Source organism: Coregonus clupeaformis, unplaced genomic scaffold (genome assembly GCF_020615455.1).
Source record: "Coregonus clupeaformis isolate EN_2021a unplaced genomic scaffold, ASM2061545v1 scaf1787, whole genome shotgun sequence".
NCBI lineage: Eukaryota > Metazoa > Chordata > Actinopteri > Salmoniformes > Salmonidae > Coregonus > Coregonus clupeaformis.
Genome location: NW_025535241.1, coordinates 14068 through 86156, shown reverse-complemented (window position 1 = coordinate 86156; position 72089 = coordinate 14068). Strand labels below are relative to the sequence as shown.

General features: G+C 45.3%; 1 protein-coding gene and 3 long non-coding RNA genes across 4 annotated transcripts; 2 read left to right on the top strand and 2 right to left on the bottom strand.

Annotated features, from left to right (window-relative positions):
• The first annotated feature begins 21283 nt into the window (after positions 1-21283).
• Positions 21284-22339, top strand: LOC121559105. The gene is made up of 3 exons (XR_005998674.2): positions 21284-21326; positions 21705-21769; positions 22164-22339. It is a non-coding gene; the product is annotated as an uncharacterized LOC121559105 (long non-coding RNA).
• Positions 22340-30492: 8153 nt separating this feature from the next.
• Positions 30493-31448, bottom strand: LOC121559106. Its single transcript, XR_005998675.1, has 3 exons — positions 31355-31448; positions 30898-30962; positions 30493-30519 (listed from the first exon to the last, which is right to left on the bottom strand). It is a non-coding gene; the product is annotated as an uncharacterized LOC121559106 (long non-coding RNA).
• A 7645-nt stretch (positions 31449-39093) lies between these two features.
• LOC121559098 lies at positions 39094-40180 on the top strand. The gene is made up of 3 exons (XM_045218763.1): positions 39094-39184; positions 39684-39748; positions 40012-40180. The coding sequence occupies exons 1-3, from the start codon at positions 39097-39099 to the stop codon at positions 40168-40170; spliced, it is 312 nt and encodes a 103-aa protein (XP_045074698.1). The 5' UTR covers positions 39094-39096; the 3' UTR covers positions 40171-40180.
• A 6028-nt stretch (positions 40181-46208) lies between these two features.
• Positions 46209-47208, bottom strand: LOC123487548. Its single transcript, XR_006659821.1, has 3 exons — positions 47115-47208; positions 46623-46687; positions 46209-46299 (listed from the first exon to the last, which is right to left on the bottom strand). It is a non-coding gene; the product is annotated as an uncharacterized LOC123487548 (long non-coding RNA).
• Positions 47209-72089: the final 24881 nt, after the last annotated feature.

Sequence of the window (72089 nt, the reverse complement as noted above, 5' to 3'; positions counted from 1 at the left end):
ACTCTCCTGTAGGTTTTCACTCCAACCCCAGTTGTAACTAACCTGATTCAGTTTATCAACCAGCTGATTATTAGAATCAGGTGTGCTAAATTAGAGTTGGATTGAAAACCTACAGAACGGTAGCTTTCCAGGAACAAGGTTAATCCTTAAGCGTTTGAGTAACATAATAAAAAAAATCCGCATCAAAATCCGAGATTTTTTCATATCCTACGTCTCAATATCCTGCCTTCCGCATCCGAGCTACAGCGGTTTTTGTCGGACTGCTCACCAAAACGTCTGTAGCGTCCGAACGGTTTGTCCGATAAACTAATATGACCCCACTGTGGAAAAGGGAGACTCACAAATACGATGATGTTCTCTGTTTTGGTCTACAACCCCCTAAAGTGCCACAGGGCTCGTCTGAAGGTAACCCATACAAACAAATGGAAGTATGGAGGTAGTTTGGTGCCAACAAAAATAAGAGCTTAAATATGTCCCACAAAACTAAAATATTCCCTGAGCTTTCAGACACTTCAAACTTATGATTTATTTTGTGACAGTATTTTTTGCCATTTATGAATTTGTTATTCAATGATTTTCAATGGGCTATAGTAGTCAAGGCCAAATTAAATATTTAACAAAACATGTTTATATATATATATATATTTTTATACCTAAAGGGGTCCTAAAATTCTAAATCAAATAGCTAAATTATCCATGGTATGACCATCTTAAAACAATTCCATATGTTAGCTTAGTAAATAATGAAATACAATCTAATTAAACTGAATCAATATTTATTCAGCTACATTAACACATCAATACACTTAAAAAATGAAATACAATGAACTTTCACAACTACAATTACAAACTGCAACTATATCAAGAGTTAATAAACCATATTCCCTGAGCTTAAAAACATTTTCTAAATCACTATTGTTATTATTATTAAAAGGCTACAGGCAAAAGTTACATGAAAAATATTTTAAAAAGTTAAACAAATATCCCCCCAAATATTAAGTAACTCGTAAAAATATGAAAAACTGTTGTTTTTCCTCCCAGCTGCTGGTATTGATGGATGGTATAGGTCTCACACTCTGCTGGTATTGATGGCTGGTATAGGTCTCACACTCTGCTGGTATTGATGGATGGTATAGGTCTCACACTCTGCTGGTATTGATGGATGGTATAGGTCTCACACTCTGCTGGTATTGATGGCTGGTATAGGTCTCACACTCTGCTGGTATTGATGGCTGGTATAGGTCTCACACTCTGCTGGTATTGATGGCTGGTATAGGTCTCTCACTCTGCTGGTATTGATGGATGGTATAGGTCTCACACTCTGCTGGTATTGATGGCTGGTATAGGTCTCACTCTGCTGGTATTGATGGATGGTATAGGTCTCACACTCTGCTGGTATTGATGGCTGGTATAGGTCTCACTCTGCTGGTATTGATGGCTGGTATAGGTCTCTCACTCTGCTGGTATTGATGGATGGTATAGGTCTCACACTCTGCTGGTATTGATGGCTGGTATAGGTCTCACACTCTGCTGTATTGATGGCTGGTATAGGTCTCACTCTGCTGGTATTGATGGATGGTATAGGTCTCACACTCCCGGTATTGATGGAGGGTATAGGTCTCACACTCTGCTGGTATTGATGGCTGGTAAAGGTCACACTCTGCTGGTATTGATGGCTGGTATATGTCTCACACTCTGCTGGTATTGATGGATGGTATAGGTCTCACACTCTGCTGGTATTGATGGCTGGTATAGGTCTCACTCTGCTGGTATTGATGGATGGTATAGGTCTCACACTCCTGGTATTGATGGAGGGTATAGGTCTCTCACTCTGCTGGTATTGATGGATGGTATAGGTCTCACACTCTGCTGGTATTGATGGAGGGTATAGGTCTCTAACTCTGCTGGTATTGATGGATGGTATAGGTCTCACACTCTGCTGGTATTGATGGCTGGTATAGGTCTCACACTCTGCTGGTATTGATGGCTTGTATAGGTCCCACTCTGCTGGTATTGATGGAGGGTATAGGTCTCTCACTCTGCTGGTATTGATGGATGGTATAGGTCTCACACTCTGCTGGTATTGATGGCTGGTATAGGTCTCACACTCTGCTGGTATTGATGGCTGGTATAGGTCTCACACTCTGCTGGTATTGATGGCTGATATAGGTCTCACACTCTGCTGGTATTGATGGATGGTATAGGTCTCACACTATGCTGGTATTGATGGCTGGTATAGGTCTCACAATCTGCGGTTATTGATGGATGGTATAGGTCTCACACTCTGCTGGTATTGATGGATGGTATAGGTCTCACTCTGCTGGTATTGATGGCTGGTATAGGTCTCACTCTGCTGGTATTGATGGATGGTATAGGTCTCACACTCTGCTGGTATTGATGGATGGTATAGGTCTCACACTATGCTGGTATTGATGGATGGTACAGGTCTCACAATCTGCGGGTATTGATGGTTGGTATAGGTCTCACACTCTGCTGGTATTGATGGCTGGTATAGGTCTCACACTCTGCTGGTATTGATGGATGGTATAGGTCTCACACTCTGCTGGTATTGATGGATGGTATAGGTCTCACACTCTGCTGGTATTGATGGATGGTATAGGTCTCACACTCTGCTGGTATTGATGGATGGTATAGGTCTCACACTCTGCTGGTATTGATGGATGGTACAGGTCTCACACTCTGCTGGTATTGATGGCTGGTATAGGTCTCACACTCTGCTGGTATTGATGGCTGGTATAGGTCTCACACTCTGCTGGTATTGATGGCTGATATAGGTCTCACACTCTGCTGGTATTGATGGCTGGTATAGGTCTCACACTCTGCTGGTATTGATGGCTAGTATAGGTCTCACACTCTGCTGGTATTGATGGCTGATATAGGTCTCACACTCTGCTGGTATTGATGGATGGTATAGGTCTCACACTCTGCTGGTATTGATGGATGGTACAGGTCTCACACTATGCTGGTATTGATGGATGGTATAGGTCTCACACTCTGCTGGTATTGATGGCTAGTATAGGTCTCACACTCTGCTGGTATTGATGGCTGATATAGGTCTCACACTCTGCTGGTATTGATGGATGGTATAGGTCTCACACTCTGCTGGTATTGATGGATGGTACAGGTCTCACACTATGCTGGTATTGATGGATGGTATAGGTCTCACACTCTGCTGGTATTGATGGATGGTACAGGTCTCACAATCTGCTGGTATTGATGGATGTATAGGTACTGAAGTCATAGTGAGCGAGAGAAAGAGAGAAAGAGAGACAAGGAGACAGAGAGAGAGACAAGGAGACAGAGAGAGAGACAAGGAGACAGAGAGAGAGACAAGGAGAGAGAGAGAGTGAGAGATTAAATTAATAATCTGTTAATATTAATTATATATGATCATACATTAGGATTATACATTATGTATTGTTGCTTTTTTCCTTCTGTTTTTAATGATCATATCTGACATTGAAAATAGTATTTGAATAAGGCTGGGTTGTCAAACACATGGACTACAAATCAAGATGACTACCAAAAATAAAACTACAACACCCACCTTGACTGTAGTCTGCACTCTGCTGTCACTTCCCCTGGTCGTAGTCCTGTTCAGAGGAACCTGAGTCTCAGTTGGAGCTGCAGAGGGAGAGTTCTCACCATTAAAACACCACGTTTGAGGTCAAACTAGGACACATCAGTTCAAAGTAAGTAGATGTTTACATATTTTGGTCAAGATGCTTTTCAAACAAAGGTTAAAAACATAGCTAATTATTTGAATAATAAGAAAGGTTGATTAGGAATACCCAGACTTAAAAAATGAATGAGTGACTAAGTGACTCCTGACAGAGAGTGAGTGAGTGTACCTGTTGTTCTGCAGAAGTAGTAGACACAGGAAGAGGAGAGGAGAGCAGACACAGGACACAGACTGAACAGCAACATCCAACACAGAGGAGAGGAGGAGGGGGACTCAGGAGGACTGACATCTGGACAAAACATTAAACACAAACAGAACTACATTCGTAGATTGTCTACTGCTGAATGGATGTTTAAAGATGATCTTGAGGCAATGTTTTAATTATTATTTAATTATATGTATTATTTATTGATCAGCCTCAGATGATTGATTCAAAATAACATACATTTTCTTTGGCATTCCTTACAACTGAACCTCTCTCATTCAAGGAACCCAGACACACCAATAATAATACAATATTAATAATACTAAAGATACAGCCAGAAGATCTATATATAGAATAATAATTGTTCTTACCAAGTGAAATCCTAGTGGTGATGTTTCCATAGTGGTAGACCTCTTTCTGTTTAATACCTCCTTTCCCTTCATCCACCACGTTAGTCTCCATAGTCCCACAGTAGTAGAGTCCCAGGTCAGATCCCGTGGTGTTCTCAATCAGTAGATCCCAGGAGTTGTTAGAGGGGTTCCACACCGCATTGTATCCAGGGAAAGGGTTGTTACCCAAAAACTTAGTTGAAATAACAAGAGGAGGCTGGTACTTGTGAGAACAGTTCCTATACCACATAATGAATACTCCAGTAGTTATGTTGCAGTCACAGTAGAGAGTGATGTTGTCTCCTGGTCTGACTCTCAGCTCCACCTCTGATGCAGAGATCCCATCCTGACTGGAGGAAACAGCACCTACAGGAAGCAGAGGAACAGTGTTAGGATGAACTGACTGGAGGAAACAGCACCTACAGGTAGCAGAGGAACAGTGTTAGGATGAACTGACTGGAGGAAACAGCACCTACAGGTAGCAGAGGAACAGTGTTAGGATGAACTGACTGGAGGAAACAGCACCTACAGGTAGCAGAGGAACAGTGTTAGGATGAACTGACTGGAGGAAACAGCACCTACAGGTAGCAGAGGAACAGTGTTAGGATGAACTGACTGGAGGAAACAGCACCTACAGGTAGCAGAGGAACAGTGTTAGGATGAACTGACTGGAGGAAACAGCACCTACAGGTAGCAGAGGAACAGTGTTAGGATGAACTGACTGGAGGAAACAGCACCTACAGGTAGCAGAGGAACAGTGTTAGGATGAACTGACTGGAGGAAACAGCACCTACAGGTAGCAGAGGAACAGTGTTAGGATGAACTGACTGGAGGAAACAGCACCTACAGGTAGCAGAGGAACAGTGTTAGGATGAACTGACTGGAGGAAACAGCACCTACAGGTAGCAGAGGAACAGTGTTAGGATGAACTGACTGGAGGAAACAGCACCTACAGGTAGCAGAGGAACAGTGTTAGGATGAACTGACTGGAGGAAACAGCACCTACAGGTAGCAGAGGAACAGTGTTAGGATGAACTGACTGGAGGAAACAGCACCTACAGGTAGCAGAGGAACAGTGTTAGGATAAACTGACTGGAGGAAACAGCACCTACAGGTAGCAGAGGAACAGTGTTTGGATGAATCACAAAATGTCACTTTGATATCATAAACTTCTCCACATGTAAAGATGAACCTCATCTCTTTACCACAGTGATCACAATATCACAATCATAAGATAACAGATCTAGTCAACTATAAAACCACATAAGAAATCAGCTATCATCCAGCTATAAGGCCCAGTAAAACAAGTTACTCACATAAGAATGCAATCAGAGCAACACACAGCCTGTCCATCTCGTGGTCTGATGGTCTGATGGTGACTGTCAGAGAGTAGCTGGTTCTTTGAGTAACAAGGTCTTTGCTGCGTATTTCCGTGTTCATGACTAGATGTACTTTACCATGAAAGGACATACGAGCAGCGATTGGTTCGATCGAGTGGAAAGTTTTCAGCTTGTGGTCCTTTTCTCGGAAACCGATGTTGTGTGACATGAAAAGGAGGGTCTACAATCGAGGTAAACAGGTTTCACACATACATGACGTCAATGGAAAATATTCAGCTTTGAGGTGTTCACCTTAGATAGCAACACCTTAACAGACCTATAGACACTCTATGAAGAAATAAAAACACATTTTGATGACTGAGTTGACCTTTAAACCTTGAAGAAAATACATTTATACAGAGGCTTAAAGTAGGTCTATAGGACTTTATACTTGTAGTCAGGTACTAGGACTAATGTTTGACCTCATGTTTGACCTCATGTTTGACTTCATGTTTGACCTCATGTCTGACCTCATGTTTGACCTCATGTCTGACCTCATGTCTGACCTCATGTTTGACCTCATGTTTGACCTCATGTTTGACCTCATGTTTGACCTCATGTTTGACTGATTGAACATGGAACCTTCATTTATAATACAGTTAAAGGTATAAATCAAATCCTGCCCCTGATCTATGAACTAGTTCAGGTAACCTGACAGTCAGAGAGGTCTCTTTAAACACGGACACACAGATGACTAATGAAAGACCCAGCTACTCTGACCCTGTTACTGAAAGACCCAGCTACTCTGACCCTGTTACTGAAAGACCCAGCTACTCTGACCCTGTTGCTGAAAGACCCAGCTACTCTGACCCTGTTACTGAAAGACCCAACTACTCTGACCCTGTTACTGAAAGACCCAGCTACTCTGACCCTGTTACTGACAGACCCAGCTACTCTGACCCTGTTACTGAAAGACCCAGCTACTCTGACCCTGTTACTGACAGACCCAGCTACTCTGACCCTGTTACTGAAAGACCCAGGTACGCTGACCCTGTTACTGAAAGACCCAGCTACTCTGACCCTGTTACTGAAAGACCCAGTTACTCTGACCCTGTTACTGAAATACCCAGCTACTCTGACCCTGTTACTGAAAGACCCAGCTACTCTGACCCTGTTACTGAAAGACCCAGCTACTCTGACCCTGTTACTGAAAGACCCAGTTACTCTGACCCTGTTTCTGAAAGACCCAGCTACTCTGACCCTGTTACTGAAAGACCCAGTTACTCTGACCCTGTTACTGAAACACCCAGCTACTCTGACCCTGTTACTGACAGACCCAGCTACTCTGACCCTGTTACTGACACGCCCAGTTGCTCTGACCCTGTTACTGACAGACCCAGCTACTCTGACCCTGTTACTGAAAGACCCAGTTACTCTGACCCTGTTACTGAAAGACCCAGCTTCTCTGACCCTGTTACTGAAAGACAGCTACTCTGACACTGTTACTGAAAGACCCAGCTACTCTGACCCTGTTACTGAAAGACCCAGCTACTCTGACCCTGTTACTGACAGACCCAGCTACTCTGACCCTGTTACTTACAGACCCAGCTACTCTGACCCTGTTACTGAAATACCCAGCCACTCTGACCCTGTTACTGACAGACCCAGCTACTCTGACCCTGTTACTGAAATACCCAGCTACTCTGACCCTGTTACTGAAATACCCAGCTACTCTGACACTGTTACTGAAATACCCAGCTACTCTGACCCTGTTACTGACAGACCCAGCTACTCTGACCCTGTTACTGACAGACCCAGCTACTCTGACCCTGTTACTGAAAGACCCAGCTACTCTGACCCTGTTACTGAAAGACCCAGCTACTCTGCCCCTGTTACTGAAAGACCCAGCTACTCTGACCCTGTTACTGAAAGACCCAGCTACTCTGACCCTGTTACTGAAAGACCAAGCTACTCTGACCCTGTTACTGACAGACCCAGCTACTCTAACCCTGTGACTGACAGACCAAGTTACTCTGACCCTGTTACTGACAGACCCAGCTACTCTGACCCTGTTACTGAAAGACCCAGCTACTCTGACACTGTTACTGAAATACCCAGCTACTCTGACCCTGTTATTGAAAGACCCAGCTACTCTGATCCTGTTACTGACAGACCCAGCTACTCTGACCCTGTTACTGACAGACCCAGCTACTCTGACCCTGTTACTGAAAGACCCAGCTACTCTGACCCTGTTTCTGACAGACCCAGCTACTCTGACCCTGTTACTGAAATACCCAGCTACTCTGACCCTGTTACTGAAAGACCCAGCTACTCTGACACTGTTACTGAAAGACCCAGCTACTCTGACCCTGTTACTGAAAGACCCAGCTACTCTGAACAACAGGAAGTCAGTGTGGGTTTCCTGTGTACTGTGTGTGTCTTTTCAGCCAATCAGTGACTAACTCTTATATGAGTACTGTAATGCCAACATCATAATATCAGACTTATCAACATTAGTAGTGGTCAATGTATGTATCTGTTTACAAGAGTGCACATATATGTGGATATATTGGAGTTTGTCCATATAATTGTATATCATGTATAGTCCTATGTCTGTGGTTGTGGTTTACTCAGCTAGTGCTGCTGCTCTGTAGAGGAGGGGTTAAGGGGGGGCTGGGTTTCAGGTCTGAGGGGAGGACTGAGGGGTTAAGGGGGGCCTGGGTTTCAGGTCTGAGGGGAGGACTGAGGGGTTAAGGGGGGCATGGGTTTCATGTCTGAGGGGAGGACTGAGGGGTTAAAGGGGGCCTGGGTTTCAGGTCTGAGGGGAGGACTGAGGGGTTAAGGGGGGCATGGGTTTCATGTCTGAGGGGAGGACTGAGGGGTTAAGGGGGGCCTGGGTTTCAGGTCTGAGGGGAAGACTGAGGGGTTAAGGGGGGGCCTGGGTTTCAGGTCTGAGGGGAGGACTGAGGGGTTAAGGGGGCCTGGGTTTCAGGTCTGAGGGGAGGACTGAGGGGTTAAGGGGGGCCTGGGTTTCAGGTCTGAGGGGAGGACTGAGGGGTTAAGGGGGGCCTGGGTTTCAGGTCTGAGGGGAGGACTGAGGGGTTAAGGGGGGCCTGAGTTTCAGGTCTGAGGGGAGGACTGAGGGGTTAAGGGGGGCCTTGGTTTCAGGTCTGAGGGGAGGACTGAGGGGTTAAGGGGGGCCTGGGTTTCAGGTCTGAGGGGAGGACTGAGGGGTTAAGGGGGCCTGGGTTTCATGTCTGAGGGGAGGACTGAGGGGTTAAGGGGGGCCAGGTTTCAGGTCTGAGGGGAGGACTGAGGGGTTAAGGGGGGCCTGTGTTTCAGGTCTGAGGGGAGGACTGAGGGGTTAAGGGGGGCCTGGGTTTCAGGTCTGAGGGGAGGACTGAGGGGGTTAAAGGGGGGCCTGGGTTTCAGGTCTGAGGGGAGGACTGAGGGGTTAAGGGGGCCTGGGTTTCAGGTCTGAGGGGAGGACTGAGGGGTTAAGGGGGGCCTGGGTTTCAGGTCTGAGGGGAGGACTGAGGGGTTAAGGGGGGCCTGGGTTTCAGGTCTGAGGGGAGGACTGAGGGGTTAAGGGGGGCCTGGGTTTCAGGTCTGAGGGGAGGACTGAGGGGTTAAGGGGGGCCTGGGTTTCATGTCTGAGGGGAGGACTGAGGGGTTAAGGGGGCCTGGGTTTCAGGTCTGAGGGGAGGACTGAGGGGTTAAGGGGGGCCTGGGTTTCAGGTCTGAGGGGAGGACTGAGGGGTTAAGGGGGCCTGGGTTTCAGGTCTGAGGGGAGGACTGAGGGGTTAAGGGGGGCCTGGGTTTCAGGTCTGAGGGGAGGACTGAGGGGTTAAGGGGGGCCTGGGTTTCAGGTCTGAGGGGAGGACTGAGGGGTTAAGGGGGGCCTGGGTTTCAGGTCTGAGGGGAGGACTGAGGGGTTAAGGGGGGCCTGGGTTTCATGTCTGAGGGGAGGACTGAGGGGTTAAGGGGGGCCAGGTTTCAGGTCTGAGGGGAGGACTGAGGGGTTAAGGGGGGCCTGTGTTTCAGGTCTGAGGGGAGGACTGAGGGGTTAAGGGGGCCTGGGTTTCAGGTCTGAGGGGAGGACTGAGGGGTTAAAGGGGGGCCTGGGTTTCAGGTCTGAGGGGAGGACTGAGGGGTTAAGGGGGGCCTGGGTTTCAGGTCTGAGGGGAGGACTGAGTGGTTAAGGGGGGCCTGGGTTTCAGGTCTGAGGGGAGGACTGAGGGGTTAAGGGGGGCCTGGGTTTCAGGTCTGAGGGGAGGACTGAGGGGTTAAGGGGGGCCTGGGTTTCAGGTCTGAGGGGAGGACTGAGGGGTTAAGGGGGGCCTGGGTTTCAGGTCTGAGGGGAGGACTGAGGGGTTAAGGGGGGCCTGGGTTTCATGTCTGAGGGGAGGACTGAGGGGTTAAGGGGGCCTGGGTTTCAGGTCTGAGGGGAGGACTGAGGGGTTAAGGGGGGCCTGGGTTTCAGGTCTGAGGGGAGGACTGAGGGGTTAAGGGGGGCCTGGGTTTCAGGTCTGAGGGGAGGACTGAGGGGTTAAGGGGGGCCTGGGTTTCAGGTCTGAGGGGAGGACTGAGGGGTTAAGGGGGGCCTGGGTTTCAGGTCTGAGGGGAGGACTGAGGGGTTAAGGGGGGCCTGGGTTTCAGGTCTGAGGGGAGGACTGAGGGGTTAAGGGGGGCCTGGGTTTCATGTCTGAGGGGAGGACTGAGGGGTTAAGGGGGCCTGGGTTTCAGGTCTGAGGGGGAGGACTGAGGGGTTAAGGGGGCCTGGGTTTCAGGTCTGAGGGGAGGACTGAGGGGTTAAGGGGGGCCTGGGTTTCAGGTCTGAGGGGAGGACTGAGGGGTTAAGGGGGGCCTGGGTTTCAGGTCTGAGGGGAGGACTGAGGGGTTAAGGGGTGCTGGGTTTCAGGTCTGAGGGGAGGACTGAGGGGTTATGTGAGTGTGTGTGCATATGATTGCATATGCATGCCTAGTCCTTTTTGTGTGTTAAGCGGGCCTGAGGTCTGATGGGTTAATGGGGCCTATGCTTCAGGTCTGAGGGGAGGTCTGATGGGTTAATGGGGCCTATGCTTCAGGTCTGTGGGGAGGTCTGATGGGTTAATGGGGCCTATGCTTCAGGTCTGTGGGGTAGTTTTCAGGTCTCTAGAAACCACAATGTTTCCATCTACTTGACACGTGATGTGTCAACTGCTTGGCCAGCCACTCTGTACCTTCTCATAAGTGTGTGTGTGAGCGTGCATGCATGCTTGCGTGTTTGTATGACTCTATTATTATCTAATAATATGTAATATTTCTCCAGGTATGCATGGTATCAAGTGTAGTATTAACAGGCTGTATGAGGGACCAGATACCAGATAGATACTTTATGATGTTACTTTGACTGAAACAACAAAGTCATTCAGCTGTATCAACACCTCTAAGACTCAAGTCATGAGGTGTGACTTCCTCATGTGGTGTGGGTCCATCTCAGTCTGGATGTGTTCCACATCTGGAGTCTAACATTACCCATCAGACCCTGAAATGGACTAGTTAAAGTCAAGAGGTGTGAACTGTTAACATGAGAGTGCAGGGCAGTAGTTGTGCTTGTATCCTTTATGGTTGTGTGTACCTGTCAAACTAACTGATATCTGCTTCAGAGACCCAGCTACTCTGACCCTGTTACTGAAAGACCCAGATACTCTGACCCTGTTACTGACAGACCCAGCTACTCTGACCCTGTTACTGACAGACCCAGCTACTCTGACCCTGTTACTGAAAGACCCAGCTACTCTGACCCTGTTACTGAAAGACCCAGCTACTCTGACCCTGTTACTGAAAGACCCAGCTACTCTGACCCTGTTACTGACAGACCCAGCTACTCTGACCCTGTTACTGACAGACCCAGCTACTCTGACCCTGTTACTGACAGACCCAGCTACTCTGACCATGTTACTAACAGACCCAGCTACTCTGACCCTGTTACTGACAGACCCAGCTACTCTGACCCTGTTACTGAAAGACCCAGCTACTCTGACCCTGTTGCTGAAAGACCCAGCTACTCTGACCCTGTTACTGAAAGACCCAGCTACTCTGACCCTGTTACTGAAAGACCCAGCTACTCTGACCCTGTTACTGAAAGACCCAGCTACTCTGACCCTGTTACTGAAAGACCCAGCTACTCTAACCCTGTTACTGACAGACCCAGCTACTCTGACCCTGTTACTGAAAGACCCAGCTACTCTGACCCTGTTACTGACAGACCCAGCTACTCTGATCCTGTTACTGAAAGACCCAGCTACTCTGACCCTGTTACTGAAAGACCCAGCTACTCTGACCCTGTTACTGAAAGACCCAGCTACTCTGACCCTGTTACTGAAAGACCCAGCTACTCTGACCCTGTTACTGAAAGACCCAGCTACTCTGACCCTGTTACTGAAAGACCCAGCTACTCTGACCCTGTTACTGACAGACCCAGCTACTCTGACCCTGTTACTGACAGACCCAGCTACTCTGACCCTGTTACTGAAAGACCCAGCTACTCTGACCATGTTACTGAAAACCCAGCTACTCTGACCCTGTTACTGAAAGACCCAGCTACTCTGACCCTGTTACTGACAGACCCAGCTCACTGCTCTTTCCTCAGACCTGAAACCCACCCCCCCTTAACCCCTCCCCTACAGAGCAGAAGCACTAGCTGAGTAAACCACAACCACAGACATAGGACTATACATGATACACAATCATATGGACACTCTCCCACATACCCACATATATGTGCACTCATGTAAACAGATACATACATTGACCACTACTAATGTTGGTAAGTCTGATATTATGATGTTGGCATTACAGTACTCATATAAGAGCTAGTCACTGATTGGCTGAGAAGACACACTCAGTACACAGGAAACCCACACTGACATCCTGTTGCAGTTGCCATGGTGATGTCTGTCTCTCTGTTTGTCTGTTTGTCTGTCTACCATTTGGCCTGAGGAAGAGAGTACATCCAAGTTATAAGTAGTTGTTCACCCATGGTGCTGCTATTCTCCTGATGATGTCACACATGTTCTCACTGAGTGCATCATATCTCTGTCTATGTCCTATTTGTTTTCCCACTAATCCTGAAGAAAAAGAGATCATTAGATACAGAACTACATCCACAAAGATAAAGAACTACAAATGGCATAGCTCTTAAACTATAATTGACTTGAATGTACCATCACATCCTCTCCAGAGCATCATGGTTATTGTAGTTTCTGATTGTAATTTCTTGCTTCATTCAATTCAGGGTGTCCAACATTGGTGAGGCCTAGATGTGTGGTGGATAAATAATAATTTTGGGATGCCTCAATTAGCTCATACAGATCATGGTGAGGATTTAAATGTTATGATTACTGGATGTTCATCATTTGATAAATCAAACATTAATACTGGCAGGTTGCAGTTATATAGGCCAATCTTAGGCCTCTGTCTCAGGATAGGTCTCTGTCTCAGGATAGGTCTCTGTCTCAAGATAGGTCTCTGTCTCAGGATAGGTCTCTGTCTCAGGATAGGTCTCTGTCTCAGGATAGGTCTCTGTCTCAGGATAGGTCTCTGTCTCAGGATAGGTCTCTGTCTCAGGATGGGTCTCTATCGCAAGATAGGTCTCTGTCTCAAGATGGGTCTCTGTCTCAAGATAGGTCTCTGTCTCAAGATAGGTCTCTGTATCAGGATAGGTCTCTGTCTCAAGATAGGTCTCTGTCTCAATATAGGTCTCTGTCTCAAGATGGGTCTCTGTCTCAAGATGGGTCTCTGTCTCAAGATAGGTCTCTGTCTCAGGATAGGTCTCTGTCTCAGGATAGGTCTCTGTCTCAAGATAGGTCTCTGTCTCAGGATAGGTCTCTGTCTCAAGATGGGTCTCTGTCTCAAGATGGGTCTTACTGAAAGACCCAGCTACTCTGACCCTGTTACTGAAAGACCCAGCTACTCTGACCCTGTTACTGAAAGACCCAGCTACTCTGACCCTGTTACTGACAGACCCAGCTACTCTGACCCTGTTACTGAAATACCCAGCTACTCTGACCCTGTTACTGAAAGACCCAGCTACTCTGACCCTGTTACTGAAAGACCCAGCTACTCTGACCCTGTTACTGAAAGACCCAGCTACTCTGACCCTGTTACTGAAAGACCCAGCTACTCTGACCCTGTTACTGAAAGACCCAGCTACTCTGACCCTGTTACTGAAAGACCCAGTTACTCTGACCCTGTTACTGACAGACCCAGCTACTCTGACCCCTGTTACTGACAGACCCAGCTACTCTGACCCTGTTACTGAAAGACCCAGCTACTCTGACCCTGTTACTGAAAGACCCAGCTACTCTGACCCTGTTACTGACAGACCCAGCTACTCTGACCCTGTTACTGACAGACCCAGCTACTCTGACCCTGTTACTGAAAGACCCAGCTACTCTGACCCTGTTACTGAAAGACACAGCTACTCTGACCCTGTTACTGACAGACCCAGCTACTCTGACCCTGTTACTGAAAGACCCAGCTACTCTGACCCTGTTACTGACAGACCCAGCTACTCTGACCCTGTTACTGACAGACCCAGCTACTCTGACCCTGTTACTGAAAGACCCAGCTACTCTGACCCTGTTACTGAAAGACCCAGCTACTCTGACCCTGTTACTGAAAGACCCAGCTACTCTGACCCTGTTACTGAAAGAGCCAGCTATTCTGACCCTGTTACTGAAAGACCCAGCTACTCTGACCCTGTTACTGACAGACCCAGCTACTCTGACCCTGTTACTGACAGACCCAGCTACTCTGACCCTGTTACTGAAAGACCCAGCTACTCTGACCCTGTTACTGAAATATCCAGCTACTCTGACCCTGTTACTGACAGACCCAGCTACTCTGACCCTGTTACTGACAGACCCAGCTACTCTGACCCTGTTACTGAAAGACCCAGCTACTCTGACCCTGTTACCTAAAGACCCAGCTACTCTGACCCTGTTACTGAAAGACCCAGCTACTCTGACCCTGTTACTGAAAGACCCAGCTACTCTGACCCTGTTACTGAAAGACCCAGCTACTCTGACCCTGTTACTGAAAGACCCAGCTACTCTGACCCTGTTACTGACAGACCCAGCTACTCTGACCCTGTTACTGAAAGACCCAGCTACTCTGACCCTGTTACTGACAGACCCAGCTACTCTGACCCTGTTACTGAAAGACCCAGCTACTCTGACCCTGTTACTGACAGACCCAGCTACTCTGAACAACAGGAAGTCAGTGTTGGTTTCCTGTGTACCGAGTGTTTCTTTTCAGCCAATCAGTGACTAACTCTTATATGAGTACTGTAATGCCAACATCATAATATCAGACTTACCAACATTAGTAGTGGTCAATGTATGTATATGTTTACATGAGTGCACATATATGTGGATATATTGGAGTTTGTCCATATAATTGTATATCATGTATAGTCCTATGTCTGTGGTTGTGGTTTACTCAGCTAGTGCTGCTGCTCTGTAGGGGAGGGGTTAAGGGGGGCTGGGTTTCAGGTCTGAGGGGAGGACTGAGGGGTTAAGGGGGGCCTGGGTTTCAGGTCTGAGGGGAGGACTGAGGGGTTAAGGGGGGCCTGGGTTTCAGGTCTGAGGGGAGGACTGAGGGGTTAAGGGGGGCTGGGTTTCAGGTCTGAGGGGAGGACTGAGGGGTTAAGGGGGGCCTGGGTTTCAGGTCTGAGGGGAGGACTGAGGGGTTAAGGGGGGCCTGGGTTTCAGGTCTGAGGGGAGGACTGAGGGGTTAAGGGGGGCCTGGGTTTCAGGTCTGAGGGGAGGACTGAGGGGTTAAGGGGGGCCTGGGTTTCAGGTCTGAGGGGAGGACTGAGGGGTTAAGGGGGGCCTGGGTTTCAGGTCTGAGGGGAGGACTGAGGGGTTAAGGGGGGCCTGGGTTTCAGGTCTGAGGGGACGACTGAGGGGTTAAGTGATGCCTGGAATTCAGTTCTCACCCTGTTACTGAAAGACCCAGCTACTCTGACCCTGTTACTGAAAGACCCAGCTACTCTGACCCTGTTACTGAAAGACCCAGCTACTCTGACCCTGTTACTGAAAGACCCAGCTACTCTGACCCTGTTACTGACAGACCCAGCTACTCTGACCCTGTTACTGACAGATCCAGCAACTCTGACCCTGTTACTGACAGACCCAGCTACTCTGACCCTGTTACTGACAGACCCAGCTACTCTGACCCTGTTACTGACAGACCCAGCTACTCTGACCTAGTTACTGACAGACCCAGCTACTCTGACCCTGTTACTGACAGACCCAGCTACTCTGACCCTGTTACTGACAGACCCAGCTCACTGCTCTTTCCTCAGACCTGAAACCCAGCCCCCTTAACCCCTCAGTCCTCCCCTCAGACCTGAAACCCAGGCCCCCCTTAACCCCTCAGTCCTCCCCTCAGACCTGAAACCCAGGCCCCCCTTAACCCCTCCCCTACAGAGCAGCAGCACTAGCTGAGTAAACCACAACCACAGACATAGGACTATACATGATATACAATCATATGGACACTCTCCAATATATCCACATATATGTGCACTCATGTAAACAGATACATACATTGACCACTACTAATGTTGGTAAGTCTGATATTATGATGTTGGCATTACAGTACTCATATAAGAGCTAGTCACTGATTGGCTGAGAAGACACACTCAGTACACAGGAAACCCACACTGACATCCTGTTGCAGTTGCCATGGTGATGTCTGTCTCTCTGTTTGTCTGTGTGTCTGTCTACCATTTGGCCTGAGGAAGAGAGTACATCCAAGTTATAAGTAGTTGTTCACCCATGGTGCTGCTATTCTCCTGATGATGTCACACATGTTCTCACTGAGTGCATCATATCTCTGTCTATGTCCTATTTGTTTTCCCACTAATCCTGAAGAAAAAGAGATCGTTAGATACAGAACTACATCCACAAAGATAAAGAACTACAAATGGCATAGCTCTTAAACTATAATTGACTTGAATGTACCATCACATCCTCTCCAGAGCATCATGGTTATTGTAGTTTCTGATTGTAATTACTTGCTGCATTCAATTCAGGGTGTCCAACATTGGTGAGGCCTAGATGTGTGGTGGATAAATAATAATTTTGGGATGCCTCAATTAGCTCATACAGATCATGGTGAGGATTTAAATGTTATGATTAGTGGATGTTCATCATTTGATAAATCAAACATTAATACTGGCAGGTTGCAGTTATATAGGCCAACCTTAGGCCTCTGTCTCAGGATAGGTCTCTGTCTCAGGATAGGTCTCTGTCTCAGGATAGGTCTCTGTCTCAGGATAGGTCTCTGTCTCAGGATAGGTCTCTGTCTCAAGATAGGTCTCTGTCTCAGGATAGGTCTCTGTCTCAAGATAGGTCTCTGTCTCAAGATAGGCCTCTGTCTCAGGATAGGTCTCTTTCTCAATATAGGTCTCTGTCTCAAGATAGGTCTCTGTCTCAAGATAGGTCTCTGTCTCAAGATAGGTCTCTGTCTCAGGATAGGTGTCTGTCTCAGGATAGGTCTCTGTCTCAAGATAGGTCTGTCTCAGGATAGGTCTCTGTCTCAGGATAGGTCTCTGTCTCAAGATAGGTATCTGTCTCAAGATAGGTCTCTGTCTCAGGATAGGTCTCTGTCTCCGGATAGGTCTCTGTCTCAGGATAGGTCTCTGTCTCAAGATAGGTATCTGTCTCAAGATAGGTCTCTGTCTCAACAGTCTTTTCTTAGGGGGTCAAAATAGACACCAGAATGAGTGTTTGGTTCTTCATGTTGTATTTGATGATGTTGCAGCAGATTGACTTGACCAGGTGCTGCTAGTTAGGTGTTGCTGTCTACAGTGACCACCTCAAAGCTGAATATTTTCCAGTGACGTCACGTTACTTTGAAACCTGTTTACCTCGATGCTAGACCCTCCTCTTCATGTCACAACATGGGTTTCAGAGAAAAGGACCACAAGCTGAAAACTTTCCACTCGATCGAACCAATCGCTGCTCGTATGTCCTTTCATGGTAAAGTACATCTAGTCATGAACACGGAAATACGCAGCAAAGACCTTGTTACTCAAAGACCCAGCTACTCTCTGACAGTCACCATCAGACCATCAGACCACCAGATGGACAGGCTGTGTGTTGCTCTCATCTTATGTGAGTAACTTTGTTTTACTGGTTCTAATAGCTGGATGATAGCTGATTTCTTATTATTGTGATGACTGTGGTGAATAATATCTAGTACATATTTGCCTGTACAGATGTTTATGATATCACAATTGTATTCAGTATTTCTGCTTCCTGTTGCTGTTTCCTCCAGTTAGTTCATCCTAACACTGTTCCTCTGCTACCTGTAGGTGCTGTTTCCTCCAGTCAGTTCATCCTAACACTGTTCCTCTGCTACCTGTAGGTGCTGTTTCCTCCAGTCAGTTCATCCTAACACTGTTCCTCTGCTACCTGTAGGTGCTGTTTCCTCCAGTCAGTTCATCCTAACACTGTTCCTCTGCTACCTGTAGGTGCTGTTTCCTCCAGTCAGTTCATCCTAACACTGTTCCTCTGCTACCTGTAGGTGCTGTTTCCTCCAGTCAGTTCATCCTAACACTGTTCCTCTGCTACCTGTAGGTGCTGTTTCCTCCAGTCAGTTCATCCTAACACTGTTCCTCTGCTACCTGTAGGTGCTGTTTCCTCCAGTCAGTTCATCCTAACACTGTTCCTCTGCTACCTGTAGGTGCTGTTTCCTCCAGTCAGTTCATCCTAACACTGTTCCTCTGCTTCCTGTAGGTGCTGTTTCCTCCAGTCAGTTCATCCTAACACTGTTCCTCTGCTACCTGTAGGTGCTGTTTCCTCCAGTCAGTTCATCCTAACACTGTTCCTCTGCTACCTGTAGGTGCTGTTTCCTCCAGTCAGTTCATCCTAACACTGTTCCTCTGCTACCTGTAGGTGCTGTTTCCTCCAGTCAGTTCATCCTAACACTGTTCCTCTGCTACCTGTAGGTGCTGTTTCCTCCAGTCAGTTCATCCTAACACTGTTCCTCTGCTACCTGTAGGTGCTGTTTCCTCCAGTCAGTTCATCCTAACACTGTTCCTCTGCTACCTGTAGGTGCTGTTTCCTCCAGTCAGTTCATCCTAACACTGTTCCTCTGCTACCTGTAGGTGCTGTTTCCTCCAGTCAGTTCATCCTAACACTGTTCCTCTGCTACCTGTAGGTGCTGTTTCCTCCAGTCAGTTCATCCTAACACTGTTCCTCTGCTACCTGTAGGTGCTGTTTCCTCCAGTCAGTTCATCCTAACACTGTTCCTCTGCTACCTGTAGGTGCTGTTTCCTCCAGTCAGTTAATCTTAACACTGTTCCTCTGCTACCTGTAGGTGCTGTTTCCTCCAGTCAGTTCATCCTAACACTGTTCCTCTGCTACCTGTAGGTGCTGTTTCCTCCAGTCAGTTCATCCTAACACTGTTCCTCTGCTACCTGTAGGTGCTGTTTCCTCCAGTCAGTTCATCCTAACACTGTTCCTCTGCTACCTGTAGGTGCTGTTTCCTCCAGTCAGTTCATCCTAACACTGTTCCTCTGCTACCTGTAGGTGCTGTTTCCTCCAGTCAGTTCATCCTAACACTGTTCCTCTGCTACCTGTAGGTGCTGTTTCCTCCAGTCAGGATGGGATCTCTGCAGCAGAGGTGGAGCTGAGAGTCAGACCAGGAGACAACATCACTCTCTACTGTGACTGCAGTGTTTCCATTGGAGTATACAATGTGTGGTTCAGGAATTGTTCTCATGAGCACCAACCTACTCTTGTTATGCCAGTTATAAACCAAATGTTTTCCCCTCGCTTCACTCCGGTGTGGAACCCCTCTAATCACTCCTATGATCTATTAATTGAAAACGTTGCTGAATCTGACCTGGGAATCTACTACTGTGGGAGTTTGAAGAAAACGGTGCTGAACATGGCATGGTTTCTCCAAGGCAAAGAAAAAGCGATTTATGGCAACGAGGTCTACCAGCATGGAAATGTCGTCACCAGACTTTCATTTGGTAAAAAAAAAAAAAGAATCTTGTTTTTCACTGTATCTTTGTGTAAAAAATATATTTACAATTCAGTGGTGGAAAAAGCACTACATTGTCTACTTTAGTCAAAAGTAAAGATACCTTAATAGAAAATGACTTAAGTAAAAGTGAAAGTCACCCAGTAAAATACTACTTGAGTAAAAGTCTAAAAGTATCTGGTTTTAAATGTACACTGAAAAAATATATAAACGCAACAACTAAAGTGTTGGTCCCATGTTTCATGAGTTGAAAAAAAAGAAATCCCCAACATTTTTACATGCAAAAAAAGCTTATTTAATAATAATTTTCCATACCCACAAAAAGCTTATTTCGCTCAAATTTGGTTCACAAATGTGTTTATATTCCTGTTACTGAGCATTTCTCCTTTGCCAAGATAATCCATCCACCTGACAGGTGTGGCATATCAAGAAGCTGATTAAACAGCATGATCATTACACAGGTGCACCTTGTGCTGGGGTCGATAAAAGGCGACTTTAAAATGTGTAGCTTTGTCACACAACACAATGCCACAGATGTCTCAAGTTTTGAGGGAGCGTGCAATTGGCATGCTGACTGCAGGAATGTCCACCAGAGCTGTTGCCAGAGAATCTAATGTTCATTTCTCTACCATAAGCCGCCTCCAACGTTGTTTTTAGAGAATTTGGCGGTACATCCAACAGGCATCACAACCGCAGACCAAGTGTAAACACGCCGGTATCAAGTATTAAAAGTAAATGTAATTGCTAAAATATACTTGTGGGTGGGCCTGGCTCCCCAGTGGGTGGGCCTATGCCCTCCAAGGCCCACCCATGGCTGCACCCACGCCCAGTCATGTGAAATCCATTGATTAGGGCCTAATTTATTTATTTCAACTGACTGATTTCTTTTATATGAACTGTAACTTAGTGAAATCGTTTAAATTGTTGCATGTTGCATTTATATTTTTGTTCAGTAAGTTGTGGAAAAAGTATTAAATTGTCTTGAGTAAAAGTAAACGCTATCAAATTCCTTATTATTATTATTATTATTATTATTATTATTATTATTATTATTATTATTATTATTATGTTTTTATTATTATTATTATTATTATTATTATTATTATTATTCCTTACCAGACGACACAATTGTCTTGTTTTTTAAATTCATGGACAGACACTCCAATCCTCAGATATCACACACGCAGTATTTTGATTTAGTGCGTCCGCCAGATCAGAGGGATGACAACTTGTTATATTGATAGGTACGTGAATTGGACCATATTGCTGTCCTGCCTGAGCATTTGAAATGTAACAAGTACTTTGGGGCGTCAGGGAAAATGGATGGAGTAAAAGGTACATATTTTCTTTAGGAATGTAGTGAAGTGAACGTTGTCAAAAATATAAATAGTAAAGTTCAGATACCCCCAAAAAACTACTCAAAAAGTACTTGGAAGTATTTTTACTTAAGTACTTTACACCTATATTGCCAGAGAAAAGTAATCTCAATGAGAGACAAGGTTCTTAATTTATACCTGTGTTTTGTCCAGACGTCAGTCCTCCTGAGTCCTCCTCCTCCCCTCCTGTAGACTGTGGACTGTGTTGGATGTTGCTGTTCAGCCTGTGTCCTGTGTCTGCTCTCCTCTCCTCTTCCTGTGTCTACTACTTCTGCAGAACAACAGGTACACTCACTCTCTCACTCTCTGTCAGGAGTCACTTAGTCACTCATTCATTGTTAAGTCATTATTTACAAGCTGTATATGCTTTTTTCACTCTTTTATAGCACTCTTTTACTCATTCCTTTATTTGATAAAAGTCACTATTGTACTTAAAAAGTCAGAATACAATCACTCTCACTTAATCTGTAATACTCTCCAACTCAATCAATCAATGAAATAATCAATCAATCAATGATCCAACTAATCAAACATCATTCAATCAATCAATCAAACTTCTTTCAAATACTCTGGTAAACTAATGTAGACCATGTTAAATTGACAGTTCAATATCAGATGTGTTCTTTACTTGTTGTTTTAATGGTGATAACTCTTCCTCTGCAGCTGCAGCTGAGACTCAGGTTCCTCTGAACAGGACGACCACCAGGGGAAGTGACAGCAGAGAGAAGGTATAGTCAGAATCGGTGTTGTAGTTCTTTGACTGGTGGCCATCTTTATTTGTAGTCCATGCGATTTGTATCCCAGTACTACTCAAAGCAGTGGCAAGTATACTAATTAAAAACTAAAGGAATAAGCAGTAAAACATAATAATATGATGAATTACTTGAAATAATCATCATGTATGATTACATATAAATAACATTAACAGATTCATTGTAAAATCTCTCTCTCTCTCTTGTATCTCTCTCCCCATCTCTCTCTCTCTCCATCTGTGTGCCTCTCTCTCTCTCTCTCTCTCTCTCTCTCTCTCTCTCTCTCTCTCTCTCTCTCTCTCCATCTGTGTGCCTCTCTCTCTCTCTCTCTCTCTCTCTCTCTCTCTCTCTCTCTCTCTCTCTCTCTCAGGAGGAAGGAGATCTGTGTTATGCCTCGTTGGATATCCGTCAGGGACAGAGGAGACCAAAGAAGAAAAAGAGAGTCCAGAACTCTGACTTCAGTACCTACACAGCCATCAATACCAGCAGAGTGAGACCCATACCATCCATCAATACCAGCAGAGTGTGAGACCTATACCAGCCATCAATACCAGCAGAGTGAGACCTATACCAGCCATCAATACCAGCAGAGTGTGAGACCTATACCATCCATCAGTACCAGCAGAGTGGGACCTATACCCTCCATCAATACCAGCAGAGTGGGACCTATACCAGCCATCAATACCAGCAGAGTGTGAGACCTATACCATCCATCAATCCCAGCAGAGTGTGAGACCTATACCATCCATCAATACCAGCAGAGTGGGACCTATACCAGCCATCAATACCAGCAGAGTGTGAGACCTATACCATCCATCAATACCAGCAGACTGTGAGAACTATACCATCCATCAATACCAGCAGAGTGTGAGACCTATACCAGCCATCAATACCAGCAGACTGTGAGACCTATACCATCCATCAATACCAGCAGAGTGTGAGACCTATACCAGCCATCAATACCAGCAGAGTGTGAGACCTATACCATCCATCAATACCAGCAGAGTGTGAGACCTATACCAGCCATCAATACCAGCAGAGTGTGAGACCTATACCATCCATCAATACCAGCAGAGTGTGAGACCTATACCAGCCATCAATACCAGCAGAGTGTGAGATCTATACCATCCATCAATACCAGCAGAGTGTGAGACCTATACCATCCATCAATACCAGCAGAGTGTGAGACCTATACCATCCATCAATACCAGCAGAGTGAGACCTATACCAGCCATCAATACCAGCAGGGTGTGAGACCTATACACTCCATCAATACCAGCAGAGTGAGACCTATACCAGCCATCGATACCAGCAGAGTGAGACCTATACCAGCCATCAATACCAGCAGGGTGAGACCTATACCAGCCATCAATACCAGCAGAGTGTGAGACCTATACAATCCATCAATACCAATAGGGTGTGAGACCTATACCATCCATCAATACCAGCAGAGTGAGACCTATACCAGCAATCAATACCAGCAGGGTGTGAGACCTATACACTCCATCAATACCAGCAGAGTGAGACCTATACCAGCCATCGATACCAGCAGAGTGAGACCTATACCATCCATCAATACCAGCAGAGTGAGAACTATACCATCCATCAATACCAGCAGGGTGTGAGACCTATACCATCCATCAATACCAGCAGAGTGTGAGACCTATACCCTCCATAAATACCAGCAGAGTGAGACCTATACCAGCCATCAATACCAGCAGGGTGTGAGACCTATACTTTCCATCAATACCAGCAGAGTGAGACCTATACCAGCCATCAATACCAGCAGAGTGAGACCTATACCAGCCATCAATACCAGCAGAGTGAGAACTATACCATCCATCAATACCAGCAGGGTGTGAGACCTATACCATCCATCAATACCAGCAGAGTGTGAGACCTATACCATCCATCAATACCAGCAGAGTGTGAGACCTATACCATCCATCAATACCAGCAGAGTGAGACCTATACCAGCCATCAATACCAGCAGGGTGTTGAGACCTATACACTCCATCAATACCAGCAGAGTGAGACCTATACCAGCCATCGATACCAGCAGAGTGAGACCTATACCATCCATCAATACCAGCAGAGTGAGAACTATACCATCCATCAATACCAGCAGGGTTTGAGACCTATACCATCCATCAATACCAGCAGAGTGTGAGACCTATACCATCCATCAATACCAGCAGAGTGAGACCTATACCAGCCATCAATACCAGCAGGGTGTGAGACCTATACTTTCCATCAATACCAGCAGAGTGAGACCTATACCAGCCATCAATACCAGCAGAGTGAGACCTATACCAGCCATCAATACCAGCAGAGTGAGAACTATACCATCCATCAATACCAGCAGGGTGTGAGACCTATACCATCCATCAATACCAGCAGAGTGTGAGACCTATACCATCCATCAATACCAGCAGAGTGTGAGACCTATACCATCCATCAATACCAGCAGAGTGAGACCTATACCAGCCATCAATACCAGCAGGGTGTTGAGACCTATACACTCCATCAATACCAGCAGAGTGAGACCTATACCAGCCATCGATACCAGCAGAGTGAGACCTATACCATCCATCAATACCAGCAGAGTGAGAACTATACCATCCATCAATACCAGCAGGGTTTGAGACCTATACCATCCATCAATACCAGCAGAGTGTGAGACCTATACCATCCATCAATACCAGCAGAGTGAGACCTATACCAGCCATCAATACCAGCAGGGTGTGAGACCTATACACTCCATCAATACCAGCAGAGTGAGACCTATACCAGCCATCGATACCAGCAGAGTGAGACCTATACCAGCCATCAATACCAGCAGGGTGAGACCTATACCATCCATCAATACCAGCAGAGTGAGACCTATACCAGCCATCAATACCAGCAGGGTGTGAGACCTATACACTCCATCAATACCAGCGGAGTGAGACCTATACCAGCCATCGATACCAGCAGAGTGAGACCTATACCAGCCATCAATACCAGCAGGGTGAGACCTATACCAGCCATCAATACCAGCAGAGTGTGAGACCTATACCCTCCATCAATACCAGCAGAGTGAGACCTATACCAGCCATCAATACCAGCAGAGTGAGACCTATACCAGCCATTAATACCAGCAGAGTGTGAGACCTATACCCTCCATCAATACCAAGAGAGTGAGACCTATACCAGCCATCAATACCAGCAGAGTGAGACCTATACCAGCCATCAATACCAGCAGAGTGAGACCTATACCCTCCATCAATACCAGCAGGGTGTTAGACTTGAACCATTATAGACTTAACTGGGAGGACTAGAACTTTGATGTTATTACCAGTTATTTTACTTTTTATGGAATAATTGTAACTTCCAATATCTTTCTCTCTCTCTCAACGTATGACAATGAGTTTAGAGTCATTTTATTATGGTTGAGTATTATTTTTTGACTTTATAATTTTTAAAATTGATGTTTTTAAGCTTGCATTAATTTGACTGTAGAACACACCTGCATTGAATCTATCAGAGTAAAATAATATTTTCAAAACTTCAGGAAATATGGTCATATATATTTTTGTAAAGGGAACTGATATGTTTTAAATGTACCTTGAATAAATATTGATTTAGTTTACTTTGAATTACTGATTTTACTTTCATTGCCGTAAGCATTTAAAATTGATTATAAAATTATGTGTGGTGAATTATGAAGACACTGCTTGTATCAAAAAGAGATAATGTGACAGCACTACTTGCAAGACAGATGATCCAAGAGTGACGTAGTCTACCCCTATGGAACGTTTTGGTTTTTTAAATGTGCACCCCTTGGGTTCCGCAGGACCAAGTTTGGGAAATTCTGCCCTATGGTCTCCTCAATGTTAAGGTCATACCATTCTGTTTGGAAAGGCTCCAGCAACCTTTCAGAGGTTTTTGTTTGAGGGTGTGGCTTAGACATTTAGCAGGTGTGGCTAACATATTAAGAGGGTTGGCTTAGAAGTGACAAGGGTGTGACTCTTAGGCTAAGAAGGTGTGGTTTAGATGCTAAGGGGGTGTGTCTTTAGAGGAAGACAGATGCTGAACAGAACCACAGCACAGTTTCTGTGGTTTCATACAAACACCTAGCCTGTGGTTGAAGTTTACTAAAAGTAGCTCAGTAAAGCTTTCAACCACATTCTCAATAGAGTTACATAGAGAAGTCAGGTGAATTATACCACAGAACATTATAATCTCAGAAAAACATCATTTTATTTTACAAATATAATTATTATTATAATTTATTATGTATTTATGGTCTGAGCTGGGTCCTGGTGGTGGTCTCCAGAGCTCTGTTTCTGTTCCTCATTCCTGCTGTCTTCCTGACTGTGGTCTGAGCTGGGTCCTGGTGGTGGTCTCCAGAGCTCTGTTTCTGTTCCTCATTCCTGCTGCCTTCTGGGTCGGGAAAACACACGGTGGGACAGGACACTATTGGAAACTATTACAGACTACAAAGGGAAGCACAGCCGCGAGCTGCCCAGTGACACAAGCCTACCAGACGAGCTAAACCACTTCTATGCTCGCTTCGAGGCAAGCAACACTGAAGCATGCATGAGAGCACCAGCTGTTCCGGACGACTATGTGATCACGCTCTCCGTAGCCGATGTGAGTAAGACTTTTAAGCAGGTCAACATTCACAAGGCCGCAGGGCCAGACGGATTACCAGGACGTGTACTCCGAGCATGTGCTGACCAACTGGCAAGTGTCTTCACTGACATTTTCAACATGTCCCTGACTGAGTCTGTAATACCAACATGTTTCAAGCAGACCACCATAGTCCCCGTGCCCAAGAACTCTAAGATAACCTGCCTAAATGACTACCGACCCGTAGCACTGACGTCTGTAGCCATGAAGTGCTTTGAAAGACTGGTCATGGCTCACATCAACAGCATAATCCCAGAAACCCTAGACCCACTCCAATTTGCATACCGCCCCAACAGATCCACAGATGATGCAATCTCTATCGCACTCCACACTGCCCTTTCCCACCTGGACAAGAGGAACACCTACGTGAGAATGCTATTCATTGACTACAGCTCAGCATTCAACACCATAGTGCCCTCTAAGCTCATCACTAAGCTAAGGATCCTGGGACTAAACACCTCCCTCTGCAACTGGATCCTGGACTTCCTGACGGGCCGCCCCCAGGTGGTAAGGGTAGGTAACAACACATCTGCCACACTGATCCTCAACACGGGGGCCCCTCAGGGGTGCGTGCTCAGTCCCCCTCCTGTACTCTCTGTTCACCCATGACTGCATGGCCAGGCACGACTCCAACACCATCATTAAGTTTGCCGACGACACAACAGTGGTAGGCCTGATCACCGACAACGATGAGACAGCCTATAGGGAGGAGGTCAGAGATCTGGCCGTGTGGTGCCAGGACAACAACCTCTCCCTCAACGTGACCAAGACAAAGGAGATGATTGTGGACTACAGGAAAAAAAAGAGGACTGAGCACGCCCCCATTCTCATCGACGGGGCTGTAGTGGAACAGGTTGAGAGCTTCAAGTTCCTTGGTGTCCACATCACCAACGAACTATCATGGTCCAAACACACCAAGACAGTCGTGAAGAGGGCACGACAAAGCCTATTCCCCCTCAGGAGACTAAAAAGATTTGGCATGGGTCATCAGATCCTCAAAAAATTCTACAGCTGCACCATCGAGAGCATCCTGACTGGTTGCATCACCGCCTGGTATGGCAACTGCTTGGCCTCTGACCGCAAGGCACTACAGAGGGTAGTGCGTACGGCCCAGTACATCACTGGGGCAAAGCTCCCTGCCATCCAGGACCTCTATACCAGGCGGTGTCAGAGGAAGGCCCTCAAAATTGTCAAAGACTCCAGCCACCCTAGTCATAGACTGTTCTCTCTGCTACCGCACGGCAAGCGGTACCGGAGTGCCAAGTCTAGGTCCAAAAGACTTCTCAACAGCTTCTACCCCCAAGCCATAAGACTCCTGAACAGCTAATCATGGCTACCCGGACTATTTGCACTGCCCCCCACCCCATCCTTTTTACGCTGCTGCTACTCTGTTAAGTATTTATGCATAGTCACTTTAACTCTACCCATATGTACATATTACCTCAACTACCTCAACTAGCCGGTGCCCCCGCACATTGACTATGCAACGGTACCCCCCTGTATATATAGCCTCCCTACTGTCACTTTATTTTACTGTATATATAGCCTCCCTACTGTCACTTTATTTTACTTCTGCTCTTTTTTTCTCAACACTTTTTTGTTGTTGTTTTATTCTTACTTTTTTGTTTAAAATAAATGCACTGTTGGTTAATGGCTGTAAGTAAGCATTTCACTGTAATGTCTGCACCTGTTGTATTCGGCGCATGTGACCAATAAAATTTGATTTGATTTGATTTGATTTGACATGGGGATATTCATATCAGTTTGTGTTAACTTAACTTCTCATCCAGTACAGTGATATAACAACAGTTTAACATGTTGTGTTGTTGTGTTAAAACCAGGAGGTGGTAAGGAGAAGAGGGGAGTCCAGAAAAGAAGCAGAGGCCAGTCATTCTGAATTTAACTTCTCTTCTACGTGTCCAATGAGATCAGCATGATCTAATTTCCTCAAATGAAAGTGATGTTTTTTCAGAGACTACTGTTCTGTGGTATCATTAACCTTATTTCACTATGTAACTCTATTGAGCATGTGGTTTCACTGAAAGCTTTACTGAGCTACAGTACATTTAAGACACTTAAAATGTTCAACCATAGGCTAGGTCAGGGCTCTCCAATACTCTTCGTCGAGAGCAACCCTCTTGTAGATTTTCGCTCCAACCCCAGTTGTAACTAACCTGATTCAGTTTATCAACCAGTTGATTATTAGAATCAGGTGTGCTAAATTAGAGTTGGATTGAAAACCTACAGAACGGTAGCTTTCCAGGAACAAGGTTAATCCTTAAGCGTCTGAGTAACATAATAAAAAAATCCCCATCAAAATCCGAGATTTTTTTCATAGCCTACGTCTCAATATCCTGCCTTCCGCATCCGCGGTGGAATGTGGCCGAGCTACGGCGGTTTTTGTCGGTCTTCTCACCAAAACGTCTGTAGCGTCCGAACGGTTTGTCCGAGAAACTAATATGACCCCACTGTGGAAAGGGGAGACTCACAAAAACGATGGTGTTCTCCGTTTTGGTGTCCAACCCCCTAAAGTGTCACAGGGCTCGTCTGAAGGTAACCCATACAAATGGAATGGAAGTATGGAGGTAGTTTGGTGCCAACAAAACTAAGAGCTTAAATATGTCCCACAAAACTAAAATATTCCCTGAGCTTTCAGACACTTCAAACTTATGATTTATTTTGTGACAGTCTTTTTTGCCATTTATGAATTTGTTATTCAATGTGTTTCTATGGGCTATAGTAGTCAAGGCCAAATTAAATATTTAACAAAACATTTTTTTATATATATATTTGTTTATACCTAAAGGGGTCCTAAAATTCTAAATCAAATAGCTAAATTATCCATGGTATGACCATCTTAAAACAATTCCATATGTTAGCTTAGTAAATAATGAAATACAATCTAATTAAACTGAATCAATATTTATTCAGCTACATTAACACATCAATACACTTAAAAAATGAAATACAATGAACTTTCACAACTACAATTACAAACTGCAACTATATCAACAGTTAATAAACCATATTCCCTGAGCTTAAAAACATTTTCTAAATCACTATTGTTATTATTATTAAAAGGCTACAGGCAAAAGTTGTATGAAAAATATTTTAAAAAGTTAAACAAATATCCCCCCAAATATTAAGTAACTCGTAAAAATATAAAAACTGTTGTTATTCCTCCCAGCTGCTGGTATTGATGGATGGTATAGGTCACACACTCTGCTGGTATTGATGGATGGTATAGGTCTCACACTCTGTTGGTATTGATGGATGGTATAGGTCTCACACTCTGCTGGTATTGATGGATGGTATAGGTCTCACTCTGCTGGTATTGATGGATGGTATAGGTCTCACACTCTGCTGGTATTGATGGATGGTATAGGTCTCACTCTGCTGGTATTGATGGCTGGTATAGGTCTCACTCTGCTGGTATTGATGGCTGGTATAGGTCTCACACTCTGCTGGTATTGATGGATGGTATAGGTCTCACTCTGCTGGTATTGATGGCTGGTATAGGTCTCACACTCTGCTGGTATTGATTGCTGGTATAGGTCTCACTCTGCTGGTATTGATGGATGGTATAGGTCTCTCACTCTGCTGGTATTGATGGATGGTATAGGTCTCACTCTGCTGGTATTGATGGCTGGTATAGGTCTCTCTCTGCTGGTATTGATGGCTGGTATAGGTCTCACTCTGCTGGTATTGATGGCTGGTATAGGTCTCACACTCTGCTGGTATTGATTGCTGGTATAGGTCTCACTCTGCTGGTATTGATGGATGGTATAGGTCTCTCACTCTGCTGGTATTGATGGATGGTATAGGTCTCACTCTGCTGGTATTGATGGCTGGTATAGGTCTCTCTCTGCTGGTATTGATGGCTGGTATAGGTCTCACTCTGCTGGTATTGATGGATGGTATAGGTCTCACACTCTGCTGGTATTGATGGCTGAGTAAGTACTGAAGTCAGAGTTCTGGACTCTCTTCTTGTTCTTTGGTCTCCTCTGTCCCTGACGGAAATCCAACGAGGCATAACACAGATCTCCTTCCTCCTGAGAGAGAGAGAGAGAGAGAGAGAGAGAGAGAGAGAGAGAGAGAGAGAGAGAGAGAGAGAGAGAGAGAGAGAGAGAGAGAGAGAGAGAGAGAGAGAGAGAGAGAGAGAGACAGAGAGACAGAGAGACAGAGAGAGAGAGAGAGAGAGAGAGAGAGAGAGAGAGAGAGAGAGAGATTTTACAATTAATCTGTTAATATTATTCATATATAATCATACATTATTATGTATGCATCATGTCAATATGTTTTACTGCTTATTACTTTAGTTTTTAATGATTATACTCGCCAATGCTTTGAATAGTACTGGGTTACAAATCACGGACTACAAATAGAGATGGCCACCAGTCATAGAACTACAACACAGATTCTGACTATACCTTCTCTCTGCTGTCACTTCCCCTGGTGGTCGTCCTGTTCAGAGGAACCTGAGTCTCAGCTGCAGCTGCAGAGGAAGAGTTATCACCATTAAAACAACAAGTAAAGAACACATCTGATATTGAACTGTCAATTTAACCTGGTCTACATTAGTTTACCAGAGTATTTGAAAGAAGGTTTGATTGATTGATGGCTGGTTTATTGATTGATTGATTGAGTTGGAGAGTAAAACAGATTAAGTGAGAGTGAATGTATACTAACTTTGTAAGTAAAATAATCAATTTTGTATATTATTGATGTTGTCAAAAATGGAAGTTTAGGATGTAGGATGTTCCTTACTTCAACAGTTAGTAAGATGGAATTTTAATATATCAAATCGACAAAAGGAATGAGTGAGTCAGTGCATGCTATGAAATAGTGAAAGAGCACATAATGCTATTAGTAATGAAGTGAGTTTACCTGTTGTTCTGCAGAAGGAGTAGACACAGAAAGAGGAGAGGAGGGAGGAGAGGAGAGCAGACACAGGACACAGACTGAACAGCAACATCCAACACAGTCCACAGTCTACATCAGGAGAGGAGGAGGACTCAGGAGGACTGACGTCTGGACAAAACATTAAACACAAACAGAACTACTCTCTTAGAGTGAGTTGTCAATTATCTACTGCTGATTGGATGTTTACAGATGATCTTGAGGCAATGTTTTATGACCCTAGATCAGCCTCGGATGATTGATTCAAAATAACATTTAATGGAACCCAGACACACCAATACTAATACAATATGAATAATACTAAAGATACAGCCAGAAGATCTACATATAGAATAATAATAGTTCTTACCAAGTGAAATCCTAGTGGTGATGTTTCCATAGTGGTAGACCTCTTTCTGTTCAATTAATTTTCCATCCACCACGTTAGTCTCCTTAGTCCCACAGTAGTAGAGTCCCAGGTCAGATCCAGTGATGTTCTCAATCAGTAGATCATAGGAGTTGTTAGAGGGGTTCCACACCACATTATATCCAGGGAAAGGGTTGGGATTATCAGAAATGACCTGAAGATTTTGGTAAATGTTGTATGTTGAAATAACAAGAGGTGGCTGGTACTTGTGAGAACAGTTCCTATACCACATAATGTATACTCCAGTAGTTATGTTGCAGTCACAGTAGAGAGTGATGTTGTCTCCTGGTCTGACTCTCAGCTCCACTTCTGCTGCAGAGGTCCCATCTGGAGTGGAGGACTGGAGGAAACAGCACCTACAGGAAGCAGAGGAACAGTGTTAGGATGAACTGACTGGAGGAAACAGCACCTACAGGTAGCAGAGGAACAGTGTTAGGATGAACTGACTGGAGGAAACAGCACCTACAGGAAGCAGAGGAACAGTGTTAGGATGAACTGACTGGAGGAAACAGCACCTACAGGTAGCAGAGGAACAGTGTTAGGATGAACTGACTGGAGGAAACAGCACCTACAGGTAGCAGAGGAACAGTGTTAGGATGAACTGACTGGAGGAAACAGCACCTACAGGTAGCAGAGGAACAGTGTTAGGATGAACTGACTGGAGGAAACAGCACCTACAGGTAGCAGAGGAACAGTGTTAGGATGAACTGACTGGAGGAAACAGCACCTACAGGTAGCAGAGGAACAGTGTTAGGATGAACTGACTGGAGGAAACAGCACCTACAGGTAGCAGAGGAACAGTGTTAGGATGAACTGACTGGAGGAAACAGCACCTACAGGTAGCAGAGGAACAGTGTTTGGATGAACTGACTGGAGGAAACAGCACCTACAGGTAGCAGAGGAACAGTGTTAGGATGAACTGACTGGAGGAAACAGCACCTACAGGTAGCAGAGGAACAGTGTTAGGATGAACTGACTGGAGGAAACAGCATCTACAGGTAGCAGAGGAACAGTGTTAGGATGAACTGACTGGAGGAAACAGCACCTACAGGTAGCAGAGGAAGGAACAGTGTTTGGATGAATCACAGAATGTCACTTTGATATCATAAACTTCTCCACATGTAAAACATGTCTTTACCACAATATCAGAATCATAAGATAACAAATCTAGTCAACCATAAAACCACATCAAGAAATCAGCTATTATTCAGCTATAAGGCCCAGTAAAACAAGTTACTCACATAAGAATGCAATCAGAGCAACACACAGCCTGTCCATCTGGTGGTCTGATGGTCTGATGGTGACTGTCAGAGAGTAGCTGGGTCTTTGAGTAACAAGGTCTTTGCTGCGTATTTCCGTGTTTATGACTAGATGTACTTTACCATGAAAGGACATACGAGCAGCGATTGGTTCGATCGAGTGGAAAGTTTTCAGCTTGTGGTCCTTTTCTCGGAAACCGATGTTGTGTGACATGAAAAGTAGGGTCTACAATCGAGGTAAACAGGCTTCACACATTCATGACGTCAATGGAAAATATTCAGCTTTGAGGTGTTCACCTTAGATAGCAACACCTTAAGAGACCTATAGACACTCTATGAAGAAATAAAAACACATTTTGATGACTGAGTTGACCTTTAAACCTTGAAGAAAATACATTTATACAGAGGCTTAAAGTAGGTCTATAGGACTTTATACCTGTAGTCAGAAAGTAGGACTAATGAAAGACCCAGCTACTCTGACCCTGTTACTGAAAGACCCAGCTACTCTGAACCTGTTACTGAAAGACCCAGCTACTCTGACCCTGTTACTGAAAGACCCAGCTACTCTGACCCTGTTAGTGAAAGACCCAGCTACTCTGACCCTGTTACTGAAAGACCCAGCTACTCTGACCCTGTTACTGAAAGACCCAGCTACTCTGACCCTGTTACTGAAAGACCCAGCTACTCTGACCCTGTTACTGACAGACCCAGCTACTCTGACCCTGTTACTGACAGACCCAGCTACTCTGACCCTGTTACAGACAGACCCAGCTACTCTGACCCTGTTACTGAAAGACCCAGCTACTCTGACCCTGTTACTGAAAGACCCAGCTACTCTGACCCTGTTACTGAAAGACCCAGCTACTCTGACCCTGTTACTGACAGACCCAGCTACTCTGAACCTGTTACTGAAAGACCCAGCTACTCTGAACAACAGGAAGTCAGTGTGGGTTTCCTGTGTACTGAGTGTGTCTTTTCAGCCAATCAGTGACTAACTCTTATATGAGTACTGTAATGCCAACATCATAATATCAGACTTATCAACATTAGTAGTGGTCAATGTATGTATCTGTTTACATGAGTGCACATATATGTGGGTATATGGGAGAGTGTCCATATGATTGTACATCATGTATTGTCCTATGTCTGTGGTTGTGGTTTACTCAGCTATTGCTGCTGCTCTGTAGGGGAGGACTGAGAGGTTAAGGGGGGCTGGGTTTCAGGTCTGAGGGGAGGACTGAGGGGTTAAGGGGGGCCTGGGTTTCAGGTCTGAGGGGAGGATTGAGGGGTTAAGGGGGCCTGGGTTTCAGGTCTGAGGGGAGGACTGAGGGGTTAAGGGGGGCCTGGGTTTCAGGTCTGAGGGGAGGACTGAGGGGTTAAGGGGGGCCTGGGTTTCAGGTCTGAGGGGAGGACTGAGGGGTTAAGGGGGGCCTGGGTTTCAGGTCTGAGGGGAGGACTGAGGGGTTAAGGGGGGCCTGGGTTTCAGGTCTGAGGGGAGGACTGAGGGGTTAAGGGGGCCTGGGTTTCAGGTCTGAGGGGAGGACTGAGGGGTTAAGGGGGGCCTGGGTTTCAGGTCTGAGGGGAGGACTGAGGGGTTAAGGGGGGCTGGGTTTCAGGTCTGAGGGGAGGACTGAGGGGTTAAGGGGGGCCTGGGTTTCAGGTCTGAGGGGAGGACTGAGGGGTTAAGGGGGGCCTGGGTTTCAGGTCTGAGGGGAGGACTGAGGGGTTAAGGGGGGCCTGGGTTTCAGGTCTGAGGGGAGGACTGAGGGGTTAAGGGGGGCCTGGGTTTCAGGTCTGAGGGGAGGACTGAGGGGTTAAGGGGGCCTGGGTTTCAGGTCTGAGGGGAGGACTGAGGGGTTAAGGGGGGCCTGGGTTTCAGGTCTGAGGGGAGGACTGAGGGGTTAAGTGGGGCCTGGGTTTCAGGTCTGAGGGGAGGACTGAGGGGTTAATGGCGGCCTGGGTTTCAGGTCTGAGGGGAGGACTGAGGGGTTAAGGGGGGCCTGGGTTTCAGGTCAGAGGGGAGGACTGAGGGGTTAAGGGGAGCCTGGGTTTCAGGTCTGAGGGGAGGACTGATGGGTTAAGGGGGGCCTGGGTTTCAGGTCTGAGGGGAGGACTGAGGGGTTAAGGGGGGCCTGGGTTTCAGTTCAGTGTCAGGGTAGCTGGGTCTTTCAGTAACAGGGTCAGAGTAGCTGGGTCTTTCAGTAACAGGGTCAGAGTAGCTGGGTCTGTCAGTAACAGGGTCAGAGTAGCTGGGTCTTTCAGTAACAGGGTCAGAGTAGCTGGGTCTTTCAGTAACAGGGTCAGAGTAGCTGGGTCTTTCAGTAACAGGTTCAGAGTAGCTGGGTCTTTCAGTAACAGGGTCAGAGTAGCTGGGTCTGTCAGTAACAGGGTCAGAGTAGCTGGGTCTTTCACTAACAGGGTCAGAGTAGCTGGGTCTTTCAGTAACAGGGTCAGAGTAGCTGGGTCTTTCAGTAACAGGGTCAGAGTAGCTGGGTCTTTCAGTAACAGGGTCAGAGTAGCTGGGTCTGTCAGTAACAGGGTCAGAGTAGCTGGGTCTTTCAGTAAGACCCATCTTGAGACAGAGACCCATCTTGAGACAGAGACCTATCCTGAGACAGAGACCTATCCTGAGACAGAGACCTATCCTGAGACAGACCTATCCTGGCTCAACAGAGACCTATCCTGAGACAGAGACCTATCTTGAGACAGAGACCCATCTTGAGACAGAGACCTATATTGAGACAGAGACCTATCTTGAGACAGAGACCTATCCTGAGACAGAGACCTATCTTGAGACAGAGACCTATCTTGAGACAGAGACCTATCTTGAGACAGAGACCCATCTTGAGACAGAGACCCATCTTGAGACAGAGACCTCTCCTGAGACAGAGACCTATCCTGAGACAGAGACCTATCTTGAGACAGAGGCCTAAGATTGGCCTATATAACTGCAACCTGCCAGTATTAATGTTTGATTTATCAAATGATGAACATCCAGTAATCATAACATTTAAATCCTCACCATGATCTGTATGAGCTAATTGAGGCATCCCAAAATTATTATTTATCCACCACACATCTAGGCCTCACCAATGATGGACACCCTGAATTGAATGCAGCAAGAAATTACAATCAGAAACTACAATAACCATGATGATCTGGAGAAGATGTGATGGTACATTCAAGTCAATTATAGTTTAAGAGCTATGCCATTTGTAGTTCTTTATCTTTGTGGATGTAGTTCTGTATCTAACGATCTCTTTTTCTTCAGGATTAGTGGGAAAACAAATAGGACATAGACAGAGATATGATGCACTCAGTGAGAACATGTGTGACATCATCAGGAGAATAGCAGCACCATGGGGGAACAACTACTTATAACTTGGATGTACTCTCTTCCTCAGGCCAAATGGTAGACAGACAAACAGACAAACAGAGAGACAGACATCACCATGGCAACTGCAACAGGATGTCAGTGTGGGTTTCCTGTGTACTGAGTGTGTCTTCTCAGCCAATCAGTGACTAGCTCTTATATGAGTACTGTAATGCCAACATCATAATATCAGACTTACCAACATTAGTAGTGGTCAATGTATGTATCTTTTTACATGAGTGCACATATATGTGGGTATATTGGAGTGTGTCCATATGATTGTATATCATGTATAGTCCTATGTCTGTGGTTGTGGTTTACTCAGCTAGTGCTTCTGCTCTGTAGGGGAGGGGTTAAGGGGGGCTGGGTTTCAGGTCTGAGGAAAGAGCAGTGAGCTGGGTCTGTCAGTAACAGGGTCAGAGTAGCTGGGTCTGTCAGTAACAGGGTCAGAGTAGCTGGGTCTTTCAGTAACAGGGTCAGAGTAGCTGGGTCTGTCAGTAACAGGGTCAGAGTAGCTGGGTCTGTCAGTAACAGGCTCAGAATAGCTGGGTCTTTCAGTAACAGGGTCAGAGTAGCTGGGTCTTTCAGTAACAGGGTCAGAGTAGCTGGGTCTTTCAGTAACAGGGTCAGAGTAGCTGGGACTTTCAGTAACAGGGTCAGAGTAGCTGGGTCTTTCAGTAACAGGGTCAGAGTAGCTGGGTCTTTCAGTAACAGGGTCAGAGTAGCTGGGTCTTTCAGTAACAGGGTCAGAGTAGCTGGGTCTTTCAGTAACAGGGTCAGAGTAGCTGGGTCTTTCAGTAACAGGGTCAGAGTAGCTGGGTCTTTCATTAGTCCTACTTTCTGACTACAGATATAAAGTCCTATAGACCTACTTTAAGCCTCTGTATAAATGTATTTTCTTTGAGGTTTAAACGTCAACTCAGTCATCAAAATGTGTCTTTGTTTCTTCATAGAGTGTCTATAGGTCTCTTAAGATGTTGCTATCTAAGGTGAACACCTCAAAGCTGAATATTTTCCATTGACGTCATGTTGGTGTGAAGCCTGTTTACCTCGATTGTAGACCCTACTTTTCATGTCACACAACATCGGTTTCCGAGAAAAGGACCACAAGCTGAAAACTTTCCACTCGATCGAACCAATCGCTGCTCGTATGTCCTTTCATGGTAAAGTATGTTAAACCATGAACACGGAAATACGCAGCAAAGACCTTGTTACTCAAAGACCCAGCTACTCTCTGACAGTCACCATCAGACCATCAGACCACCAGATGGACAGGCTGTGTGTTGCTCTGATTGCATTCTTATGTGAGTAACTTGTTTTACTGGGCCTTATAGCTGGATGATAGCTGATTTCTTGATGTGGTTTTATAGTTGACTAGATCTGTTGTCTTATTATTGTGATATTGTGATCACTGTGGTAAAGAATGAGGTTAATCTTTCCATGTGGAGAAGTTTATGATATCAAAGTGACATTCTGTGACTCATCCAAACAATGTTCCTCTGCTACCTGTAGGTGCTGTTTCCTCCAGGCAGTTCATCCTAACACTGTTCCTCTGCTACCTGTAGGTGCTGTTTCCTCCAGTCAGTTCATCCTAACACTGGTCCTCTGCTACGTGTAGGTGCTGTTTCCTCCAGTCAGTTCATCCTAACACTGGTCCTCTGCTACCTGTAGGTGCTGTTTCCTCCAGTCAGTTCATCCTAACACTGTTCCTCTGCTACATGTAGGTGCTGTTTCCTCCAGTCAGTTCATCCTAACACTGGTCCTCTGCTACGTGTAGGTGCTGTTTCCTCCAGTCAGTTCATCCTAACACTGGTCCTCTGCTACCTGTAGGTGCTGTTTCCTCCAGTCAGTTCATCCTAACACTGTTCCTCTGCTACCTGTAGGTGCTGTTTCCTCCAGTCAGTTCATCCTAACACTGTTCCTCTGCTTCCTGTAGGTGCTGTTTCCTCCAGTCAGGATGGGATCTCTGCAGCAGAGGTGGAGCTGAGAGTCAGACCAGGAGACAACATCACTCTCTACTGTGATTGCAACATAACTACTGGAGTATACATTATGTGGTTCAGGAACTGTTCTCACAAGTACCAGCCACCTCTTGTTATTTCAACTTACAACGTTTACCAAAATCTTCAGGACATTTCTGATAATCCCAACCCTTTCCCTGGATATAATGTGGTGTGGAACCCCTCTAACAACTCCTATGATCTACTGATTGAGAACATCACTGGATCTGACCTGGGACTCTACCACTGTGGGACTGTGGAGACTAACGTGGTGGATGGAGGGAAAACTAAATTAATTGAACAGAAAGAGGTCTACCACTATGGAAACATCACCACTAGGATTTCACTTGGTAAGAACAATTATTATTCTATATATAGATCTTCTGGCTGTATCTTTAGTATTATTCATATTGTATTAGTATTGGCGTGTCTGGGTTCCATTAAATGTTATTTTGAATCAATCATCCGAGGCTGATCTAGGGTAATAAAACATTGCCTCAAGATCATCTGTAAACATCCAATCAGCAGTAGATAATTGACAACTCACTCTAAGAGAGTAGTTCTGTTTGTGTTTAATGTTTTGTCCAGACGTCAGTCCTCCTGAGTCCCCCTCCTCCCCTCCTCCTGAGTCCCCCTCCTCCTCTCCTGATGTAGACTGTGGACTGTGTTGGATGTTGCTGTTCAGTCTGTGTCCTGTGTCTGCTCTCCTCTCCTCCCTCCTCTCCTCTTTCTGTGTCTACTCCTTCTGCAGAACAACAGGTAAACTCACTCTCTCACTCTCTGTCAGGATTCAACTTTTCACTCATTCATTTTTTAAGTCATTATTTAAGCCACCCCGTCTTGCTGTAAGTAATCAAGAAGCCGCCCCCAGGAGAGACAAAGGGTTTAGCCTGAACTCTGTTCAACCCCGGCTCGTTCCCGGGATTTGCCTACGGGGAGCCACAGGGTCACAGTCTGGTTTCAGTCCCTGATAAGATAAGACAACTGTAGAATCTGACCCGAACACAGGTCAGATGCCCATTTCACACACACGAACCCAGTGAGAGGAACCAATTCAGTTCTCGCACAGCAACAGCGATCTACCAATCTAAAACCCATATCAATGTAAAAATCCACATCACCAATCAACCATCAATCAATCAATCAAATATTCTTTCAAATTCTCTGGTAAACTAATGTAGACCAGGTTAAATAGACAGCTCAATATCAGATGTGTTCTTTACTTGTTGTTTTAATGGTGATAACTCTTCCTCTGCAGCTGCAGCTGAGACTCAGGTTCCTCTGAACAGGACGACCACCAGGGGAAGTGACAGCAGAGAGAAGGTATAGTCAGAATCTTTGTTGTAGTTCTTTGACTGGTGGCCATCTTTATTTGTAGTCCATGTTATTTGTAACCCAGTACTACTCAAAGCAGTGGCAAGTATAGTAATTAAAAACTAAAGGAATTAGCAGTAAAACATAATAATATGATGAATTACATGAAATAATCATAATGTATGATTATATATTAGTAACATTAACAGTTTAATTGTAAAGTCTCTCTCTCTCTCTCTCTCTCTCTCGCTCGCTCGCTCGCTCGCTCTCAGGAGGAAGGAGATCTGTGTTATGCCTCGTTGGATATCCGTCAGGGACAGAGGAGACCAAAGAAGAAGAAGAGAGTCCAGAACTCTGACTTCAGTACTTACACAGCCATCAATACCAGCAGAGTGAGATCTATACCAGCCATCAATACCAGCAGAGTGTGAGACCTATACCCTCCATCAATACCAGCAGAGTGAGACCTATACCAGCCATCAATACCAGCAGAGTGAGACCTATACCATCCATCAATACCAGCAGAGTGTGAGACCTATACCAGCCATCAATACCAGCAGAGTGTGAGACCTATACCCTCCATCAATACCAGCAGAGTGTGACCTATACCCTCCATCAATACCAGCAGAGTGTGACCTATACCCTCCATCAATACCAGCAGAGTGTGAGACCTATACCAGCCATCAATACCAGCAGAGTGAGACCTTTACCATCCATCAATACCAGCAGAGTGTGAGACTTTAAGCATCATAGACTTAACTGGGAGGACAAGGATTTTGATGTTTTTACCAGTTTTATTTTTGATGGAATAATTTTAACTTCCAATATATTTGTCTCTCGCTCAACGACAATGAGTTTAGAATTTATTTGTATTATTTTGTATCTTTTTTTGCCTTTTATAATTATTACAATTGATGTTTTTAAGCTTGCATTAATTTAACTGTAGAACGCACCTGCATTGAATCTATCAGAGTAAAATAATATTTTCAAAACATCAGGAAATATGGTCATATATATTTTTGTAAAGGGAACTGATATGTTTTAAATGTACCTTGAATAAATATTGATTTAGTTTAATTTGATTTACTGATTTTACTTTCATTGCCGTAAGCATTTAGAATTGATTATAAAATTAGGTGTGGTGAAATGTGAAGACACTGCTTGTATCAAAAAGAGATAAAGTGACAGCGCTACTTGCAAGACAGATGATCCAAGACTGACGTAGTTTACCCCTATGGAACGTTTAGGTTTTGCCCTAGCACTACACAGCTGAATCAAATAATCAACGCTTGATGATTAATTAATTATTTAATTATTTAAATTTGCACTCCTTGGGGTCCCCAGGCCCAAGTTTGGGAAATTCTGCCCTATGGTCTCCTCAATGTTAAGGTCATGCCATTCTGTTTGAAAAGGCTCTAGCAACCTTTCAGATAGGTTTTTGTTTGAGAGTGTGGCTTATATACTAAGAGGGTTGGCTTAGAAGTGACAAGGGTGTGATTAATATGCTAATGGGGTGTGTCTTTAGAGGAAGACAGATGCTGAACAGAACCACAGCAGTTTCCATGGTTTCATACAAACACCTAGCCTATGGTTGAAGTTGACTAAAAGTAGCTCAGTAAAGCTTTAAAACACATTCTCAATAGAGATACATAGAGAAGTCAGGTGAATTATACCACAGAACATTATAATCTCTGAAAAACACAATTTCATTTCAACATATATATATATGATTATGATTATTTATTATTATTATTTATTTATGGTCTGAGCTGGGTCCTGGTGGTGGTCTCCAGAGCTTTGTTTCTGTTCCTCATTCCTGCTGCCTTCTGGGTCGGGAACACACACGGTGGGTCAGGACATGGGGATACTCATATCTGTTTGTTATCAGAACTCAGGATAAGACCCAGATGCAGACAGTTCGAATCACAGATGTTTATTAACAAAACAGGGGGCAGCAGACGACAGGTCAAGGGCAGGCAGAGGTTGGTAATCCAGGGCAGAGACAGTAAAATACAGAACGGCAGGCAGAGGTCGGTAATCCAGGGCAGAGACAGTAAAATACAGAACAGCAGGCAGAGGTCGGTAATCCAGGGCAGAGACAGTAAGATACAGAACGGCAGGCAGGGTCAGGATAGGGCAGTCAGAGTAGGCTTGACGAGACAAGAGGAGACAGAGGGCTGTGAGACAGAGGTTTACAATCCTTGATACATGAAAAGTGGGATGTATACAGAGGGTGCTGGGCAACAGAAGACGAACAGCAGAGGGGCTAAGGATCTTAGAGATGGGGAAAGGTCCGATAAAATGGGGGGAAAGTTTGCTGGACTCCACCCGGAGGGGCAGATCCCGAGTGGACATCCATACCCTCTGCCCGAGACGATAACGGGGAGCCGGGGTCCGGTGGCGGTCCGCCTGTCATCGATACCTGGAGGGGGTCTTGAGAAGAGCAGACCGGGCTCTCTTCTAGGTACGGCCACAGCTCAGGGAAGAGCGTGGGGCTGATAACCCATCGAACACTCGAAAGGCGAGAGACCAGTGGCTGAGCAGGGGAGGGTGTTGCGTGCGTATTCTACCTACACGAGTTGCTGGCTCCAGGTGTTGAACCGGGTGAACAGCAGGGCCCATCGAGCTAGCCTGGAGTTAAGCCGCTTGGCAGTGTGCAAATATTCCAGGTTCTTGTGATCCGTCCACACAATGAATGGATGTTCCGCCCCCTCTAACCAGCGCCCCCACTCCTCCAATGCCATCTTCACCGCGAGTAGTTCTCGATTCCCCACCTCATAATTCCTCTCCTTGGCGTTAAGACGATGGGAGAAGAAGGAGCAGGGATGCAGCTTAAGGTCCAGGGCAGAACACTGGGACAGGACGGCCCCAACTCCGACATCCAAAGGGTCTACCTCCACCACGAACTGACGGGACGGGGTCCGGATGGATTCATATTGGAGCTGTGGTGAAGCGGTGCTTAAGGTCCAGGAACTCCCGGTCAGCAGCTGGGGACTACGTGAACGGGACCATGGGAGAGGTGATTGCTGAAAGGGGGGAATTCAGGGTGCTGTAACCAGGGTGCTATAACCAGGGTGCTGTAACAAGGGGTGCGAAGGTGAATGGAAAGATACTGGAGCGACAAACCGCCCTTGCTGTCTCTGTCTGGCCGGTTCCCGTCTCTCCATTGGGATTCTCTGCTTCTGACCCCTTTTTTTGGAGGCTGAGTCACTGGCTTACTGGTGCTTTCCATGCCGTCCCTAGGACGGGTACGTTACTTGAGTGGGTTGAGTCACTGACGTGATCTTCCTGTCCAGTTTGTCGCCCCCTCGGGCTCATGCAGTGGAGGAGATCTTCATGGGCTATTCTCAGCCTTGTCTCAAGGTAGTAGGTTGGTGGTCTGTTGATATCCCTCTGGTGGTGTGGGGGCTGTGCTTTGGCAAAGTGGGTGGGGTTATATCCTGCCTGGTTGGCCCTGTCTGAGGGTATCGTTGGACGGGGCCACAGTGTCTCCCAACCCCCCCTGTCTCAGCCTCCAGTATCTATGCTGCAATAGTCTATGTGCCGGGGGGCTAGGGTCAGTCTGTTATATCTGGTGTTATTCTCCTGTCTTATCCGGTGTCTTGTGTGAATTTAAGTATGCTCCCTCTAATTCTCTCTCTCTCCCTCCCTTCCCGGAGGACCTGAGCCCTAGGACCATGCCTCAGGACTACCTGGCCTGATGACTCCTTACTGTCCCCAGTCCACCTGGTCGTGCTGCTGCTCCAGTTTCCACTGTTCTGCCTGCGGCTATGGAACCCTGACCTGTTCACCGGACGTGCTACCTTGTCCCAGACCTGCTGTTTTCAACTCTCTCGCTCTACCGCACCTGCTATTTCAACCTCTAAATGCCAGGCTATGAAAAGCCAAGTGACATTTACTCCTGATGTACTGACCTGTTGCAACCTCTACAACCGCTGTGATTATTATTTGACCCTGCTGGTCATCTATGAACGTTTGAACATCTTGGAGAAAAATCAGGCCTTAATGACCATGTACTGTTATAATCTCCACAGCCAGAAGGGGACTGGCCCCCCCTCAGAACATGGTTCCTCTCTAGGTTTTTTCCTAGGTTTCTGCCTTTCTAGGGAGTTTTTCCTAGCCACTGTGCTTCTACATCTGCATTGCTTACTGCTTGGGGTTTTAGGCTGGGTTTCTGTATAGCACTTTGTGACATCTGCTGATGTAAAAAGGGCTTCATAAATTAATTTGATTGATTGAACAGATCAGGGTGTGACATTTGTGTTAACATAACTTTTCATCCAGTACTGTGATGTGACAACAGTTTAACATGTTGTGTTGTTGTTGTTGTTGTGTTAAAACCAGGAGGTGGTAAGGAGAAGAGGGAAGTCCAGAAAAGAAGCAAAGGCCAGTCATTCTGAATTGAACTTCTCTTCTACGTGTCCAATGAGATCAGCATGATCTAATTTCCTCAAATGAAAGGGATGTTTTTTCAGAGACTACTGTTCTGTGGTATAATTAACCTTATTTCGCTATGTAACTCTATTGAGCATGTGGTTTCACTGAACGCTTTACTGAGCTACAGTACATTTAAGACACTTAAAATGTTCAACCATAGGCTAGGTCAGGGCTCTCCAACCCAGTTCGTGGAGATCTACTCTCCTGTAGGTTTTCGCTCCAACCCCAGTTGTAACTAACCTGATTCAGTTTATCAACCAGCTGATTATTAGAATCAGGTGTGCTAAATTAGAGTTGGATTGAAAACCAACAGAACGGTAGCTTTCCAGGAACAAGGTTAATCCTTAAGTGTCTGAGTAACATAATAAAAAAATCCCCATCAAAATCCGAGATTTTTGCATATCCTACCTTTCAATATCCTGCCTTCCGCATCCGAGGTGCAATGTGGCCGAGCTACAGCGGTTTTTGTCGGACTGCTCACCAAAACGTCTGTAGCGTCCGAACGGTTTGTCCGAGAAACTAATATGACCCCACTGTGGAAAGGGGAGACTCACAAATACGATGATGTTCTCCGTTTTGGTCTACAACCCCCTAAAGTGCCACAGGGCTCGTCTGAAGGTAACCCATACAAATGAATGGAAGTATGGAGGTAGTTTGGTGCCAACAAAAATAAGAGCTTAAATATGTCCCACAAAACTAAAATATTCCCTGAGCTTTCAGACACTTCAAACTTATGATTTATTTTGTGACAGTCTTTTTTGCCATTTATGAATGTGTTATTCAATGTGTTTCTATGGGCTATAGTAGTCAAGGCCAAATTAAATATTTAACAAAAAAATGTTTTATATATATTTTTTTATACCTAAAGGGGTCCTAAAATTCTAAATCAAATAGCTAAATTATCCATGGTATGACCATCTTAAAACAATTCCATATGTTAGCTTAGTAAATAATGAAATACAATCTAATTAAACTGAATCAATATTTATTCAGCTACATTAACACATCAATACACTTAAAAAATGAAATACAATGAACTTTCACAACTACAACTACAAACTATAACTATATCAAGAGTTAATAAACCATATTCCCTGAGCTTAAAAACATTTTCTAAATCACTATTGTTATTATTATTAAAAGGCTACAGACAAAAGTTGTATGAAAATTATTTTAAAAGGTTAAACAAATATCCCCCCCAAAAATTAAGTAACTCGTAAAAATATGAAAACTGTTGTTTTTCCTCCCAGCTGCTGGTATTGATGGCTGATATAGGTCTCACTCTGCTGGTATTGATGGCTGGTATAGGTCTCACTCTGCTGGTATTGATGGCTGGTATAGGCCTCACACTCTGCTGGTATTGATGGCTGGTATAGGTCTCACTCTGTTAGTATTGATGGATGGTATAGATCTCACACTCTGCTGGTATTGATGGCTGGTATAGGTCTCACTCTGCTGGTATTGATAGCTGGTATAGGTCTCACACTCTGCTGGTATTGATGGATGGTATAGGTCTCACACTCTGCTGGTATTGATGGATGGTATAGGTCTCACACTCTGCTGGTATTGATGGATGGTATAGGTCTCACTCTGCTGGTATTGATGGCTGGTATAGGTCTCACTCTGTTGGTATTGATGGATGGTATAGATCTCACACTCTGCTGGTATTGATGGCTGGTATAGGTCTCACACTCTGCTGGTATTGATGGATGGTATAGGTCTCACACTCTGCTGGTATTGATGGATGGTATAGGTCTCACACTCTGCTGGTATTGATGGCTGGTATAGGTCTCACCCTCTGCTGGTATTGATGGAGGGTATAGGTCTCACTCTGTTGGTATTGATGGATGGTATAGGTCTCACACTCTGCTGGTATTGATGGCTGGTATAGGTCTCACCCTCTGCTGGTATTGATGGATGGTATAGGTCTCACCCTCTGCTGGTATTGATGGAGGGTATAGGTCTCACTCTGTTGGTATTGATGGATGGTAAAGGTCTCACACTCTGCTGGTATTGATGGCTGTGTAGGTTTTAAAGTCAGAGTTCTGGACTCTCTTCTTCTTCTTTGGTCTCCTCTGTCCCTGACGGATATCCAACGAGGCATAACACAGATCTCCTTCCTCCTGAGAGAGAGAGAGAGAGAGAGAGAGAGAGAGAGAGAGAGAGAGAGAGAGAGAGAGAGAGAGAGAGAGAGAGAGAGAGAGAGAGAGAGAGAGAGAGAGAGAGAGAGAGAGAGAGATTTTACAATTAATCTGTTAATATTATTCATATATAATCATACATTATTATTATTTCATGAAATGCATCATGTCACTATGTTTTACTGCTTATTACTTTAGTTTTTAATGAGTATACTCGCCAATGCTTTGAATAGTACTGGGTTACAAATCACATGGACTACAAATGGCCACCAGTCAAAGAACTACAACACCCATTCTGACTATACCTTCTCTCTGCTGTCACTTCCCCTGGTGGTAGTCCTGTTCAGAGGAACCTGAGTCTCAGCTGCAGCTGCAGAGGAAGAATTATCACAATTAAAACAACAAGTAAAGAACACATCTGATATTGAGCTGTCAATTTAACATGGTTTACATTAGTTTACCAGAGTATTTGAAAGAAGGTTTGATTGATTGATTGATTTATTGATGGCTGGTTTATTGATTGATTGATTATTTAATTGATTGATTGAGTTGGAGAGTAAAACAGATTAAGTGAGAGTGAATGTATACTAACTTTGTAAGTAAAATAATCCATTTTGTATATTATTGATGTTGTCAAAAATGGAAGTTTAGGATGTAGGATGTTCCTTACTTCAACAGTTAGTAAGATGGAATTTAAATCAATCAAATCGACAAAAGGAATGAGTGAGTCAGTGCATGCTATGAAATAGTGAAAGAAAAAAGAAAACATAATGCTATTAATAATGAAGTTAGTTTACCTGTTGTTCTGCAGAAGGAGTAGACACAGAAAGAGGAGAGGAGGGAGGAGAGGAGAGCAGACACAGGACACAGACTGAACAGCAACATCCAACACAGTCCACAGTCTACATCAGGAGAGGAGGAGGACTCAGGAGGACTGACGTCTGGACAAAACATTAAACACAAACAGAACTACTCTCTTAGAGTGAGTTGTCAATTATCTACTGCTGATTGGATGTTTACAGATGATCTTGAGGCAATGTTTTATGACCCTAGATCAGCCTCGGATGATTGATTCAAAATAACATTTAATGGAACCCAGACACACCAATACAAACACAATATGAATAATACTAAAGATACAGCCAGAAGATCTATATATAGAATAATATTAGTTCTTACCCAGTGAAATCCTAGTGGTGATGTTTCCATAGTGATAGACCCCTTTCTGTTTAATACCTCCTTTCCCTCCTTCATCCTCCACCTTGTACTCCTTAGTCCCACAGTAGTAGAGTCCCAGGTCAGATCCAGTGATGTTCTCAATCAGTAGATCATAGGAGTTGTTAGAGGGGTTCCACACCACATTATATCCAGGGAAAGGGTTGGGATTATCAGAAATGTCCTGAAGATTTTGGTAAACGTTGTAAGTTAAAATAACAAGAGGTGGCTGGTATTTGTGAGAACAGTTCCTATACCACATAATGTATACTCCAGTAGTTATGTTGCAGTCACAGTAGAGAGTGATGTTGTCTCCTGGTCTGACTCTCAGCTCCACCTCTGCTGCAGAGATCCCATCCTGACTGGAGGAAACAGCACCTACAGGTAGCAGAGGAACAGTGTTAGGATGAACTGACTGGAGGAAACAGCACCTACAGGTAGCAGAGGAACAGTGTTAGGATGAACTGACTGGAGGAAACAGCACCTACATGTAGCAGAGGAACAGTGTTAGGATGAACTGACTGGAGGAAACAGCACCTACAGGTAGCAGAGGAACAGTGTTAGGATGAACTGACTGGAGGAAACAGCACCTACAGGTAGCAGAGGAACAGTGTTAGGATGAACTGACTGGAGGAAACAGCACCTACAGGTAGCAGAGGAACAGTGTTAGGATGAACTGACTGGAGGAAACAGCACCTACAGGTTGCAGAGGAACAGTGTTAGGATGAACTGACTGGCGGAAACAGCATCTACAGGTAGCAGATGAACAGTGTTAGGATGAACTGACTGGAGGAAACAGCACCTACAGGTAGCAGATGAACAGTGTTAGGATGAACGCTACGAAACTACAACAATGTTAGAGACTTAAAGTCCCTTTACAATAAAGATGGCCTGCTATGCAGTTTCATGGCCTACAACACACAGAATAGACCACAGATTGGACTCTATGCCAAAAAATACCTTAAAATAACACAAATCAATTTTTTTTACAGTAAAGCAATGGGGACCATTCATTTTCATCTCAAATCGATCAATATAGACCTGTAATGTAAAAGTTTACTCACTTAACAGTGTGATCAGAGCGATACACAGCCTTCCCATCGTAGGGTCTGGTGGAGACTGTCTTAGAGTAGTAGAGGGGTATTTCCATTCTGGCGTAGGAGCATAGAGTTAGAAAGAAGGCCCGCCCCTAACATCTGCCCTCATGGCCTCAGTTGACTACTTCAATGATACTGCCCATGCTTAAACAGGCTTTGTGACAACACGTGCCCTCTACCCATCTCTATGTGTAGGAGGCAGTCATCATTTAACACCTTTGTTGAACCTCTTGATGCTAGTTTAGGCACACAGGTAGGACCCTCACACCAGACCTGGGTTCAGATACTATTTGAAATCTTTCAAAAACCTTGAGCGTTTGCTCTGGCCTGCCTGGAGTACCAGATGGTTGCGGTTAGAGACCATTCTATTGGTCCGTTTAGTCAGGCAAGCTCAATCAAGCACCGATTTAAGTATTTGAAATTATTTCAAATAGTAGTTGAACCCATATCTGTTCAGACCACATACCCTATAGTGCTGGATGGTATTGCACTCAAGACAACATGTTTAAGTTGCTATCTGGTTATCTGACTCTTCATACATTCATTTAATACTACTTCTATTGGGGACATTGAATGACATTCATGTACTGTTTTATCTTATCACAAGCTAAGGCCAAATAGGTAATAAAGCTTTTGGAAACAGTTGTGGTTTTCTGCAGGCCTGGCCTCCCACGCCTTGAACCTCCAGCCCATACCTCACTGAGCAGCAGCAGAGCTGAATCAACCACAGACTCACCTAGGCTTGCACTTTGCACACACATGTATACGCAGGCAAACCCACACACACACACACACGCACGCTCACACATACACTCACACACACAAACAGAGGCTAAGACGGTGTGGTTTAGATGTTGAGGGTGTGGTTTATATTTTAAGAGGGAGTGGTTTCGATGTTAAGAGGGTGTGGCTTAGATGTTAAGAAGGTGTGGTTTATTGACTAATAGGTGTGACATATATTGTAAGAGGGTGTGGTTTAGATTGTAAGAGGGTGTGGTTTAGATTGTAAGAGGGTGTGGTTTAGATTGTAAGAGGGTGTGGTTTAGATTGTAAGAGGGTGTGGTTTAGATTGTAAGAGGGTGTGGTTTAGATTGTAAGAGGGTGTGGTTTAGATTATAAGAGGGTGTGGTTTAGAGAGTTACAGAGATGCTGAGGAGAACCGCAACAGTTTCTACCTGTTTGAAGATGCTTGTCAGTAGCTCAGTAAAGCTTTCAACCACGTTCTCAATTGAGTTACACAGTGAAATCAAGTTAATCATACCACAGAACCATAGAATCTTTGTAAAATCAAGCATTTTTATTTCAAAAGATAGGTATTACAAAGCAAAATGTCACCAACGTAAATCACATATTAACAAAAGGTTAATCCAAAAAACACTTTATTGTCAAACAAACGGTTGGACATGTTTATACATCCTATGGGTGTCAGGTAGCTTAGTGGTTAGGAGCGTTGTGCCAGTAACCGAAAGGTCGCTGGTTCTAATCCCTGAGCCGACTAGGTGAAAAATCTGCCGATGTGCCCTTGAGCAAGGCACTTAACCCTAATTGCTCCTGTAAGTCGCTCTGGATAAGAGCGTCTGATAAGTGACTAAAATAAATAAAAAAAGATTCATAAAAGAAGTTTGTATTGGAAATTCACTGATGCATACTTTTATTAAAGCTGGTGTATGTGTAGAAAAGCAGTTGACTGGTCTCTGCTCTCTCAGGGAACATCGCAACTACAGTTGGTGTGAGGGACGGAGAGACAGGAAACCAGTAGTGTGAGGGACAGAGAGACAGGAAACCAGTGGCATGAGGGACGGAGAGACAGGAAACCAGTAGTGTGAGGGACAGAGAGACAGGATACCAGTGGTGTGAGGGACAGAGAGACAGGAAACCAGTGGTGTGAGGGACAGAGAGACAGGAAACCAGTGGTGTGAGGGACAGAGAGACAGGAAACCAGTAGTGTGAGGGACAGAGAGACAGGAAACCAGTGGTGTGAGGGACAGAGAGACAGGAAACCAGTAGTGTGAGGGACAGAGAGACAGGAAACCAGTGGCATGAGGGACAGAGAGACAGGAAACCAGTGGTGTGAGGGACAGAGAGACAGGATACCAGTGGTGTGAGGGGCAGAGAGACAGGAAACCAGTGGTGTGAGGGACAGAGAGACAGGATACCAGTGGTGTGAGGGACAGAGAGACAGGATACCAGTGGTGTGAGGGACAGAGAGACAGGATACCAGTGGTGTGAGGGACAGAGAGACAGGAAACCAGTGGTGTGAGGGGCAGAGAGACAGGAAACCAGTGGTGTGAGGGACAGAGAGACAGGATACCAGTGGTGTGAGGGGCAGAGAGACAGGAAACCAGTGGTGTAAGGGACAGAGAGACAGGAAACCAGTGGTGTGAGGGACAGAGAGACAGGAAACCAGTGGTGTGAGGGACAGAGAGACAGGAAACCAGTGGCGTGAGGGACGGAGAGATAGGAAACCAGTGGTGTGAGGGACAGAGAGACAGGAAACCAGTGGTGTGAGAGACAGAGAGACAGGAAACCAGTGGTGTGAGGGACAGAGAGCCAGGAAACCAGTGGTGTGAGGGACAGAGAGACAGGATACCAGTGGTTAAAGGGACAGAGAGAGGATACCAGTGGTTAAAGGGACAGAGAGACAGGATACCAGTGGTTAAAGGGACAGAGAGACAGGAAACCAGTGGTTAAAGGGACAGAGAGACAGGATACCAGTGGTGTGAGGGACAGAGAGACAGGAAACCAGTGGTGTGAGGGACGGAGAGACAGGAAACCAGTAGTGTGAGGGACAGAGAGACAGGAAACCAGTGGTGTGAGGGACAGAGAGACAGGAAACCAGTAGTGTGAGGGACAGAGAGACAGGAAACCAGTGGCATGAGGGACAGAGAGACAGGAAACCAGTAGTGTGAGGGACAGAGAGACAGGATACCAGTGGTGTGAGGGACAGAGAGACAGGAAACCAGTGGTGTGAGGGGCAGAGAGACAGGAAACCAGTGGTGTGAGGGACAGAGAGACAGGAAACCAGTGGTGTGAGGGACAGAGAGACAGGATACCAGTGGTGTGAGGGGCAGAGAGACAGGAAACCAGTGGTGTGAGGGACAGAGAGACAGGAAACCAGTAGTGTGAGGGACAGAGAGACAGGAAACCAGTGGCATGAGGGACAGAGAGACAGGATACCAGTGGTGTGAGGGACAGAGAGACAGGATACCAGTGGTGTGAGGGGCAGAGAGACAGGAAACCAGTGGTGTGAGGGACAGAGAGACAGGATACCAGTGGTGTGAGGGACAGAGAGACAGGATACCAGTGGTGTGAGGGACAGAGAGACAGGATACCAGTGGTGTGAGGGACAGAGAGACAGGAAACCAGTGGTGTGAGGGGCAGAGAGACAGGAAACCAGTGGTGTGAGGGACAGAGAGACAGGATACCAGTGGTGTGAGGGGCAGAGAGACAGGAAACCAGTGGTGTAAGGGACAGAGAGACAGGAAACCAGTGGTGTGAGGGGCAGAGAGACAGGAAACCAGTGTTGTGAGGGACAGAGAGACAGGAAACCAGTGGCGTGAGGGACGGAGAGATAGGAAACCAGTGGTGTGAGGGACAGAGAGACAGGAAACCAGTGGTGTGAGAGACAGAGAGACAGGAAACCAGTGGTGTGAGGGACAGAGAGCCAGGAAACCAGTGGTGTGAGGGACAGAGAGACAGGATACCAGTGGTTAAAGGGACAGAGAGAGGATACCAGTGGTTAAAGGGACAGAGAGACAGGATACCAGTGGTTAAAGGGACAGAGAGACAGGAAACCAGTGGTTAAAGGGACAGAGAGACAGGATACCAGTGGTGTGAGGGACAGAGAGACAGGAAACCAGTGGTGTGAGGGACAGAGAGACAGGATACCAGTGGTGTGAGGGACAGAGAGACAGGATACCAGTGGTGTGAGAGACAGAGAGACAGGATACCAGTGGTGTGAGGACAGAGAGACAGGATACCAGTGGTGTGAGAGACAGAGAGACAGGAGTCCAGTGGTGTGAGGGACAGAGACACAGGATACCAGTGGTGTGAGGGACAGAGAGACAGGATACCAGTGGTGTGAGGGACAGAGAGACAGGATACCAGTGGTGTGAGGGACAGAGAGACAGGATACCAGTGGTGTGAGAGACAGAGAGACAGGAGACCAGTGGTGTGAGGGACAGAGAGACAGGATACCAGTGGTGTGAGGGGCAGAGAGACAGGAAACCAGTGGTGTGAGGGACAGAGAGACAGGATACCAGTGGTGTGAGGGACAGAGAGACAGGATACCAGTGGTGTGAGGGACAGAGAGACAGGATACCAGTGTGGTTTTACATCTCTTGACTTGAGCGTCTTGAAGTTGGACAGTTAAAGGCTAGATGTGGAACACATCCAGGCTGAGATGGGCCTTCACCACACACGTAGAACTCACACCTCAAATTTGGAACGTTAGAGGTGTTGATGCATCTGAACGACGTTGTTTCACTCAAAATAATATTCTTAAAGCAGCATCCTGGTCCCACGTACAAACTATTTAATACTACACCTTACTGTACATCATGCATACCTGGAGAAATATTTTCTCTGTCTCTCTTTCTCTCTCTTTCGTTCTCTCTCTCTCACACACACACAAACACAAACGCACACGCACACATGCACACACAAACACACACGCACACACACACACACACACAGACACACACACACACACACACACACACACACACACACACACACACACACACACACACACACACACACACACACACACACACACACACACACACACCTGTCAGTGCAGAGCCACAGTGGCTGGCCAAGCAGTTGACGTGACAAGAAGATGGAGAAGTCTGTGGTTTGTAGAGACCTGAAAACCTCCACCTCCCTTAACCCAATGTAAGGATTTTCACACACGGCAATTGGCCTACACTCATGTAAAAAATGTTTTATGACAAGTGAGGTTTGCAGAGATGCATGTGTGAGAAATGTGTTGTTACTCCCACGTATGAAACACCACAGTGACGTCAGGGGGACAGGATATCATTGTGATTTTACTCAGTATGTGAGTTGCTTGCTCTGCAGTGGCAGTTGTCAATTTAAGAGGATGAGGATTGCAAAAATTGTTATGGTCATTTAGCTGATGAGAAAATGATGGGCCCTAATCAAAGAGTTATTGTCACGGCAGATCTGAACCCAGTTCTCCTACGGGAGACACCAACGTCTTGACCATTAGACCAAGAGGAAATTCCCTCTTGGGTGGAGGGCAGACACACATTTTGAAGTCGCAGGCAGGGCTACAACTCAATAGAGTTACATAGTGAGCCTGTATGCTATCCGTATGCTAGCCTGTATGCTAGCCTGAATGCTAGCCTGTATGCTATCTGGATGCTAGCCTGTATGCTATCTGTATGCTAGCCTGTATGCTAGCCTGTATGCTAGCCTGAATGCTAGCCTGTATGCTATCTGTATGCTAGCCTGTATGCTAGCCTGAATGCTAGCCTGTATGCTAGCCTGTATGCTATCCGTATGCTAGGCAGGGCTACAACTCACGTCCGCTACATTTACTCCCCCTTTGACACACACACACACGTCACGTGACAAGTAGATGGAAACAATTGTGGTTTCTACAGACCAGAAAACTACCCTTCAGAACTGAAGCCCCTCTAACCTCTCATTAACCTCTCTCCAACAGACCAGCATTGCTAGCTGAGTAAACCACAACAACACACATATGCATACATACACAATCATCACATAAACCCACATATGTACATACACAAACACTGATATATGCACACTACAAACACGTGCAAAAATACATTGACCACTACTAATGTTGGTAAGTCTGGTATTAGGATGTTGGCATTACAGTACTCATATAAGAGCTAGTCACTGATTGGCTGAAAAGACACACTCAGTACACAGGAAACCCACACTGACTTCCTGTTGCTGTTGCCATGGTGCTGCTATTCTCCTGATGATGAGCTCACACATGTTCACACCGAGTGCATCATATCTCTGTCCATGTCCTGTTTGTTTTCCCACTGATCCTGAATAAAAAGGAGATCGTTAGATACAGAAATACATCCACAAAGATAAAGAACTACAATTGGCCTAGCCGTTGAACTACAATTGGCTTGGATGTACAATCACATACTCTCCAGAGAATCATGGTTATTGTAGTTTGTTATTGTGGCGCCTTCATTTCAGGGTGTCCAAGGTTGGTGAGGGCTATATGCTAGGTGGATAGATATAAATATTAGAGTAATAAATATTATACTATAAATATAAATACTACATTTAGTAAATACAATTAGCTCATACAGATCATGGTGAGGTTTCAAATGTTATGATAACTGGATGTTCATCGTTTCATAAATCAAACATTAATACTGGCATATAGAGGCCAACTGTAGTTCTAGAGGCCAACCTTAGGACTCAACAATCTTTTCTTAGGGGGTCAAAAGTGACACCAGAATGAGTGTTTGGTTCTTCATGTTGTGTTTAATGATGTTGAAGCAGGTTGACTTGACCAGGTGTTGCTTTCTACAGTGACCACCTCAAAGCTGACGTACCTCGATCCCCTTTCATGTCACACAACATAGCTTTCAGAGGAAAGGACCACAAGCTGAAAACGTTCCATTCGATCGAACCAATCGCTGCTCGTATGCCCTTTCATGGTAACGTACATCTAGTCATGAACACGGAAATACTCAACAAAGACCCAGCTACTCTCTGACAGTCACCATAACACCATCAGACCACGAGATGGACAGGCTGTGTGTTGCTCTCATCACACTCTTATGTAAGTAGCCTGCACATTTGTTTTACTGGGCCTCATAGCTGCATGATAGCTCATCGTTTGATGTGGTTTTATAGTTGTCTACATTTAGTAACCTTAAGCGTATGTGATGTTTCTCTGCATGCTATCTTTGCCTATGGCGGAGGATGGCATGCCATAGATCTCTGTTGTTGCCATAGCTCTGTGTTGTTGCCATAGCGCTCTGTTGTTGCCATAGCGCTCTGTAGTTGCCATAGCGCTCTGTAGTTACCATAGCTCTCTGTTGTTGCCATAGCTCTCTGTTGTTGCCATAGTGCTCTGTAGTTACCATAGCTCTCTGTTGTTGCCATAGCTCTCTGTTGTTGCCATAGCTATCTGTAGTTGCCATAGCTCTGTAGTTGCCATAGTTCTCTGTTGTTGCCATAGTTCTCTGTTGTTGCCATAGCTCTGTGTTGTTGCAATAGCTCTGTAGTTGCCAGTTCTCTGTGGTTGCCATAGCTCAAGTAGTTGCCATATTTATCTGTTGTTGCCATAGTTCTCTGTTGTTGCCATAGCTCTGTGTTGTTGCCATAGCTCTATGTTGTTGCCATAGCTCTGTGATGTTGCCATAGCGCTCTGTTGTTGCCATAGCTCTCTGTTGTTGCCATAGCTCTGTGTTGTTGCCATAGCTCTGTGTTGTTGCCATAGCTCTGTGTTGTTGCCATAGCTCTGTGTTGTTGCCATAGCTCTGTGTTGTTGCCATAGCTCTGTGTTGTTGCCATAGCTCTGTGTTGTTGCCATAGCGCTCTGTTGTTGCCATAGCTCTATGTTGTTGCCATAGCTCTGTGTTGTTGCCATAGCGCTCTGTTGTTGCCATAGCTCTCTGTTGTTGCCATAGCTCTGTGTTGTTGCCATAGCTCTCTGTTGTTGCCATAGCTCTGTGTTGTTGCCATAGCTCTCTGTTGTTGCCATAGCTCTGTGTTGTTGCCATAGCTCTGTGTTGTTGCCATAGCTCTGTGTTGTTGCCATAGCTATCTGTTGTTGCCATATCTCTCTGTTGTTGCCATAGCTCTGTGTTGTTGCCATAGCTCTGTGTTGTTGCCATAGCTCTGTGTTGTTGCCATAGCTCTCTGTTGTTGCCATAGCTCTCTGTTGTTGCCATAGCGCTCTGTTGTTGCCATAGCTCTGTGTTGTTGCCATAGCTCTGTGTTGTTGCCATAGCTCTGTGTTGTTGCCATAGCTATCTGTTGTTGCCATAGCTCTGTGTTGTTGCCATAGCTCTGTGTTGTTGCCATAGTTCTGTGTTGTTGCCATAGCTCTGTGTTGTTGCCATAGCTCTCTGTTGTTGCCATAGCTCTGTGTTGTTGCCATAGCTCTGTGTTGTGGCCATAGCTCTCTGTTGTTGCCATAGCTCTCTGTTGTTGCCATAGCTCTGTGTTGTTGCCATAGCTCTCTGTTGTTGCCATAGCTATGTGTTGTTGCCATAGCTCTGTGATGTTGCCATAGCTCTGTGTTGTTGCCATAGCTCTGTGTTGTTGCCATAGCTCTGTGTTGTTGCCATAGCTCTGTGTTGTTGCCATAGCTCTGTGTTGTTGCCATAGCTCTGTGTTGTTGCCATAGCTCTCTGTGTTGTTGCCATAGCTCTCTGTTGTTGCCATAGCTCTGTGTTGTTGCCATAGCGCTCTGTTGTTGCCATAGCTCTGTGTTGTTGCCATAGCTCTGTGATGTTGCCATAGCTCTGTGTTGTTGCCATAGCTCTGTGTTGTTGCCATAGCTCTGTGTTGTTGCCATAGCTCTGTGTTGTTGCCATAGTTCTGTGTTGTTGCCATAGCTCTGTGTTGTTGCCATAGCTATGTGTTGTTGCCATAGCTCTGTGATGTTGCCATAGCTCTGTGTTGTTGCCATAGCTCTGTGTTGTTGCCATAGCTCTGTGTTGTTGCCATAGCTCTGTGTTGTTGCCATAGCTCTGTGTTGTTGCCATAGCTCTGTGTTGTTGCCATAGCTCTCTGTTGTTGCCATAGCTCTCTGTTGTTGCCATAGCTCTGTGTTGTTGCCATAGCGCTCTGTTGTTGCCATAGCTCTGTGTTGTTGCCATAGCTCTGTGATGTTGCCATAGCTCTGTGTTGTTGCCATAGCTCTCTGTTGTTGCCATAGCTCTGTGTTGTTGCCATAGCTCTCTGTTGTTGCCATAGCTCTGTGTTGTTGCCATAGCTCTGTGATGTTGCCATAGCTCTGTGATGTTGCCATAGCTCTGTGTTGTTGCCATAGCTCTGTGTTGTTGCCATAGCTCTCTGTTGTTGCCATAGCTCTGTGTTGTTGCCATAGCTCTCTGTTGTTGCCATAGCTCTGTGTTGTTGCCATAGCGCTCTGTTGTTGCCATAGCTCTGTGTTGTTGCCATAGCTCTGTGATGTTGCCATAGCTCTGTGATGTTGCCATAGCTCTGTGTTGTTGCCATAGCTCTGTGTTGTTGCCATAGCTCTCTGTTGTTGCCATAGCTCTGTGTTGTTGCCATAGCTCTGTGTTGTTGCCATAGTTCTGTGTTGTTGCCATAGCTCTGTGATGTTGCCATAGCTCTCTGTAGTTGCCATAGCTCTGTGTTGTTGCCATAGCTCTGTGTTGTTGCCATAGTTCTGTGTTGTTGCCATAGCTCTGTGATGTTGCCATAGCTCTCTGTTGTTGCCATAGCTCTGTGTTGTGGCCATAGCGCTCTGTTCTGAGACCAGTGTCTAGGCAGATGTTGTCCACGTAGGTTTCATGTGGTTTTCCTGAGAGGGTTCCCACAATATGAGACTGTAGAACGTTAATAATATCCTAACAAGATTCTGGTTCTTTGTAACACTGTTACTCTGTTACCTGTAGGTGCTGTTTCCTCCAGTCAGTTCATCCTAACACTGTTACTCTGCTACCTGTAGGTGCTGTTTCCTCCAGTCAGTTCATCCTAACACTGTTCCTCTGCTACCTGTAGGTGCTGTTTCCTCCAGTCAGTTCATCCTAACACTGTTCCTCTGCTACCTGTAGGTGCTGTTTCCTCCAGTCAGTTCATCCTAACACTGTTCCTCTGCTACCTGTAGGTGCTGTTTCCTCCAGTCAGTTCATCCTAACACTGTTCCTTCCTCTGCTACCTGTAGGTGCTGTTTCCTCCAGTCAGTTCATCCTAACACTGTTCCTCTGCTACCTGTAGGTGCTGTTTCCTCCAGTCAGTTCATCCTAACACTGTTCCTTCCTCTGCTACCTGTAGGTGCTGTTTCCTCCAGTCAGTTCATCCTAACACTGTTCCTCTGCTACCTGTAGGTGCTGTTTCCTCCAGTCCGGATGGGATCTCTGGAGCAGAGGTGGAGCTGAGAGTCAGACCAGGAGACAACGTTGTTCTTCACTGTGATGTCAAACACTATGATAAAACACATTGGCATAGAAACATCTCCATTGAGAATGGGGGTAGTTTCAGTGTTTCAAACCGGGATATAATGGACAATCTTGTCCCTCGCTTCTATCTCCTGTGGCGTTCTCAACAGTTCTGGGATCTACTGATTGAGAATGTCACTGAATCTGACCTGGGACTCTACTACTGTGGGAGTTGGAAGAAAAGGTTGCTAAACTGGGAAGGGGATCACGATAAAGTAGAAAGGCTCATATATGGAAATGGAAATGTCAACACCAGACTTTCATTTGGTTAGAACATACTCCCTTAACAAATATATTTATAGAAGTCGTAATGCCAGAGAAAAGGATCACAATGAGGGACAAGGTTCTTAATGTATTTTTGTGTTTATGTCCAGAAACCAGTCCTCCTGAGTCCTCCTCCCCTCCTCCCCTCCTCCTGAGTCCTCCTCCTCCCCTCCTCCTGAGTCCTCCTCCTCCCCTCCTCCTGAGTCCTCCTCCTCCTCTCCTGATGTAGACTGTGGACTGTGTTGGATTGGACACTCTAAGAGAGTAGTTCTGTTTGTGTGTAATGTTTTGTCCAGACGTCAGTCCTCCTGAGTCCCCCTCCTCCTCTCCTGATGTAGACTGTGGACTGTGTTGGATGTTGCTGTTCAGTCTGTGTCCTGTGTCTGCTCTCCTCTCCTCCCTCCTCTCCTCTTCCTGTGTCTACTCCTTCTGCAGAACAACAGGTACACTCACTCTCTCACTCTCTGTCAGGAGTCACTTAGTCACTCATTCATTTTTTAAGTCTGGGTATTCCTAATCAACCTTTCTTATTATTCAAATAATTAGCTATGTTTTTAACCTTCGTTTGAAAAGCATCTTGACCACAATATGTAAACATCTACTTACTTTGAACTGATGTGTCCTAGTTTGACCTCAAACGTGGTGTTTTAATGGTGAGAACTCTCCCTCTGCAGCTCCAACTGAGACTCAGGTTCCTCTGAACAGGACTACGACCAGGGGAAGTGACAGCAGTGTGCAGACTACAGTCAAGGTGGGTGTTGTAGTTTTATTTTTGGTAGTCATCTTGATTTGTAGTCAATGTGTTTGGCAACCCAGCCTTATTCAAATACTTTTTTCAATGTCAGATATGATCATTAAAAACAGAAGGAAAAAAGTAAAAATACATAATGTATAATCCTAATGTATGATCATATATAATTATTATTAACAGATTATTAATTTAATCTCTCACTCTCTCGCTCTCCTTGTCTCTCTTTCTCTCGCTCTCTCTGTCTCCTTGTCTCTCTCTCTTTCTCTCGCTCTCTCGCTCACTCTGACTTCAGTACCTATACATCCATCAATACCCGCAGATTGTGAGACCTATACCAGCCATCAATACCAGCAGAGTGAGACCTATACCATCCATCAATACCAGCAGAGTGTGAGACCTATACCAGCCATCAATACCAGCAGAGTGAGACCTATACCATCCATCAATACCAGCAGGGTGTGAGACCTATACCAGCCATCAATACCAGCAGAGTGTGAGACCTATACCAGCCATCAATACCAGCAGAGTGTGAGACCTATACCATCCATCAATACCAGCAGAGTGTGAGACCTATACCATCCATCAATATCAGCAGAGTGTGAGACCTATACCAGCCATCAATACCAGCAGAGTGAGACCTATACCATCCATCAATACCAGCAGAGTGAGAACTTTACCATCCATCAATACCAGCAGAGTGTGAGACCTATACCAGCCATCAATACCAGCAGAGTGAGACCTTTACCAGCCATCAATACCAGCAGAGTGTGAGACCTATACCAGCCATCAATACCAGCAGAGTGAGACCTATACCAGCCATCAATACCATCAGAGTGAGACCTATACCATCCATCAATACCAGCAGGGTGTGAGACCTATACCAGCCATCAATACCAACAGAGTGTGAGACCTATACCAGCCATCAATACCAGCAGAGTGTGAGACCTATACCATCCATCAATACCAGCAGAGTGTGAGACCTATACCATCCATCAATACCAGATGAGTGTGAGACCTATACCAGCCATCAATACCAGCAGAGTGAGACCTATACCATCCATCAATACCAGCAGGGTGTGAGACCTATACCAGCCATCAATACCAGCAGAGTGTGAGACCTATACCAGCCATCAATACCAGCAGAGTGTGAGACCTATACCATCCATCAATACCAGCAGAGTGTGAGACCTATACCATCCATCAATACCAGCAGAGTGTGAGACCTATACCAGCCATCAATACCAGCAGAGTGAGACCTATACCATCCATCAATACCAGCAGAGTGAGACCTTTACCATCCATCAATACCAGCAGAGTGTGAGACCTATACCAGCCATCAATACCAGCAGAGTGAGACCTTTACCAGCCATCAATACCAGCAGAGTGTGAGACCTATACCAGCCATCAATACCAGCAGAGTGAGACCTATACCAGCCATCAATACCAGCAGGGTGTGAGACCTATACCATCCATCAATACCAGCAGGGTGTTAGACTTGAACCATTATAGACTTTTATAGAGGACAAGAACTTTGATGTTATTACCACTTATTTTACTTTTTATGGAATAATTTTAACTTCCAATATCTTTCTCTCTCTCTCAACGTATGACAATGAGTTTAGAGTCATTTTATTATGGTTGAGTATTATTTTTTGCCTTTATAATTATTAAAATTGATGTTTTTAAGCTTGCATTAATTTGACTGTAGAACACACCTGCATTGAATCTATCAGAGTAAAATAATATTTTCAAAACTTCAGGAAATATGGTCATATATATTTTTGTAAAGGGAACTGATATGTTTTAAATGTACCTTGAATAAATATTGATTTAGTTTAATTTGATTTACTGATTTTACTTTCATTGCCGTAAGCATTTAAAATTGATTATAAAATTAGGTGTGGTGAATTATGAAGACACTGCTTGTATCAAAAAGAGATAAAGTGACAGCGCTACTTGCAAGACAGATGATCCAAGAGTGACGTAGTCTACCCCTATGGAACGTTTTGGTTTTTTAAATGTGCACCCTTGGGGTCCGGAGGACCAAGTTTGGGAAATTCTGCCCTATGGTCTCCTCAATGTTAAGGTCATACCATTCTGTTTGGAAAGGCTCCAGCAACCTTTCAGAGGTTTTTGTTTGAGGGTGTGGCTTAGACAATTAGCAGGTGTGGCTAACATATTAAGAGAGTTGGCTTAGACGTGACAAGGGTGTGACTCTTAGGCTAAGAAGGTGTGGCTTAGATGCTAAGGGGGGGTGTCTTTAGAGGAAGACAGATGCTGAACAGAACCACAGCAGTTTCCATGGTTTCATACAAACACCTAGCCTATGGTTGAAGTTTACTAAAAGTAGCTCAGTAAAGCTTTCAACCACATTCTCAATAGAGGTACATAGAGAAGTCAGGTGAATTATACCACAGAACATTATAATCTCAGAAAAACATCATTTTATTTTGCAAATATAATTATTATAATAATTTATTATAATTATGTATTCATGGTCTGAGCTGGGTCCTGGTGGTGGTCTCCAGAGCTCTGTTTCTGTTCCTCATTTCTGCTGTCTTCCTGACTGTGGTCTGAGCTGGGTCCTGGATGTGGTCTCCAGAGCTCTGTTTCTGTTCCTCATTCCTGCTGTCTTCCTGACTGTGGTCTGAGCTGGGTCCTGGTGGTGGTCTCCAGAGCTCTGTTTCTGTTCCTCATTCCTGCTGTCTTCCTGACTGTGGTCTGAGCTGGGTCCTGGTGGTGGTCTCCAGAGCTCTGTTTCTGTTCCTCCTTCCTGCAGTCTTCTGGGTCGGGAACACACACGGTGGGTCAGGACATGGGGATACTCATATCTGTTTGTTATCAGAACTCAGGATAAGACCCAGATGCAGACAGTTCGAACCACAGATGTTTATTAACAAAACAGGGGGCAGCAGACGACAGGTCAAGGGCAGGCAGAGGTTGGTAATCCAGGGCAGAGTCAGTAAGATACAGAACGGCAGGCAGAGGTCGGTAATCCAGGGCAGAGACAGTAAGATACAGAACGGCAGGCAGAGGTCGGTAATCCAGGGCAGAGACAGTAAGATACAGAACGGCAGGCAGGGTCAGGATAGGGCAGGCAGAGTAGGCTTGACGAGACAAGAGGAGACAAAGGGCTGTGAGACAGAGGTTTACAATCCTTGATACATGAAAAGTGGGATGAATACGGAGGGTGCTGGGCAACAGAAGACGAACAGCAGAGGGGCTAAGGATCTTAGAGATGGGGAAAGGTCCGATAAAATGGGGGGAAAGTTTGCTGGACTCCACCCGGAGGGGCAGATCCCGAGTGAACATCCATACCCTCTGCCCGAGACGATAACGGGGAGCCGGGGTCCGGTGGCGGTCCTCCTGTCATCGATACCTGGAGGGGGTCTTGAGAAGAGCAGACCGGGCTCTCTTCTAGGTACGGCCACAGCTCAGGGAAGAGCGTGGGGCTGATAACCCATCGAACACTCGAAAGGCGAGAGACCAGTGGCTGAGCAGGGGAGGGTGTTGCGTGCGTATTCTACCTACACGAGTTGCTGGCTCCAGGTGTTGAACCGGGTGAACAGCAGGGCCCATCGAGCTAGCCTGGAGTGAAGCCGCTTGGCAGTGTGCAGATATTCCTGGTTCTTGTGATCCATCCACACAATGAATGGATGTTCCGCCCCCTCTAACCAGTGCCCCCACTCCTCCAATGCCATCTTCACCGCGAGTAGTTCTCGATTCCCCACATCATAATTCCTCTCCTTGGCGTTAAGACGATGGGAGAAGAAGGAGCAGGGATGCAGCTTAAGGTCCAGGGCAGAACACTGGGACAGGACGGCCCCAACTCCGACATCCAAAGGGTCTACCTCCACCACGAACTGACGGGGACGGGGGTCCGGATGGATTCATATTGGAGCTGTGGTGAAGCGGTGCTTAAGGTCCAGGAACTCCCGGTCAGTAGCTGGGGACTACGTGAACGGGACCATGGGAGAGGTGAGTGCTGAAAGGGGGAATTCAGGGTGCTGTATCCAGCGTGCTGTAACCAGGGTGCTGTATCCAGGGTGCTGTAACCAGGGTGCTGTAACCAGGGTGCTGTAACCAGGGTGCTGTATCCAGGGTGCTGTAACCAGGGTGCTGTAACCAGGGTGCTGTATCCAGGGTGCTGTAACCAGGGTGCTGTATCCAGGGTGCTGTATCCAGGGTGCTGTAACCAGGGTGCTGTAACCAGGGTGCTGTAACCAGGGTGCTGTAACCAGGGTGCTGTAACCAGGGGGCTGTAACCAGGGGGCTGTATCCAGGGTGCTGTAACCAGGGTGCTGTATCCAGGGTGCTGTAACCAGGGTGCTGTATCCAGGGTGCTGTAACCAGGGGTGCGAAGGTGAATGGAAAGATACTGGAGCGACAAACCGCCCTTGCTGTCTCTGTCTGGCTGGTTCCCGTCTCTCCATTGAGATTCTCTGCTTCTGACCCCTTTTTTTGGAGGCTGAGTCACTGGCTTACTGGTGCTTTCCATGCCGTCCCTAGGAGGGGTACGTTACTTGAGTGGGTTGAGTCACTGACGTGATCTTCCTGTCCAGTTTGTCGCCCCCTCGGGCTCATGCAGTGGAGGAGATCTTCGTGGGCTATTCTCAGCCTTGTCTCAAGGTAGTAGGTTGGTGGTCTGTTGATATCCCTCTGGTGGTGTGGGGGCTGTGCTTTGGCAAAGTGGGTGGGGTTATATCCTGCCTGGTTGGCCCTGTCTGGGGGTATCGTTGGACGGGGCCACAGTGTCTCCCGACCCCCCCTGTCTCAGCCTCCAGTATCTATGCTGCAATAGTCTATGTGCCGGGGGGCTAGGGTCAGTCTGTTATATCTGGTGTTATTCTCCTGTCTTATCCGGTGTCCTGTGTGAATTTAAGTATGCTCCCTCTAATTCTCTCTCTCTCCCTCTCATCCCGGATGACCTGAGCCCTACAACCATGCCTCAGGATTACCTGGCCTGATGACTCCTTACTGTCCCCAGTCCACCTGGTCGTGCTGCTGCTCCAGTTTCAACTCTTCTGCCTGAACCCTGACCTGTTCACCGGATGTGCTACCTTGTCCCAGACCTGCTGTTTTTAACTCGCTCGCTCTACCGCACCTGCTATTTCAACCTCTAAATGCCCGGCTATGAAAAGCCAAGTGACATTTACTCCTGATGTACTGACCTGTTGCAACCTCTACAAACACTGTGATTATTATTTGACCCTGCTGGTCATCTATGAACGTTTGAACATCTTGGAGAAAAATCAGGCCTTAATGACCATGTACTGTTATAATCTCCACAGCCAGAAGGGGACTGGCCCCCCTCAGAACATGGTTCCTCTCTAGGTTTCTTCCTAGGTTTCTGCCTTTCTAGGGAGTTTTTCCTAGCCACTGTGCTTCTACATCTGCATTGCTTGCTGCTTGGGGTTTTAGGCTGGGTTTCTGTATAGCACTTTGTGACATCTGCTGATGTAAAAAGGGCTTCATAAATTAATTTGATTGATTGAACAGATCAGGGTGTGACATTTGTGTTAACATAACTTTTCATCCAGTACTGTGATGTGACAACAGTTTAACATGTTGTGTTGTTGTTGTTGTGTTAAAACCAGGAGGTGGGAAGGAGAAGAGGGAAGTCCAGAAAAGAAGCAAAGGCCAGTCATTCTGAATTTAACTTCTCTTCTACGTGTCCAATGAGATCAGCATGATCTAATTTCCTCAAATGAAAGTGATGTTTTTTCAGAGACTACTGTTCTGTGGTATAATTAACCTTATTTCACTATGTAACTCTATTGAGCATGTGGTTTCACTGAAAGCTTTACTGAGCTACAGTACATTTAAGACACTTAAAATGTTCAACCATAGGCCACGTCAGGGCTCTCCAACACTCTTCGTCGAGAGCAACCCTCTTGTAGATTTTCGCTCCAACCCCAGTTGTAACTAACCTGATTCAGTTTATCAACCAGCTGATTATTAGAATCAGGTGTGCTAAATTAGAGTTGGATTGAAAACCTACAGAACGGTAGCTTTCCAGGAACTAGGTTAATCCTTAAGCGTCTGAGTAACATAATAAAAAAATCCCCATCAAAATCCGAGATTTTTGCATAGCCTACGTCTCAATATCCTGCCTTCCGCATCCGAGGTGCAATGTGGCCGAGCTACAGCGGTTTTTGTCGGACTGCTCACCAAAACGTCTGTAGCGTCCGAACGGTTTGTCCGAGAAACTAATATGACCCCACTGTGGAAAGGGGAGACTCACAAATACGATGATGTTCTCCGTTTCGGTGTACAACCCCCTAAAGTGCCACAGGGCTCGTCTGAAGGTAACCCATACAAATGAATGGAAGTATGGAGGTAGTTTGGTGCCAACAAAAATAAGAGCTTAAATATGTCCCACAAAACTAAAATATTCCCTGAGCTTTCAGACACTTCAAACTTATGATTTATTTTGTGACAGTCTTTTTTGCCATTTATGAATGTGTTATTCAATGTGTTTCTATGGGCTATAGTAGTCAAGGCCAAATTAAATATTTAACAAAATATTTTTTTATATATATATTTTTTATACCTAAAGGGGTCCTAAAATTCTAAATCAAATAGCTAAATTATCCATGGTATGACCATCTTAAAACAATTCCATATGTTAGCTTAGTAAATAATGAAATACAATCTAATTAAACTGAATCAATATTTATTCAGCTACATTAACACATCAATACACTTAAAAAATGAAATACAATGAACTTTCACAACTACAATTACAAACTACAACTATATCAAGAGTTAATAAACCATATTCCCTGAGCTGAAAAACATTTTCTAAATCACTATTGTTATTATTATTAAAAGGCTACAGGCAAAAGTTGTATGAAATGATTTTAAAAGGTTAAACAAATATCCCCCCAAATATTAAGTAACTCGTAAAAATATAAAAACTGTTGTTTTTCCTCCCAGCTGCTGGTATTGATCTCTCACTCTGCTGGTATTGATGGATGGTATAGGTCTCACACTCTGCTGGTATTGATGGCTGTGTAGGTACTGAAGTCAGAGTTCTGGACTCTCTTCTTCTTCTTTGGTCTCCTCTGTCCCTGACGGATATCCAACGAGGCATAACACAGATCTCCTTCCTCCTGAGAGAGAGAGAGAGAGAGAGAGAGAGAGAGAGAGAGAGAGAGAGAGAGAGAGAGAGAGAGAGAGAGAGAGATTACAATTAATATGTTAATATTATTCATATATAATCATACATTATTATTATTTCATGAAATGCATCATGTAACTATGTTTTACTGCTTATTACTTTAGTTTTTAATGAGTATACTCGCCAATGCTTTGAATAGTACTGGGTTACAAATCACATGGACTACAAATAGAGATGGCCACCAGTCATAGAACTACAACACCCATTCTGACTATACCTTCTCTCTTCTCTCACTTCCCCTGGTGGTAGTCCTGTTCAGAGGAACCTGAGTCTCAGCTGCAGCTGCAGAGGAAGAGTTATCACCATTAAAACAACAAGTAAAGAACACATCTGATATTGAGCTGTCAATTTAACATGGTCTACATTAGTTTACCAGAGTATTTGAAAGAAGGATTGATTGATTGATTGATTGATGGCTGGTTTATTGATTGATTGATTATTTAATTGAGTGATTGAGTTGGAGAGTAAAACAGATTAAGTGAGAGTGAATGTATACTAACTTTGTAAGTAAAATAATCAATTTTGTATATTATTGATGTTGTCAAAAATGGAAGTTTAGGATGTAGGATGTTCCTTACTTCAACAGTTAGTAAGATGGAATTTAAATCAATCAAATCGACAAAAGGAATGAGTGAGTCAGTGCATGCTATGAAATAGTGAAAGAAAAAAGAAAACATAATGCTATTAATAATGAAGTTAGTTTACCTGTTGTTCTGCAGAAGGAGTAGACACAGAAAGAGGAGAGGAGGGAGGAGAGGAGAGCAGACACAGGACACAGACTGAACAGCAACATCCAACACAGTCCACAGTCTACATCAGGAGAGGAGGAGGACTCAGGAGGACTGACGTCTGGACAAAACATTAAACACAAACAGAACTACTCTCTTAGAGTGAGTTGTCAATTATCTACTGCTGATTGGATGTTTACAGATGATCTTGAGGCAATGTTTTATTACCCTAGATCAGCCTCGGATGATTCATTCAAAATAACATTTAATGGAACCCAGACACGCCAATACTAATACAATATTAATAATACTAAAGATACAGCAAGAAGATCTATATATAGAATAATAACCGTTCTTACCAAGTGAAATCCTAGTGGTGATGTTTCCATAGTGGTAGACCTCTTTCTGTTTAATACCTCCTTTCCCTCCATCATCCTCCACCTTGTACTCCATAGTCCCACAGTAGTAGAGTCCCAGGTCAGATCCAGTGATGTTCTCAATCAGTAGATCATAGGAGTTGTTAGAGGGGTTCCACACCACATTATATCCAGGGAAAGGGTTATGCCAAATCAACCCAGGGAAAGGGTTGGGAATCAAAAACTTAGTTGAAAAAACAAGAGGTGGCTGGTACTTGTGAGAACAGTTCCTATACCACATAATGTATACTCCAGTAGTTATGTTGCAGTCACAGTAGAGAGTGATGTTGTCTCCTGGTCTGACTCTCAGCTCCACCTCTGCTGCAGAGATCCCATCCTGACTGGAGGAAACAGCACCTACAGGTAGCAGAGGAACAGTGTTAGGATGAACTGACTGGAGGAAACAGCACCTACAGGAAGCAGAGGAACAGTGTTAGGATGAACTGACTGGAGGAAACAGCACCTACAGGTAGCAGAGGAACAGTGTTAGGATGAACTGACTGGAGGAAACAGCACCTACAGGTAGCAGAGGAACAGTGTTAGGATGAACTGACTGGAGGAAACAGCACCTACAGGTAGCAGAGGAACAGTGTTAGGATGAACTGACTGGAGGAAACAGCACCTACAGGTAGCAGAGGAACAGTGTTAGGATGAACTGACTGGAGGAAACAGCACCTACAGGTAGCAGAGGAACAGTGTTAGGATGAACTGACTGGAGGAAACAGCACCTACAGGTAGCAGAGGAACAGTGTTAGGATGAACTGACTGGAGGAAACAGCACCTACAGGTAGCAGAGGAACAGTGTTAGGATGAACTGACTGGAGGAAACAGCACCTACAGGTAGCAGAGGAACAGTGTTAGGATGAACTGACTGGAGGAAACAGCACCTACAGGTAGCAGAGGAACAGTGTTAGGATGAACTGACTGGAGGAAACAGCACCTACAGGTAGCAGAGGAACAGTGTTAGGATGAACTGACTGGAGGAAACAGCACCTACAGGTAGCAGAGGAACAGTGTTAGGATGAACTGACTGGAGGAAACAGCACCTACAGGTAGCAGAGGAACAGTGTTAGGATGAACTGACTGGAGGAAACAGCACCTACAGGTAGCAGAGGAACAGTGTTAGGATGAACTGACTGGAGGAAACAGCACCTACAGGTAGCAGAGGAACAGTGTTAGGATGAACTGACTGGAGGAAACAGCACCTACAGGTAGCAGAGGAACAGTGTTAGGATGAACTGACTGGAGGAAACAGCACCTACAGGTAGCAGAGGAACAGTGTTAGGATGAACTGACTGGAGGAAACAGCACCTACAGGTAGCAGAGGAACAGTGTTAGGATGAACTGACTGGAGGAAACAGCACCTACAGGTAGCAGAGGAACAGTGTTAGGATGAACTGACTGGAGGAAACAGCACCTACAGGTAGCAGAGGAACAGTGTTAGGATGAACTGACTGGAGGAAACAGCACCTAAAGGTAGCAGAGGAACAGTATTAGGATGAGTCACAGAATGTCACTTTGATATCATAAACTTCTCAACATGGAAAGATGAACCTCATCTCTTTACCACAGTGATCACAATATCACAATAATAAGATAACAGATCTAGTCAACTATAAAACCACATCAAGAAATCAGCTATCATCCAGCTATAAGGCCCAGTAAAACAAGTTACTCACATAAGAATGCAATCAGAGCAACACACAGCCTGTCCATCTGGTGGTCTGATGGTCTGATGGTGACTGTCAGAGAGTAGCTGGGTCTTTGAGTAACAAGGTCTTTGCTGCGTATTTCCGTGTTCATGACTAGATGTACTTTACCATTTTTTTTTTTACATTTCTTTGTCATTTAGCAGACGCTCTTATCCAGAGCGACTTACAGTTAGCACATACATTATTTTATCGAACCCACAACCCTGGCGTTGCAAACGCCATGCTCTACCAACTGAGCTACATCCCCTGCCGGCCATTCCCTCCCCTACCCTGGACGACGCTGGGCCAATTGTGCCCATGAAAGGGCATACGAGCAGCGATTGGTTCGATCGAGTGGAAAGTTTTCAGCTTGCGTTCCTTTTCTCTGAAACCCATGTTGTGTGACATGAAGGGGATTGTCTAGCATCGAGGTAAACATGTTTCACACCAACGTGACGTCACTGGAACATATTTAGCTTTGAGGTTGTCACTGTACTGTAGATAGCAACACCTAACTAGCAGCACTTGGTCAAGTCAACCTGTTGCAACATCATTAAACACGACATGAAGAACCAAACACTCATTCTGGTGTCACTTTTGACCCTTGAAAGAGAAGACTCTTGAGACAGAGACCTATCTTGAGACAGAGACCTATCTTGAGACAGAGACCTAAGGTTGGCCTCTATAACTACAGCCTGCCAGTATTAATGTTTGATATATGCAATAATAAACAGTAATCATCACATTTAAATCCTCACCATAACCTGTATGAGCTAATTGAGACTTCCCAAAACTATTATTTATCCACCAAACATCTAGGCCTCACCAACACCATGACTTGAAGGCAGCCAGGAACTTCAATAAGAAACTACAATAACCATGATGCTCTAGAGGCTGTCATGGTACATCCAAGCCAATTGTAGTTAAAGAGCTAAACCAATTGTAGTTCTTTATCTTTGTGGATGTATTTCTGTATCTAACAATCTCTTTTTATTCAGGATTAGTGGGAAAACAAATAGGACATAGACAGAGATATGATGCACTCAGTGAGAACATGTGGAGCTCATCATCAGGACAATAGCAGCACCATGGCAACAGCAACAGGAAGTCAGTGTGGGTTTCCTGTGTACTGAGTGTGTCTTCTCAGCCAATCAGTGACTAGCTCTTATATGAGTACTGTAATGCCAACATCATAATATTAGTAGTGGTCATTGTATGTATATATATATATATATATATATATGTGGATATATTGGAGTGTGTCCATATAATTGTATAGTCCTATGTCTGTGGTTGTGGTTTACTCAGCTAGTGTTGCTGCTCTTTAGGGGAGGGGTTAAGGGGGGCTGGGTTTCAGGTCTGAGGGGAGGACTGAGGGGTTAAGGGGGGCCTGGGTTTCAGGTCTGAGGAGAGGACTGAGGGGTTAAGGGGGGCCTGGGTTTCAGGTCTGAGGGGAGGACTGAGGGGTTAAGGGGGACTGGGTTTCAGGTCTGAGGGGAGGACTGGTTATGTCTAACATTAGTCCTACTACCTGACTACAGGTATAAAGGCCTACTTTAGGTCTAACATTAGTCCTACTGCCTGACTACAGGTATAAAGACCTAAAGGCCTACTTTAGGTCTAACATTAGTCCTACTACCTGACTACAGGTATAAAGGCCTACTTTAGGTCTAACATTAGTCCTACTGCCTGACTACAGGTATAAAGGCTTAGAGTCCTACTTTAGGTCTAACATTAGTCCTACTGCCTGACTACAGGTATAAAGACCTATAGGTCTACTTTAGGTCTAACATTAGTCCTACTGCCTGACTAAAGGTATAAAGGCCTACTTTAGGTCTAACATTAGTCCTACTGCCTGACTACAGGTATAAAGGCTTATAGTCCTACTTTAGGTCTAACAGTAGTCCTACTGCCTGAATACAGGTATAAAGGCCTATAAGCCTACTTTAGGTCTAACATTAGTCCTACTGCCTGACTACAGGTATAAAGGCCTATAGTCCTACTTTAGGTCTAAGATTAGTCCTACTACCACACAGGTATAAAGGCCTACTTTAGGTCTAACAATAGTCCTACTGCCTGACTACAGGTTTAAAGGCCTACTTTAGGTCTAACATTAGTCCTACTGCCTGACTACAGGTATAAAGGCCTACTTTAGGTCTAACATTAGTACTACTACCTGACTACAGGTATAAAGGCCTATAGTCCTACTTTAGGTCTAACATTAGTCCTACTGCCTGACTACAGGTATAAAGGCCTATAGGCCT

What these genes read in the sequence shown, in the direction of transcription:
- LOC121559098 (XM_045218763.1), top strand. Translation starts at nt 39,097, where the DNA reads ATGTTGCTGTTCAGTCTGTGTCCTGTGTCTGCTCTCCTCTCCTCCCTC. An exon ending in CTCCTTCTGCAGAACAACAG is followed by an intron (nt 39,185 to 39,683) that starts GTAAACTCACTC and finishes CTTCCTCTGCAG; the next exon opens with CTGCAGCTGAGACTCAGGTT. An exon ending in GAAGTGACAGCAGAGAGAAG is followed by an intron (nt 39,749 to 40,011) that starts GTATAGTCAGAA and finishes GCTCGCTCTCAG; the next exon opens with GAGGAAGGAGATCTGTGTTA.